This window comes from Caretta caretta, chromosome 4 (genome assembly GCF_965140235.1).
Source record: "Caretta caretta isolate rCarCar2 chromosome 4, rCarCar1.hap1, whole genome shotgun sequence".
In the NCBI taxonomy this organism is placed as follows: domain Eukaryota; kingdom Metazoa; phylum Chordata; order Testudines; family Cheloniidae; genus Caretta; species Caretta caretta.
Window position 1 is genome coordinate 47,587,068 of NC_134209.1, and position 72,089 is coordinate 47,659,156.

At 39.4% G+C, this 72,089-nt stretch overlaps 1 long non-coding RNA gene and 1 pseudogene across 1 annotated transcript; both read right to left on the reverse strand.

The window, feature by feature from the left end:
- Positions 1–3,875: 3,875 nt before the first annotated feature.
- Positions 3,876–45,172, reverse strand: LOC142071855 (uncharacterized). Its single transcript, XR_012668070.1, has 4 exons — positions 45,051–45,172; positions 42,022–42,140; positions 23,497–23,656; positions 3,876–5,164 (listed from the first exon to the last, which is right to left on the reverse strand). It is a non-coding gene; the product is annotated as an uncharacterized LOC142071855 (long non-coding RNA).
- A 22,474-nt stretch (positions 45,173–67,646) lies between these two features.
- On the reverse strand, positions 67,647–68,927 carry LOC125635458 (bifunctional heparan sulfate N-deacetylase/N-sulfotransferase 4 pseudogene; annotated as a pseudogene).
- Positions 68,928–72,089: the final 3,162 nt, after the last annotated feature.

Genomic DNA, 72,089 nt, shown 5'->3' on the forward strand with positions numbered 1-72,089 from the left:
TGGAAGCAAGCCAGTGGTCTGCATCATTGCTCAGACAGCTCCCTGTGATGGCTTTGTGGTTTATATACCAGAATGAACCAACTAGTAGGCTGCAGAGGGTCGCTACTCAAGCCCCAAAAGGAGGAAGCCCAGTCGAGTGCTTTGCCAGTGAGAAGGATGACTAATAGCTCTACCTGTATCTGGTCTGTGGAATATGTTCTGCAGCAGAGCAGGAAGAGCAGCCTGCACTGATTCAGGAACCCCTGGAATTTCCGACTGTCTGTGTCAAACTGTTCAGTGGGTAGTCTGCTTGGGCACATAGTATAGCTGCTCCTCCCTGTGAGCATACCAGCTGCTTGCATACAGTCTGTGCTTTGGCAGATAGCTGCATCACATGGGCCTGAGAGCGGGCTAACTGCTTGTGCAGGGACTGTGCTTCCATTAGCTTGGATCTGTAGCACAAGGTTCTCCACTTTCAGAGAGGTAACTTGGTCTTGCAGGTCCCAGGCACTTGGAGAACCACTTCCATCTTCTGTGGAGGAGTTGGATAGGTGAGACAGCTGAAGCAGGTCTGAGTAAACTGTTAGGGCTGATGTCAGGGCTGGGCCATGGGCAGACTTTGTGCACAGGTCACTTACCAAGCCATGGTCAGGAAATGAGTAGCAGAGTCAGGATTGAGCTGGGTCAGGTGCCAAGTTGCAGACAGGAGGCAAATAGCTGAGTTAGAATCAAGCCATGGACAGGAACCAGAGTCTAGGGTTCACAGAAAGGCAAGGTCTGGAGCAGAAGAAAGCAGGCTGTCTTCAACATTGCTCAGACAGCTCCCTGTGGCTTCCTACTTTATATTTAAGAAGTAGTAGTGTCACCTAGTGGTAACCTACTGAGAAGAGGCACATCATGACTCAATCTTGGCTGCCAAGTTCCCTGCAGCTATGTATGACACTTTGTGCAAATTGGTAAAGAAGCTTGGCTTCATATAATCTGCATATAACCAAAACCTTTTGTTTATGGTCAACTCATCCTGCCCAAGCAGTGGTGGGGTGAAGACACAGAGCTGCACACACAGTTTGGTAGCCATGTATGGGGTATATGAGTGGATGCTAGAGATTATTGAGGGCTGCAGGATGGGAGATGAGGGGCAACTAGGAGGTACTGTGACAGCTGGAGGTGCTTGTTGTTTGCTTGGGTAGGCAGAAATGGTTGGTTGTGAGGTATGTGTTGCTTGCCTGGGTATACTGGAAGGAGAATGGGAGGGTTGCTGGGGCTGTTGAAGTTGCTGTGGGGTGGTTTGTGCTAATCTGTGACTAGGGGGAGCCTGGAGTCACTACTGGGACCCTCAATCATCCTGCTACTTCCTTTTCCTCCTCTTCTTGGCTGCTCTTTCCTTGAGATGGAGTATGGGAAGCCTTGACAGGAGAAGCACCTAGCTGCTAACTCAGTAGGTGCCATTGCAGGGACATGCTAGGCTTCCCACTGCTCATCTGGATGCATAGGAATGCAACAGAGATGCAGGAATATAGGACACATGACAGCACTTGGCAGCCCTGCTTAAACTCTTTCTGTCCTTCCTTTTTCAATGAAACTGGTGTTTCAAATTACAACTCCAGTTTAACTAATTATTATGGGACAAACCCCCTCCCCAGCACCCAACTAGAGTAGCTGATACTAAGTGATGAGGAAATGTGTAGAGGGCAAACTGCCCCCTAGCTTCAAAGCATCTCCACATGCTACCTTCAGGGGGTGATGAGAAGGAGGGGAAGATCTGCACAGTCCCAAGCACCAATTCAACCTGCATGAGCACTTTGCACCTCCTGCATGGCCTTCCCAAAATCCTGCTTGTAGGCATAGATCTTGCTGGGCATGAGTAAACTACAGATAACTTGATTTGAGTGCAAGGTTAAACTGTTAATAAGGCTGTGGCAGGCTGTGTGCTGGAGAAGGTGGTTTTAGGCTTATTGAGATAAGTGGGAACACCCTTAACTGATAAGCTATTGGTCCTTATACTATCTACTGTTCCTTACATGATCTGTAGGACGTCCATACCAATTAGATTCAAGTAGTATATATCAGGTTTCAGAGTAGCAGCCCTGTTAGTCTATATTCGCAAAAAGAAAAGGAGTACTAGTGGCACCTTAGAGACTAACCAATTTATTTGAGCATAAGCTTTCGTGAGCTACATGCATCTGATGAAGTGAGCTGTAGCTCACGAAAGCTTATGCTCAAATAAATTGGTTAGTCTCTAAGGTGCCACAAGTACTCCTTTTCTTTTTAAGTAGTATATATGTTTGTAGCTAAGAAAAATGTATATAAACCATGTAGTGTGACACATGGATTTTGAATTATGGTATCACTCTGTGCCTAAACCCTGCATCTGGACCTGGCCAGTGGGGGCATAGAGCTATGTGATTAATAAAGTAGTCTGATCCAGTAAAGCTGGATTCAAACTGAGTTTTCAGATTCCAAAGAACTGGATGAAGTGTTCTGGATAAGCCGAGCAGAAAAAGTCTTGGAGGAATCCCTCCCTTAAGCAACAGACCCAGTAACACTAGAAATCTGATAGCACAAAAACTGTACTAGTAATTGGAAAAGGAACCTTATCTGAGGAACTTTTCTAAACAGCCTGCATTTTTATTTCCTACAATTTTATTTATGGAAACACAATTGAGCTGAGCTCTTTATAAGAAAAACCCTCACTCAAGTCCTTGCATATGCAATGTTGTGCATATACAAATAGATGCCAGCCCATTGTCTCCTTATAAGATGTAATGTAAAATATGGACATAGACACATCGTGTCAGTCAGATCTCTGTAATATGTGAAAAATATTGATTAGGCTAGAAACTTCCATTGTCATTAGGTCAGCTTCATTAGACTAAATTTAATCTGGAAAGGAGTGAATGAGAACATTTAGAAGTATTTTCTTTGAGATCAGATTCACTATTAAGGAGGACATTACAATTACTACAGAAGAACTGTTGATAGATAACCTCAAGGGATATCAGGGTCCCATGCCACATCTTGGCACAGCTGTTTAACCCAAGTGTAGCCAAGCGCAGTTGGCCCTCTTGGCTCCTGTCTCTGCTTGGTTCAGATAAAGTCACTCAGAGACCCTCTGGTTCTAAAACCACTGTTGCTTTTATTTACAAGTCTGCGTTCCCACCACCTTCTCACCATACAGCGTGCACAGCTCTAGGTTCTTGTGTCTGATCCGGGGGGGGGGGGGAGGAGAAAGAGAGGTGAGAAAGGACTTTCTCCCTGCACTCACTCTCCTCCATCTCACCACCTTGGCTTCCTTCATCCCAGCCTCTTATAGAGCCCTGGGCTAATTGGGCTGGCAGCTGGCTCTCATTCCCCAGTTAGAGCAAGTTTTTTCCAACCAGATCCACTTTATTCACCTGAATAGGACTGGTGTGGCAGGGGACTGATTCTGAAGCCTTTCTAATCAGTACTCTGTCATACCAAGGAACTTTGAATTTACCCCTGCCATTCAAGATCTCACTTTCCCCTCATTCCCTTCATCTGTATGTAGTGCTGCACTGTGAACCCCAGGATCTGACTGCATTGTACTTCCCACCTCTCCATATTCACCACATAAATTCCCATCTCTCACAGTTCTTTTTATTCTCCTTTACTCTCTGATTTTAGCCTTCCCCCACCCCTGCCTCAGCTGCTGTATTTAGAGAACTTCTGCTTTAAAAATAAAACATGCATATATTACAAAAGAATAAAATAAGGTTTTTTTAAAAAAAAGTTTTAATGTTAACTGTCTTGAATGATTCAAGGTTCTGATTGCCTAAAACAGGCCTAATTTACATATTATCTTTCATATACTTCATTTTAAAGTGTGTTTCAGATGAATAAATAGTACAGGATAGTAGATAAATACATATAGGCAAATCTGGCAGTTGTCAGATGCTCAGCAACAAACACAGACATTAATATTCTACATTTATCCAGCCATCTATCTTTATATTATTTTCGGTGACTGACTTCTTTACTGAGTGCATTGAAAAATAACTCCGAACCACACCACCCAAAAAGAAATATTTTAATCTAAGTCAGATTTTTCAAACCAGGACATTCTAACTTAAAAACAAATTTCTGATTAAAAAAATCCAAATAAGAGTATTCAGAATAATGTCAAGGGCTCCTGCTGAGTACAAGTTGAAACATTAGCCTAATTCTCTCTCTCTTACACTGTGAGTGATATTGGTTATAACAGTGATGAAGACATTTAATTATGATTATGAATAGCTTCTAGAACTCTATTCAGGCAATCAGCATGTAAGCAGTTTTGAAATGATGTAGCATTTGGTGTCAAGGAGGTCTCATGACAAGGTTGTAGATACTACTGGATAATCTGGAAACATACCTTTGGATTTGTGGCCCATCAATCACACATTGATCTTATTTAACAAAATATAAGCAGTCAGATATTTTCAAATAAAATAGATTATGCACTTTTAGGTTTTTCTTTATATGTAACAGCTTCCACTATTGTAAGCATACTAGCTCCCTGCTCTACTGAACTAAATTATAAACATTCATTGATAAGGTACACCACTTTACAGTGAGCAGTCTAATATAGTAGGATTTAACACACTCTCTCCCCTAATTCCCATGCACTCTGTCTCTCTGCAATGTCATAATTATATCTCTATATTTATATAGATGCACATAAATTACTCACATACACACAATTGATTTCTTGCATAGCAGACAAGACAGACAGTTTTATTTGGTTTCCAATAAATATTCAACATTCCACTCAGTTCTCTACAGTTTATATGGTATTTGTGGACTGTGGAAATATGTGCAATTATCTCACACCATGCAGGGACTGTGTGCCTCTGAGAAACGTGATAACAAATGTATACAGTGAAAGTAAATTCCGAGTTTAATTCTTTTTTATTTTTTTTCCTGTTGTGCTCAGGTATTCCATACTAGGGAACTCATATTAGTGTATCTTGTGCATTATGTATGTGCCAAAACAGCTAAACACAGCCATCATGGTTAATTAAGATAGCCTTAACTCTGAATTTCCTTGACTTTTTATTTAATTTACACTTACTGGGGCATAGCTGATATGGATGCTAAGGGGAGTTGCATGGCTTGGTCCTCATGAACTTCTGTGAAAGTATATCCTTTAATATTACACACATCTTTGTATCCAGTTCCTGTTGCTCTGTGAACAACAAAAATGCATAAATACATACATGACTTTCAAAGAGAAACAAAACCAGGATACCACATTTAAAAAAAAAATATATCCATGTGCTTCATCACTGCATGCCAACAATGCATTCTGCATCATCCTTTACAATGATCCCAGAGGAAGCATTTGTTAATATAACTGTTCCTATTCACGCATTCGTATAATATTTGTGGCTCTTCCATGCCACAGTGTTCCATACCAGACATGACATGATGTCAATGTAACATTTCTTCCTTACATCTTCCAGATATCATGAAAAGGTAAAGAGAAGTATTTTAAGCAACTGTTACATGGAAGATATTCCCTCTACTTTATATCTGTCTGTTGCTATTTATGTCAAGAAGAACGGCATATTGCATGCACAGTAATAGCTTTTAAAAGGAAAAAAAAACTAAGGCTATTATTTATTTTATAATTAATCATTAATATTAACGAGTGCCCTTTATAAAATAAAAATCATAAGCAGAAACATCAATTAATACATTGCTGAAGATTTTGTTTCCTGCTTGATCTCAACTTCTCATAAATGTTTGTAAGTACACAGGAATCAATTCACTCTCCTCTCCAAAGAAATATATGTTTGAGACATGCAAGAGGGACAGTAAAATTCTCTGGACTCCAATTCCTTCTCCAGTGTGATAATATCCAGGTTCATACTTCCATCTCAAAAATATGAACACCACTATCACACAAATGTCACAATGTTTGTGAGAAATAAGCACTTGGATGAAAAACATCCAGGTCAAGCTTAACTCAGGCAAGTTGAAATGATGGTAATAAGAAGAGGGGACTGTTTTGATGTGCTAACTCAGGCACTTAATGGATGGTACAGTAAAGGCACTTGCACCCACACTCCTAAAATCAAAATAGTGGGAAGCCTTAGGTTCCTGTTAATCACAGCTCCTTAACATTCAGGTAAGGATGTCATTCGCTAGAAACACCTTCTTCCACGTCCAGCTTGACAAAAAAAAATATGCCTTTTATCTCAGATGATGAGCTATTATGAGCTATTTGTTCATCACTTAAAGACTGGACTACTGTAATTTGACCTACATATGGCTAAACATCAAGGTTATTCAGTAAACCTAATTTGTGAAACATTTGATGGCCTCCCTACTGAGCCAGAAAATATGCCAAGAACACATTGTGCTCACTGACTCCTCTGTTTATTTCAAGGTCCTGAACTAGCTAAATGATAGATCTCAAAATGTCATTGTAAATGGGGAATCATCATCAATCATGTATATTTCCAGAGTGGTCCCGTGGGAATCTACCATCGGCTACATGCTATTTAACATTTTAACAATGACCTGCAAGAAAACCAAAATTGTTACAGATAAAGTTTGCAGATGACAATTATTAGGGGAGTCATAAATAATGAAGAGGACAGGTCACTGAAACAGTGTAATCTGGATCTCATAGTAAGCGGGGCACTTGGAAAAAAAAACATGTTTCAATATGATCAAATGTAAAGTCATACATCTAGGAATAAAGAACTGAGGCCATACTTACAGGAAGGGGAACTCTATCCTGGGAATCAGTGACTCTGAAAAAGACTGGGGAGTCACAGTGGATACATAGCAGAACTCTCAGTACAGAGCTGTGGCCAAAAAAGCGAATTGATACTTAGACGTATAAACAAAGGAATATCAAGTAGGAGTAGAGAGGTTATATTCGCTCTATATTTGGCACTGATCTGACCCTGCTGGAATACTGTGCCCAATTCTAGTGTCAACAATTGAAGGAAGAAGTTGCAAATTTTAAGAGGGTTCAGTGAAGAGCCAAAAGAATAATTAACGGCTTGGAAAACATGCCTATAGTGAAAGATTTAAGGAGCTAAATCTATGTACCTATCAAAGAAAAGATTAAGGGATGATTTGATCACACCCTATAAATAGCTACATGTGGAACAGATGTTTGGTAACAGTGGGCTCTTCAATCTAGCCAACAAAGGTATGAGACCCAAAGTCTGGAAGTGGAAGCTAGACAAATTCAGACTCAACATAAGGCACATGTTTTAACAGTGAGGGTAATTAACCATTGGAACAATTTATCAAGAGTTGTGGTGGAGTCTCTATCACTGGAAATTTTAAAATCAAGATTAGATATTTTTCTAAAACACATGCTGTAGTTTAAACAGGAATTAATTCAGGGAAATCCTCTGGTTTGTGTTATTCAGGAGGTCAGACTAGACAATTACAACGGTCCCTTCCGACTTTGTAATCTGTGAATATTTAAAGGCTCTCAACAGACTGAGCCTAGGCTATTCCCAACATTGCCGCTCCATTTATTATCCACTGACAAGTGACAACAGCCCAGGACAAAAATTTGGGAATGGAATACAGGGCACTCTCATCAGAGGGTCCTAGACAGCAAAGTACTCTACTGGAGGAGAGCAGAACCAATTTAAGCCTGAACAGTTTTGGCGCCCAATGCAAAACCCACTTCATCAGGGTCTTGGGGCACTTTGGCAATACAAACAACATATAATAATAAACACTACTCCTATTAACAATAACCATGCTTTTAAATTTTTAACCAATAAAAATTAAAACTATACCATATAATCTCTGTAAGAGATCATCCTTGTTAGGAAAGCTGTCTTAAGAAACCTTTCCAAAGTTTCACCATCTATACTGGGATAAACCCTCACATGGTGTAAATAGGCATAGCTTCATTAAAGTCAATGGAGTATACCAATTTAAACCAAATGAGCGTATGACCCACTGAGTACAATTCTGCTCCAACTTATTACAAGACCTCTAAGCAATTGATTTTTATCAATCCCTTGACATGTCATTTAAGGCTGGTTTCACTGTATAAAAATATGATCAATTTGTGGACGGTCATTTTGGCTTTGTATGCTTTACTAGACTGCTAAGCTTCTTACAGATATAAAGCATAAGAAATTTAAAAGAAAAAGAGTTACTATTAGGAAAGGCATGTGGCAAGTCTCCAAAAAGAGCCATATTTTTGGAGTTTAATGTAACCACCCTACACACACCCAATGTCATGTAAATTTAGATGAGACATGATGTGAAGCTGTCAAGTGAGGCTGTAAGCCTGTAGGCATAGTGAAACAATAGTACCTAAAATTGAGAAGGATCTTCTTTTTTGGCACAGTTCCAGAAACACTGCAACATGACTGATTACAGTTTTTACTTTTAAAATTAATTTTAGCACCTTAATGTGGTATTCATTAGCCAGAGCTTCCAAACAACAATGTATTAAAATATGTTTATTGGTTTGCATGCACAAATAATTTTCAGAAATGATAAAACTGTTAAATATGTGCCCAAAATGTCAAAAATCAACATTTTGCAGTATACTAACATGAAATGTTTTCACATCAAATATTCTTAATTGTCAAAATACCTAATACGTGATTATAATAGTTTTCTACATTTTCAGTTGAAATTTGCTGACCAGATCAGTCTCACACTGAAGGTTTTACACCAGTAGCGGTAGATTGCATGCCCCTAGTTTGTAGTGCATTGTGGGTAGGTGTAAATTTATGTGAATTCATAATGTAATGCTTCTCTATTTGTAAGCTTTTGTCCATACAATGTAGCACTTTCTCTGCCTGGTAGAAGGTTTTAATTTGTAAATGCCTATGCATGCAGAACTAGCCTTTGAGATATTCCAGAAACTAGCTTTTAAATTTCAGTGACTCTCATACACAGGTAAGGATTAGTGTTAGATACACAGTTTCATATTGGACTTCAATCAAAGTGCTCACTAAATAAAAATGGCAATTTTGATACTAAAAATAGACCTAATTTATATCTAATTTAGCATCAGTCTGTAGACATGTACAAAAGGAAAAATGGTGGTAGTGTAGGTGGTAATGCTAACAATATTTTTTTAGTAATTTTACCTCCACAGGTAAATTACAGTATCTGGACCTGAAGGATAAAAGCCCCTTAAAGCTTACATCAAAGAGAAAAGGACTCTCCACAAACTTTGAAAAAAATGTGTTATTTGTCAAGAAAATCAATGGATTACAAAACTGTCAAAAGCCACCGGTGCTGGACAGAATTCTGTGCTGCTGACAGCAGAAGCCAGGAGAGATGAATTGTACTGGCAGCTACTGGATGAGTTTTCTAGTTTAGATGATGTGCCACCAATACTCTATCACAATAGTTGTTTTCAGAAATACATGAACTAGTTGAATTTGGTGCATGTCAGAGCTGAATTGAATACAGAAAAGAAAACTAACTCTGAATCTGATTAGAAAGCATCATGTTCACCTGCTTCTATAGACACCAGAGCAAGCACATCCTTCAGTGTTTGGTCCTGTCACATTATTTACTTGAGAAAAACAAGACAGACAAAAAACTTCTCTCAAATGTTTCTATTTCATGAGCAACCAATCTAAGGGGAGGCAGCACTTCAAAGAGGAGATAACATGTTGTGCTGAATATTTGTAGAAGACTTGATGGCTAAGGATGCAGTTTATCACTCCACACACCTTTCTTCCTACCTGAATAAAATGAATCTTAAAGCAAAACCATCTGGTTTACATTGCATTAGTAGTGTCACCTTATGACACTGCATTTTATCAACTGATTGAAAAGATAGACAATTATCTTATATCTGATCCACTCCAAGCTGCTACAAAGATATAAAGCCCTATTTTCCTCAGCTGTAGAAACTGGAAGCTATTCCAGTAGTAAATTACAGGCAAGATTAGAAAAACATGATGGTTCTTCAATTTAATTCTGTGCACAGCAAGGACAAGGCAAGTTACCATTGTTTTACACAGTGCAACAACATTAGCTGATGCTATCCAAGCAGCTAGTAATCTGAAACAGGAATTTAAGTAATCCAAATGCTTTGTGGGTGGTTTTCTGGCGAGTGAGCCCGATTAACAGGTTTGACCCTGAATCACATCCAGAGGCGTTTATCAAACTTATTTACAAGACTGCATGTAACATCAAATTTACAAGAATCTCACGTGAAAATAGAAGATATTGGTGAACAACAAATGAGAGATTTGAGAGAGGTGCAGAACTTGATGCTGATGGTACATATAGCTTCTTCAGCCCAGTTAATAAATATTGCATCAAACATATGCTGACATGGCCAAGATGACTAAATTTAAGTCTGGCAAGGGAAGGACAATCACAGCAGCTATCAGTCCAGAAATTGTTTTCTGCAGAGTCCTCTCCTTAGCAAGATGTGGAGATCATATTTAAATGACAATTATTCTTAGTCACCCAATAAGACCTATGCACAAGTCCCTCTTCCATGCTGCTGAAACAAGCAGAAAAACAGACAGCTACATTAGGGCATCATTTGGAAGCTCAAACTGAAAGAATTCATGAGCTAACAGCATGAAACAAAGAAACCACAGTGTTCATCAGAGATACCATGCCTGTCATACAAATGATGGCTGAAGACAAATTCCACACATTGGATTAATTGAATGAGGTAGATCCTAAAGGTATTTGACAAAGTTAATTCTGTAATCAAATTGTTTGACAGATATGACAACAGTAACTGTGAAAATGGCAGAAAGGTAACAGTAGACCGGATCTAATGTTGGATGCAAAAAAAAAAAAATATCAGACAGTTCTGGGCAAGCCATAATTTCTGCAGCAAGAAAGTTGGTAACAGTGCTGAATGACCAGTCAAAGACAAGTATACCCAAAGAGACCTGAATTGCTTGCATCTCAAACTAGCCATCAAAAAGAACAATCACTGGCCAAACTCCTTAACACTTGAGGACAGTTTTGAAGAGTGTGTCAAAAACGCATCATGGTAAACAAACATTTGGATGTCTGAACACACAGGTATACCAGATATTGGATCACTATTGCAACGTGGATGCAAAAGTGTGAATGATGAACTACTTCCTGTATTCTTCAAGGGCCCAATGGCATCTGAGATGCTACAAGGCCATATTTGTGCCTGTACCAGTAGAGGTTGCTGCACAATCAACTGTGCTTGTACTCAGAACAACCGGCCCTGCACAGAACGGTGTACATGCCAAGGCAATGAAGATGGTCATAATCCATTGTTATGATCTCTGTCAAGAGTGAGTGAACAAGTTGATAATAATGATGTTGAGTAGAAAAGTCACCAGCACTATTACGTTTCAATGATACCGGTACAAATTTATCAGAATTTGTTTTACCCTTCAAATGATTTTACTCTTGTGATTCTTTGAGGTCCCAAAGAAATCCAGTTTTATCTCTTGAAATAATACATAGTCATTACACTAACAGAAACAAATGCAAATATTTCAAAGTGGTCTTCTTAATGTATTGGTGTAATTGTTTAGCCCCGTTTCTATGATAGCACCATGTGACAGCTCCCACATCATTCCTCATCTTAATGTGTCTATATTAAGTCAACCAAATTGGTTGTGGTTGCCCCTTGTATACGAGTGGGACAATGTGAAAAGGAAAAGTAGCTGAGGCTAAATAGACTAAATGAATACAAGTTATTTGTTGCAAAACATCCATCGATCAATGCATGCTATAATGGCTCACATTTACATTATTGTAGCAGTGAGAGGGCGGAAGGATTAGAATAGATAAGATAAATATGACAGTCAAATTTGGGGGCAGATTTTTAAAGGGAGATAGGCACATAAAGATGCACTTGGTACCTAGTAGATTTTCAGAAGTGCTTAGATGCCTAACTCCCATCTTTAGCTGCCTCAATATCTTAAAAATCTGGCCCAAATATCTCCTTTTTGCATCCATTCTTTCAGCAGTTTTAGGCCAACTCATTGCCATAAGACATAACTGAAACCAAGAGCTTAGCAGGATTCAAACATGGCTAGGATATTTCTATGGCTAACAAGAGTACCCATAATTATATCACCAAGTATTTAAAAAATGGTTTAGGTAGGGATATAAACCCTCATGCTTCAGGGCAAAACCCAACATCTAACTAAATGAGGATTTAGAGAAATATGCCATTTAGACAGTTTAATCCATAACTGCCAGCTGCAGGTTTCTTGTATATTCCTCTGAAGCATCTGTTGGACACAGGAGTAGATGGTCGTTGGTCTAATCCATCATGGTAATACCTATGTTCCTACTTAGTCACATTCTGTTTCATGTTCCCACCACACTTTACTTCTGTTGCTGACCTAAAGGTTCATGTCCCCCTTTTTTTGGGTCCCTCTTTATTGTGCATTTACTAGTCTTCCGAAAATCAATTCCTGATAATTTCACCAATTTTCAATAGTAGATGTAGCCAGTAGATTCATGCCAATGTAACATAAGTAAAATGAACTACTTAGTTTACTATAATGGATTCTAATCCTTCTCAGTATGGGGCTAGAGAAACTAAATATAACCATTAACTAGTGATAAGGCTATCACTATAAATTATGAATAATTAATTATACTGTAATTGTCTTGTTCATAGTCAGTGAATGTTGGCCATTTTATACTTAGGTAAACCCTGAAAGGTACTACATACTTTGCCCTTAAATAAAGTTCCAGAATTAATAATAAATTGGCAATACAGAGTTTAAAATATCTTTAATAAGCCTGCAAGAATGAATTAAATGGATGAAGTTATAGACCTATTAATTTTAACTCAGACGTCCGTTTTCCTTAATCCTACTATTTTATAGGGGGTTTGCTCTTCATGGCTCAGGGACTCAGACTTCTCTTGGTTCATTTTGTCCTCTTTCTCCTGTCCTCAAAGATAGGCCACACACACACACACACACAGAAACTCAGTGGTCTCATTCAGTCAGTCTTATTCTGATGACTCCTCACCATTAGAGGCTTGCCAATTGGTGCTCTCTCTAGTTTCTGTTTGCCTCGGTGTTGCTAATCCTTTTGCTCAGCTCTCACCCATCTCTCACAGCGTTACTATTTAACTGAAATAAGCATGAACTGTGGAGGAACTCTCACAAACAATATCCCATTTTTAAAAAGCCAATCTTATTTATGTGACTTCAGAGACACAGTTTTAGGACTTGGGGTCCGAAACTTTTCCCTCACTGCACCCCACTGCTTCTGCTTCTCTTCAACTTCTATTTATTGTTGTGTCTTCAAAATATAGCCTTGCTTTCCTTTACAGCACGTTTCATGAAGCAGCCTTTGAAGAAACTATCTTGCACTCATGCTTCTAACCCCATTTTTAACATGACTGCAAATCTCCCAACAAAGAAATATTCTCTGGTTTCAGAAAGCTGTTTGTCTCATGATGCTCATTTGTATCCGTTAACTCCACTTTCTCTTCAGCATAGAAGCTTTTGCTACTTGACATCTTGCTCTACCCTTGATGTCCCCACTCCTCAATTTTTTCAGCAGCTCCAGAACACCTATATTCAAAGAAGCAGTCCCAACTGTAATTGACAGTCCACAAAGAACATTGCTCACTACTTCTCCACCCCCAAAACATAAAGGTATTACTAACTACACATTAAATTCTTAATCAAACGTGAAATGCAATCTTCTGAAAATAAGTCTTCTTTCTCAGCCTAAAGCATCACTGGCTCTTCGGGTTTGTTCGATGTGTCTGATAGCCACTGTTCACCCTGAAGTCAGGAATTGGCTTTGCCCAATGTAATACCTCATGCACAGTGTGCATTAAAAGAAAGGCCAGGCCACTTAACACAACCTAATCTGTTACTATTTTATGCATTAGAGTCCCCATCCAGCAAAGCAGTTAAGCATTTTGCTTAATTTTGAGCACATAAGTAGTCCCATTCCACATGTACAGTTCAGTGTTTCCATTTATTATACTGCAAACTATGATTTTTCATGATATACCATAATGAGTACTATGTACATAAGAAATGGCAGGGTCAGATTCAAACTGTGAGGGACTGGCATGCTTCAGCATACCAATGACCTAACTAAAAGAAAAGGAGTACTTGTGGCACCGTAGAGACTAATCAATTTATTTGAGTATAAGCTTTCGTGAGCTACAGCTCACTTCATCAGATGCATACTGTGAAAAGTACAGAAGATCTTTTTATACACACAAACCCTGAAAAAATACCTCCCCCAACCCCACTCTCCTGCTGGTAATAGCTGATCAAAAGGGATCACTCTCCTTACAACGTGTATGATAATCAAGGTGGGCCATTTCCAGCACAAATCCAGGGTTTAACAAGAATGTCTGGGGGGGGGGGTAGGAAAAAACAAGGGGAAATAGGCTTGAATAGAGACTGGGAGTGGCTAAGTCATTATGCAAGGTAACCTAAGTTAATTGTATCCAATTTGCAAATGAATTCCAATTTGACAGTCTCTCACTGGAGTCTGGCTTTGAAGTTTTTTTGTTGTAATATTGCAACTTTCATGTCTGTAATCACGTGACCAGAGAGATTTAAGTGTTCTCCGACTGGTTTACGAATGTTATGATTCTTGACATCTGATTTGTGTCCATTTATTCTTTTACGTAGAGACTGTCCAGTTTGACCAATGTACATGGCAGAGGGGAGTATTTTTTCATGCTTTGTGTGTATAAAAAGATCTTCTACACTTTCCACAGTATGCAGCCGATGAAGTGAGCTGTAGCTCACGAAAGCTTATGCTCAAATAAATTGGTTAGTCTCTAAGGTGCCACAAGTACTCCTTTTCTTTTTGCGAATACAGACTAACACGGCTGTTACTCTGAAAAATGACCTAACTGTTGTCAAGATTTTTTAGGCATCACAGAAAAGGAGAGTCTTAAGCAGAGTTTTAAAGGAGGATTTTGCAGGCAGCTCGTACCACCGTCCGAGGGGCAGAATGGGAGAAAGCACTGAAGTGTTGGTTTGCAATTTTAACAAGTGCGCAACGGAGGCTGACATCATGGACTGGTTGGAGGTGGGATTGGACTTTTTGATATTGAATGAGAGATGATAGGTAGTGTGGGAAAAGGCTGTGAAGGGCCTTGAAGCTGAATATAAAGAGCTTATATTTGATCCTAGAGAGAAGTAGGAGCCAGTGGGAGGGATGCAAAGAGAGGGGTGACATGGTCAAAGTGACAGGAAAAGAAAAATGATCTTTGCAGCAGCATTCTGAACGTATATGAGCGGGCCAAGATTGCCTTTGTGTAGGCCATGCTGTAATAACCAACATGAGATGACGACAGCCTGTATGAGTTTTAGCTGTGCAGATAGAAAGGAAAGGTCATATTTTAAAGTGCTATGAAGAAAGAATCTGTAAGTTTCAGACATAACCCGCATGCGACAACCTAGAAAGAGTTCAGAGTTGAAGATGACACTGAAATTATGGGCCTCAGTAACAGGCATAATAGTGATATTGTCCACAGTGATTGAGATAGGAGGTAGCTGGGAGGGTTTGGGGAGAAAGATTAAGAGTCCTGTTGTAGCTATGTTGAGTTTGAGCTGATGGCTAGAAATCCACAAGATATCAGAGACACAGAATGAGATTTTAGTTTGGGCAGATGGAGATGGGTGTGGAGTTGAGATAGGTGGTAGTAGAAGTTGTATTTGTGAACAACATTGCCCAGAGATAAAAGTATAGTGGAACAAGAGAAGGGGACAAAAGACAGAGTGTTGCGGAGCCCCCACAAAAAGTTGGATGCTATTGTTGGCCTTGCACTCATTTAGGTACATAGACCCCGATTTAGAAATACATTAAAGCACGTATGTTCCTTTAATCACATGCTTCAGTCTCCCTGACATCACTGGGACATAAGCACAAGCTTAAATACTTTCTTGAATTGGGGCCATAATATTGTTTTGCTATGCCTCACCTATTAAAGCACATTTTGCATATTTCGATTCACAGTTGCCAGCCAGAGAATTTTCTGTACACATTCTCCAGGATCTAAACTTTCAGTTAAAAAATGAGGGTTTTTAGTCCTTCATCTCCATAATGGAAGTTAGAGCAGAGTTTATGAGCCTTATTGTTTATGACTACACTTGATCAAATACATGGAGGGGAAGAGTTGAACACCTCCCGTCAGTAACTGTAGGCCTGCCTAACAGAAGAATATATTATAGCACTGGAGAAATCCCAGTCAATTATCTTCAAGATTATATATTGGTGCAACCCTGGAATTCCAAATGGTCAACATTCAATGTGCTACAGCAATTCAGTACCCCTAGCTGTGTGTGACAGACTGACTCAATTTTGTCCTCCAATATTTAGTTCACAGAATTACAAGAGCACTGGAGCAAGGTGTTGGTGTCATAGGGATTTTGTGTACTAAAGCAGAATAAGCTTAGGAAAGACCAATATTAAGATGGATATGATTGTTGCTGTTAAAGATTTGATTTCCCAAGTTATTCTAGATTTTAAAACAAACAAATGAAAGACAAATAAATTAATGCATAAATTTATTCCTCACTTTTTATGCTGAACACACATTTTAATAAAACAGGATTAAAGAACTGCCAAATCCCTTCCTCAGTGTTTTTGTTCATTCACTGTACTTGTGTAAAGTTAAATACTCGTATGGGCTTATAGCTCTGTGATTGGATCCCTAAATGCTTGCAGCACTTTATCGACTTCAGTGCTGCTTTGTGTGGATGTACAGGCCTGACTGCATGCAGCCAGTTACAGAATTGTAGCCATGTTTTTTGTGGGTTTTTTTGAAATATTGCTTCACATTTCTAATTACAATATTTGTGAAAGGGCACGGGATATTTGTTATGATTTTTTTGCTTCCTTGAGAGATGTTTACAGACAGCATGCTAGTTTCACACATTCTAAGTAAACATGGAAATACAAATATCTTTTCCTGTACTTGCACGTGGAGGGATATTTAGGAATTTCCATCTGATGCAAGCATTTTGCCCCTGTTCCATCTGTAATGTTACCTCACTTTTTGTGCCTCCTGCCTCAGCCATGAGGATGGAGATTATCCCAGTCTGTACAGCAGATTGGGCAGTTCTACTTTGTGATCTCTGTAGTAACTTGAGAGAAAAGACCTGCACTGATGAAATAAAGGAATAATGAGGAAAATATTCATCTTTCTAGACACTTCTTGAAACCGTTCATTAAAATGAGTAAAGCTGTGATTAAAATCTAGCACAGAAAGATCTACTGATGAAAAGTGTTTTATAAAGAGCTAGGTATTTATCAATCATTATTATTGTCAGGCTATGCTAGTGTGTTCAAAATTCTCCTTACCCCTAAGCCATATAGCTGTATTTAATTGGAACATAAAAGTTTATTTCAGTATTTTGAGTTCTAAAGTTTAAAACTCATACAGGGTTTTTTTAAAGTTACCTTCAAGTTGATGGATGGATATTTTTGATCTTTGGCCTCTTCTACACATTTTATTTTTCCTTCTTTTAAGGGAAGGCACCAAAACCCCTTCTTATGATCAAATCTGAAATCAATATATGGTTCAACAGAATACACATATTTATGGTTATTTCCTAGTCTTATAAATCTTACTGGCAGGACATTCCCCTGCCATTTAGTTGACTTTAAATAGCCATTTAATCCCATGAGTTTTGATCCAGTCCATCATAACTTTTTTCAAAGCCATATGTTCCATACTGTAACTCATAATGTACACCATCTCAACTCCACTATCTTCTGTTACCTAAACATCAAAAGATGTACGTATGCAAAAAGGTAAGAACATAATCTGTGCGGTCAACTGTTTTGCTTATCTTGAGAAGAGGACTGTAGCTTGTTGCGGTTTCCTCTCCAGGGCACATGGTGAGGAGTGGGTGGAGACTTGACTCAATCATAGTTTAGCCACTAGTCTGCCCCGGGGTCAGCACGTACTCAGGGAAGATTGTATCATTATAACATAATCCTTGACGAAAAGTTCATATCTGAGCCCAGGTCTGACATGTATCTTATTCTGCAAGAAATCCCACTTACTTCAGTGAGACTACTCATGGTGTCAGGTGCTGTTCAATACGAGTAAGGTAAATACCACCTTACCCTGAACCCTTATTAAATTTAATATCTTTGCTCCTAGTTATATTCCTTTATGCTAAATAATTCCTCTCTCTCATTTCCACTCTTTAAATATGGCACAATAGCGGTCTATATTCTCCCTAAGTCTTGGCTTAGCAAAGCACTATCTATTTAGCTCTTTTAATCTTTCTTCATCAGTAAAGTCCTTTTCATAATTCAGTTCCATTCTTTAGATCCTCAGAATGAGAGAAGCAGAACATAGATCAGTGAGATAATACAACCTATTTGAAAAATGTTTATTTATTCCTATTGGGACTGATTTTTTCAGAATGGAAGATAATATAGCACCTAAGGAAAGATATGTGAAAGGGTTCAAATTAAGTACTGGAAACATTTTATAAAAATATGAAATGTGCTCCATTTTGCTGAGTTACAGATTGTGCGAGTCAAACACAACCCAGGCACAGCTACTACTGCTGACATACTACTAATGGAATGGATGCATTGACCTGAAATGAGACACTCACTAGAGAACAGTGTTAAATGCTTAGAGAGTGCGATTTCCTCATTCTACCTTTAGACATGTGCTAACTTAATATGAAGATGTCAAAAATGTTACAGAATTTCTAATCAGCTTTGTCTGTTTCAGATAAGAGCTCAAGGGAGCTTTTAAGTCAGCCCTACGAAACAAAGCCTCATCAAACCAGGACAGCCACCCTCCTATCCCTCTCTATTTCAGTGACTCCCCATAATCTCCCACTCCCCCTCTCATACCAGGATCTCTGTATTATTCATTCCATGTCAGGGTCTCTATGTCCCTTCTTCCTCATGCCAGGGGTTTTGTGAACATACTCCATTCCCACCATCTCTGCGAGGGGCCTGGTTGGACCCCTTTTCTCCATGCTCCCACTGGCCCCATATCAGGGTCCCCCATTCTTCCCCCCACCCCCACGCCAGGAGCTCTGTGTGCATCTCTTCTTTCTTCTCTCCAAAAGTACCTTTCTTTCCCTCCAGATTGGAAGGTATGGGAAGGTAGCTAGTGTCTTCATTCTCCCCCTGTCCCCCATCTCCCACCAAAGCAAGGAGCAGGGTTTGGGGGGGAAAAAAAGGACCTCTACTCTCTTTCCTTCTAGCTACCCCTGCTGACTGAGCATCCATCACACAGCTGTTAAGTGGTTCACAGCATGGAGAACAAAAAAAAAATTAATTGCTAATAGCTTTTAGTCATACCAAGGTCTCAGTCTGCCACCACATTTTCCCCTTTTTGTCCATGCCATACTGCTGCCCCCCTCCCGTTTCTTATTTCTTTCTTTCCTTTGTCTGGGAGATAAGTCAATAGAGAAATTCCATCAAGGTTGTTTGAGAAGGGAACATGAAAAAAATATCCAGGTTTATGTAGTCTGGAGGACTTTATGGATGGCTGGAAGCTACATGCCTAGCTGCTTTAAAAAAAGCCCACTGGGCACTTCACTTTAAAAATCCAACCCTTCACTTGTCTGTTCATCTCCTACCCCACCCCCATCTTTAATTTGTTTTGATTATTTTGGGTGAAATCTTGGTCCTAGAAAATCTATAGAAGTTTTGCCATCAGTTTCAAGGGGAAACAGATTTTACCCTGAGATCTTAAGCTCTTCAGGAAAAAGAATCTTGTGGCCCCTCAGAACTATAGACAATCTATTTTAACAGATTTCTCTTCAATCCAAGTCCTTCCACAACCACTAAAGCTCATAACTGCCACCTATGATGGTGCTCCACGTCCTTCTGGAAACAATGAAGTACCTTCACATGGAAATTGCCCAGCGAGGTACATATTCAGCAGTATGTCCCTTTAAAGACTAGACCATTCATTTGCTCAGATTCTGAAGGGTTGCTCTAGGTTATTCAGTCCTCAGATAATATCTGTCAGTCCCATATAGGTACAACACACACAAGACAAATATAGTCAGGCTTATTGGCCCAATCTTCTTCCTACTGGAGTCAAAAGGAATTTTGCTATTTACCTCAAAGGGAGCTCCATCAAGCCCAGTATCTTGAAAGTATTTGGTAACCATGATAAGCCATCTGCTGTTTATTTATAATATTTATCTACTCTTACTGGTAGCCTCGTGCAGCAAGGAATTTCAGTACCAGTTGTTAGTTAAGGCTCAAGAACAGACCAAAGGTTCAGAATTTCTTAATTAGGAAAAATAATTGTAGGGGACCTAATATTGTGAGGTACTGAGCACCCCTCACAAGGTTGGGAGGGCTCAACTGCCATCAGCTTCAGCACTTTGCCCTCACTGTCTGTAGTTGTATACATTTCTTACATAAAAGTCTAACTGAAAAACAAATGTATAAAAACTTACATTAAAGAATCAGAATTATAATGTGGTGAGACCCAAATAAACTTTTGAACTTGGTTCCTTTCTATAAGTGGATCATTTCTCAGCTGCTTTCTATCTATCATTAGTAACCAGAAGAAAGGAATATGTTTCACATGCATCTGGTTTAGCTATTAATTGTTAAATGTGTATCATATCTCCCTCCATTATACCTAGATCTATCTTGTTTTATTGGCATTTGTTTGAGATGGTCTGCATAACTCACTTGCAGATTCACCACTTGTGAATCTTCACTGGTTTTACTGGATACAGGGTGTCTGTGGCTTTCAAAAATTAGATGCTGAACCAGCAAGTCCCTACAGCATGTGTACCCTAGTTCATTCCTATTGGATCAATTGTTTAACGCTTTCTGTAGATTCAGGCAGATATCACTGCATTAGATTACACTTAATTCATGTTTACAGGTTCTCTTTATGACTAGGCAGGCTAGACAGCTAATTTTGTTTTCAATGAAACAGAATCTGAAGCTTTGGAGAGAAATATAGTTGATGTTGAAATGATGCACGGATGATCTTCCTGACATGGCATCAAAAGGTGACAAAGCCTGTGACTTAAAGCAAGGAATGGAGACTGGGTCAGGCCTCAGGAGCAGACCTGGCCAGGAAGTAGGAAAACGAGGAGCTGATGAATCTATCAAATATGTATAGTTTAAAGCTTTACACTCCAAGCAGAAAAAGCTTTTACTGATGCTCAAACTTTCACCTCCTGCGAGTCAAAACTTTTCAAATGCTAGGTTCCTGCTGCTTCATAATAAATACATTCAGCAGCACAGGAAGCAGGAAACCTCTGTGGAATGAGCAAAGTTCAAATGGGAGAAATTTGATTTGACTGGCTTTGCTGCTGCATGCTATAGTCTGCAGCCTTGAGTTGTCATCCCTCACATATATGCAATGCATGCAGCAGGGAGTTCCATAATTACAGCCAGTGCTCTCTTTGGTGAAGGGTGGCTTCCAATGCCTAGGTCTGCTGAAATGGCCAACTGAGCCCTATCCTGTTACCTAACTGTAGCACTGGAATGTGCAGGTAATGGTGTGCCATTACAGTATAATATTTATCTCCGTGTTGAAGAGCCTAGCACAGTAGAATCCTGATCCTGACTTGGAGCAAGATAGCATACATACAGGCTCACTACAAAATATCATTTCCCCAACACATTTGGATTCTAATTGAAAGTGCTGCAGAGTAGCTGTCAGGTTAAACTTATGATAAAGGTAACTGCTTCTCCAGGCGGGTTTTCATGTTGCCAGCTGGAACTGAAATTGACAGCCACATGTGTAACAAAAAAATTCAATCTGAAACACTTAAAAATGTTACACAGCTGGCCTAAAGTTGGTGTCAATTGGACGAGCTATGTACAGGTTTTACCATCAGTCCTTGAACTGGCTGCTGAACCCAGAAAGGCTTGATTGCTACTAGAGTTCCCATTGTTACTAGCCATAGCACAGCTGAAAAATGGGAGACTTCTTGTTCCCAATGTTGTAATCAGAGTTATCTGCAGTGGAGGCTTATAAAAATCCCCTGTTGTAGACAAGGCTCTAGTTAGGCTTCTTAGGACTAGAGGTCAGATGCCCCGAAAAGATCTGAATTTGTATTCCTTTCAACATGTATGTTCTAACATGCCAATTTCTTTGGGCATTAAGTTGTGGTTATGACATAATTACAGTACTATATTAGTAGATGAGTAAATAAAATGCAATATAGTAATTCTTGTATTTCAACCTCACTTTCTCCAGGCCAGAGTCTACATGGTGTGCAAGGTTGGAGGCTAGTCAGTATCCCAATGGGGAGAACAGCCCTTGATTCTTCTGGTCATCCTTGGAACTGATAAGTGACTGAAAGTGAGCTGGGTGCATGACTAAAAGTTACCATGTAGGATGTTTAAGAATGATGCAGCAAATGCACCGGTGTTTGTTGGCTGGGAGAACACCTGGCTAAGATTTCACCTTTCAGCACTAACTATGTGTGTAATGGCAGTTAGGCGTGTAATACCTTTTAGGGCATAAGCTAACTTTTAATATGAATCACTAGGCATTAGAACAAGATTTACAACTCTAATTTTCCTGAGTGGAAATTAAAATGACAAAAGCTGGGAAATTACATTACTGTCATATCTCTATACTGTATCTACCCTTTCAACACAGAATAACCTGTAAATCTATTGTATTTTGCTTCTCATTAGACATTTTTAGGCAAAGGGAATAACTTTTATTATGGATCCTGTGATTTATATATTTTGATGCCCTAATTTTCTGAAGTGAGTAGGCACTACTGCTATTCCACAACATATCATAAAAGATAACTAAACTGTCTGGAGACAGGAAAAAAAATTCCCATAGAGATCCTTAATCATAAGTGTATAACCTCTTCTTAATGCCTGAAGATTAATACACAGATTTTCAGTTAATGTTCACAGAACTTGCAAATATAAGTCTGAGTATGAAGGTGAGAGCATATCCATTTATGGAAGTATACAGCTTCCTCTTTGGGCCGCTACAATAGAGATATTCAGGACCTCTAAGTTTCAGATAACACTACAGAGGGGGGGAAGCATAATCTGCAATTTGCACATGCATATGAGGCACCATTTCTGGACTTGGGCATGTAGGTATAAGAGGTATTTGAACATGAAAGTGGAATTGGGTACCGTAACTTAGCCACCAAGTTTGAAAAAGTTAGCCTACAGTCTACTTTCATCATCTACACCTGTATTTCTCACCTCAAGGGGGTGAGAAAGTAAGTTAACCAACTTTCTGTACGTGTACTGTACCACCGAAGTTCAAGATATCTTTTCTACAGAATCCTTAACTCTAGAAGGACTTGGGATCCAGCTGTGATCATTTCATAGAAACTGAACTTCAGTGCAGCTGGCTCCTTAAGCATACACTGATGCTATAAGAAAATTTGAATTTTAAGACTTAATGCATTGGTTTACAAACATGATAGTATGACATTGCCAGTGTTAAATATATCTCATTAATAAAACTGATTTGCTTCAGATTAGACATAGTAAGGAGTTAAATTAGTGTATTTTACTACAGTTACATTACACTTCTATGGTTCATTAATGAAAAAGCCACCATGTGAACAACAAGGGGATGCTCTGTTATACCTGATACCAGGAGTATGCCTGATCCAATGGGAATGGTGATGATCTTGGCCTTCAGGACCAGGAAAGCAGATCATTTAGGAGCATCCTCTGAATGAAAGTGTTGTGTTATCAAACAAAGTGACTAGGTGCATTGATGAGGATAGGAAAGAAATCCATGTACCTAGAAAAGAAAAATATATATTAAAAATACACTCCAATTATTAATTTTACACATACATACATATTTTTACTTAGCTTCCATCAACCCTACTTCATAGCTTGTTTCCCACCCAGAGCTCTATTTCCCCACCTATGCATATCTACAGCAACCACAGACCTTGACCAGATAGAGCTCTCCTTTCTTAGAGCAACTTCCTCTTTATACTATTCTCCTCCTAACTCAGCTGCTTCAATTCTAATTAGCTAAAAGGGGCACCACCTGGAACACCTAATCATTCCCAGAGGTAGCCCATGGAGTTGGCATGGATCAATTAGGTCCTAATTTTCCTAAAGGATCACTGGCCCCATAACAGTGGAATCAGAAGGGCTGTTACTGGCCAGAGCCTTTGCTGGAGTCGGACAGATCTCTAGCAAGTTTATTAGCACATGGGTAGGTTATTTTATTGTTTTAATGTGTTATTTGTAATGTTTTACCTTAAGAATATATGTAGTTGCTTGGAAAAAGCTGTATGGTAACTTATAACTGTGGTAATTACACTGTTTCTAGTCTCTGAGGAGAAAAGCAAAGCAGGCCTGCTATAGCAGTCTGATTTTAATGGCAGGTTTCAGAGGAACAGCCGTTTTAGTCTGTATTCGCAAAAAGAAAAGGAGTACTTGTGGCACCTTAGAGACTCTAAGGTGCCACTTGATTTTAATGGGGAACTCACAGAATAGGCAGGGAACTATGCAGTCTGGAAATTTCCTAGTCAGGAGGAATCAAGACACGTGTCTCTGCCCAAAGGAGGTGCTGGCTGGGGAGCCAGAAGCCTGAGAGTGGGTGCGCTTGTTGGACCACAGAAAGACAGTAAAGGTGCAGTTGCCCTGAACTGTGACAGCACCAAAGGACATACCCTGTTTTGAGACAGTAGTGGTTTCATGTAGGACTGTATGAAACTTAGCAGCTTTGATTTGCACAAGTTTCAGCAAACCTTATCAGCATATTTAGAGCCAGATCTGTGCTCAGTAGTACCGTACTGCTTATTCCATATTTACATCAGTGAGACTACTTGTGAATCATTTTAAGCAAGGGTTGCCAAATCTGGTCAGTTTGCATGCTACTGGAGTTCCTGTGCTTCATTTTGTCAAACCAGAAAACTCAAGCTGAAGATTCAAATGACAAATGGGCCACGCGCTCTGCTTGTTACTTTGAGTTGTCTTCTGGAGGATGGGTCATCAGGTAGTGGCTGGTTGGCCTGCTCCCTACCTTTCTTGTTCAATATCCTCAGGGTTGGATAGGTTCAGGTGACTTCTCCCCAGCTCCTACTTTCTTTCCTGAAGCACTGGAGCAAAATGGCTGGACCAGTGGCATCAAGTCTCCTTACTATGGACAATCAAAAAACTTCTCTAGGGATGTTGCTTTGAAATAATGTTTTTGGTTTTCAAAAGATGACATTGGAGTGACTCTTCATTCTTCTTTTCCTGCAAAAATCATGTGTTGACAGTCAGGTTCAAATGTTGTTGCCACTCTATTAATGTGTGTGCAGGGGCCATCAGTTCCTTGCTATTTAGTACCCATGGCTTCCATTCCACATGAAACAGCTCATCGGGTTGTATCTGTTTATTAGAATCTTCAGACTAATCCCAACAGCTTCATTATGTCTTATATGTTTGTCATGTAATAAACATTATTGGTAACTGAAGCCGAGCCATGAACAGCTGTGACAGTCATACCAAGCCAGCACCTTTATTTAATCACCTGTTTTATCATTATTAACTAACCAGTAAATTGAGTGTTTACACAAAATATTAAAAATGCAGTGTATGCACATATCAAAAGAATCAGATTGTTCAGAAATATTATTACTCATGGATTGCACTGCTGAAAAGATCTTGCTGTAAAAGTAGCACCTAATCTTGTGTAAAGTGCCTGATAAGCATTCCCTCTCCAGCACTTTTTGCTCTCCTTTAATTTCTGGAATAATTATAGCTGCAATTGGGACATTTGTACCCACAACTTCATTAGTGTACAATACAATATAGTACAGTTTATCTTTATCTTATAATAATAATAATGTTCTGATTTAAAAATATAGAAACAGTTCTTGTTCTCCTCCCCTATTCCCCTTCATTACCTTAAGTAATTCTGAGGTCCTGTTCCACTAATAAATGAAAGGCTTTACTATATTGTTTTATTCTCTACAATTTCTGATACCTCCAAGGAGAATTGAAAGCACTCCACACCTTTCAGGATACAGCTCTCGGGTTTTTTTGTTTGTTTGGTTTTTTACATGATAATTTTGGTATAAGTAGTGAATCCACATGTATGAATCATTAGTGATTTGTTTAATATATTTAACACACTTCATGATTGCTATGAAATGTGCTGAACTAACAGAAAATAGTCACTAGCATGGTTGCTGGTTCATGGAAAATCTGAGTCTTGGGGAGGAAAAGAACACTCAGGATGTGTGACCTGGAAGTGAGGCAGGGCCAAACAGAAGGGAGCCACATGGAACAGGATATCCCTGGGAGCAAGAAGTGCAGAATTCACGAAAGGACTAGATATTTATATGGACAATAAGACTATCCAGAGTTCCAAAAGTAAATTTTTTTTTAAAGTAAGAAGAGTATTGGAGAGGATACAAACTCCAATACTACAGGGCATATGCTGATACCTAATTACTAGCAGTTAGGAAGAAACTTTTCTTGAGGGCAGGTTATTACTTACAGCTTCATCTGAAACACCCAGTACTGACTGCTGATGGTATACTTTGCTAGATTGATTACTGGTCTCATCTATTATGACAATTCTTATGTTCATATATGATCATACAATCAGAAGATAATTGCCAACAAAAACAGGGAGTCTGGGGAGAGTCCATGAAGGAGGAATTCAATAATGGCAGGGGGAAAATAACCTTCTTTCCAAAGCAAAATTCTAATTAGGTTGATAATTAGTTTAATGAAAATTTAGATTTTCATAGACAAACTGTAATAACCACTTTTGATAACAATTTCAATTATAATTGATAAACTCACAACAAATTGGGGGGTGGAGAAAAAATGCTCGACTTTGACCCTACAAAATAGGAACAAGTTCAAGATTTTAATGTTGTTACATTTTTAAAAAATGTTTAGACCACCTCTAGCTAATATATTTGGGCAAGAGTAATTCCAAACACATGCAATGTACAATGGGAAGGAGGTGATTAGAAGGCAGTTATAACTTTTGTGAACATTGCATTAAGACAGTTAAACATACACAGACGTTTTCTTCATGTTACAGGGCCATTATGGGAGGGCAGGTGGTCAACAAGACAGTCTTCATTAAGTTGTGGTTCATGCTGTGGAAGTTTGAGAACTCCTGTGATTAATTTAGATATGAACCTGAACTGAGATATGTTGACCAAATAAATCCCATCATATACCGAATTGTATACATAAGGGCTGTATATCAAGGACTTTCTGTAGCCTTGTTTGTTAGGAGAGGTTTTTGAAGCTGTCACCCCTCTGTTTAGAATTCTATATTATTTGTTTAAAAGTACAGTTCCAGCTAGAAAGAAATAGTCTTGCAACACCCGTCAGGAAGGGTCCTTCTGTTCCGGGAAGAGCTCAAAGTATTTGTGAGCCAGCTGAACTTGAGGCAAAGTTTGCAGTTTCAGGTTGGTCAGCTCCAAAGAATATTGACCAGATTCATAAAGGTGTACAAACCCAGGTGCTCATTCCCATAGTTGGACAAATGGGTCGTGAAGATGCTAATTTGCATAACAAATACAAATTTGAACTAGATTTTTTTTGTCTCCATTTCTGCATTTTTTAACATCAACTTTCTGGAAAAAATGAATTAGAGTCTTAATACAAATATAATTCAAGTACATTGCTGTAAAATTTTTAGAATATTGCATTGATCTCATCAGTGAGACATCACTCAAAGTCTTGTACTTATGATTTAGCTAACATTCCTGCCTTTCGCTGGCAGTGTGTTTCACGCCCCTAATTACAATGTGAAATCATGTCATTGAAACAGCTAATGAAATGACCTGAAAGAGCTTTTATTTTCTAACACATGAATCTGGAGGCAGCAGAGGTACTGTATGAATAGGTTTTGATACTGAGTTTTCTTTCATAAAGTTCTCTCTGCAAAACTATTTAACATTCCTTATCCATACACTGCAAGTTATTACTCTGACCAGGAAAAAAAAAAGCTTCCTAGATCCCCCTTTGCATTTTTGGGTGAGAAGCAGAACAATTTTGGTTTTATCACCACCCAAACATAACCAACTAATATCCACTGTGGTCACACCACTATGCATAGGGCCAGCCTGAGGATGTTGACAGCACTCAGTGTGACAATTACTTAAGGTGCATCATAAACTGAGGTACTCAGATACCTCAGTTATGAGCCTGATATAAACACAGAGCTAGATAGATGGATAAATAAAATGTAACTGATGCACTTGATCTGAAGAGTGCATGTAGATGTTCATTTCCCCTATTTCCCAGCCTCCTTAGAACTTAGGAGACAATGAAGAAAAGAGATTGTAAATATTTTGACTTTATTACAAAATCTATATATAATTCATGAGTAGTATTATCCTTTGTTTCCAACAATAGCATCCTTCTTCTGACACTGGTCTCACCTGTTGTAATAATTGGGCTTACAAATTTACCCTAATTGTGAGCTCAACTATGGACAGTGATTAAACATTCATAAAATGTTACAACAACTTATAACAACAAATGTTGATGGGAAAATTTGCAAAAAAGAGATGGATTGAATTAGTCCAAACCAAAAGTCCTATTTATATCATTCAAGGACAGTACTAAGATCATGCCTGGTAAACCAGAAAGTCAGTTAACCAAAAGTGATGTGTCAGAAATTAGGCCTAATTGATGGAAAAAATGAGGGGATGGGATATTCCACCTATCACTCCTTTTGGGGGTTCTTAAGAAAAGTCTCTGGGGGGAAAAGCTGACAACCATGACACTGGTAGACTGAAAGACAAAAGAAAGGGAAGGAGTTAGCTTCACCATCATGCTGCTGCCACACCACCATCTCCTGGGACCCCAGACTTTCTTCAGCCTAGTCCTGAAAGATGTCCTGACCAGACCAGGCCAGAGAGAGGGAGTTAGATGACACTACTACCTCCACTGGCTCTGATTAAATCCTGACAACCACCTGGGACATGACATTTTGTCTCCCCTTGCCCATGTGTCCTTTTCCTTCCCCACCTTATTTCTTCTGTTTCCTATTCTTTTTTTTTCTCTCGGTCTAATAAGAGTCTGGCTTAGCTGGCCACCACTGCATATTTTGCAACACTCCTTTAAGCCTGTGACCAGAGAGGCAACTGAAAACAATGCCCTAAACAATCCAATGGTGGTAAAGGTTTGCCAAGTCTTGGAGAGGTGGTAAGACCACATATTGTGACTGGTTTTTTTTTCTAGTAGCAAGATTGCAAGTGAAAGTCAATGCCAGAGACAGAAGCTGCATTTTCTATCTTTGCTGTTCTTTTCTTTCCCCTTTTGGGGGGGTTTGTTTTGTCTTGTCTTTAAGGAAATGGGATTGAACTTTGACAACAACCACTAACTTCTTCTCTTTTTACAAGGAGTTAACGGTTTTTCCTTTTTTCCCCTGGTATCTTAAAAGGATTTTAATTATATGTTTGCTATGATACTAAGCAGGCTGCGGGCTCTGTATACCAAGCCCTGAACCTTATTTAAGGTCGGACAGTTGCAGGGTCATATTAATACTTTTGACTCTTTAAGTCCATATAGTCCAAATTAATACAAACCACCCCTTTGTCACTTGGTAGCAAATGTTGAGAGAGGTCAGCTTCCCAGCAAAAGAGAAATCAGTGATGCAGAGTCTGGGTATATTTTAAGTGAAACTTACTGTATTTACACACATATTCCTGGACAAATTCTGAAGTTTTTCGGCCGGCCACAGTATTTCAGTTTTTAAATTAAAAGTCAGAACTTTCCATGGAAAAATTCAATGAAACAACCAAAAAATTGTTTGTCAAAATGTTCTGTGGAAACAACCCCCAATTTTATGACCAGCTCTACTTATTCATTTTCTATTCTCCTTTTCTTTCTTTTTCCACTTAATGACATATAAAGGAACAATTTAGGAGCTTGTAGCTTTTAGGATATTTGTTGATTTGCAGTAACGTTTTCAAAAATGCCTGAGTGACTTAGAAGTCCAACTCATATTTGAAAGTGATTTACACACTTAGGAGCCATTGAATTTCACTGGGATGCATGCTTCAGATTGCCGAAATCACTTCTGAAAATGGAATTCTGGCTGCTTAGTCACTTATGTTCTTTTAAAATACTTACATTATGTCTTCCTCCTTATTTATTAATGAGACTACTTGCTTTGGTGTTTTTTCCTTCCTCTCTTCCCCCACCATCAATATATCTGTTAAAGTCCTTACTCTTCTGACCCTCATTAGGCCCTGATTCTGCAAAGATATTTGCAGCACTGAGGCCTTAGCATTAATAACTGAGAACAGCTGCATCTAGTGAGTTAGAACTGAAGGAAATACAAGTTTTATTTATGTCAGTAGAGTATCTAATGTAATATTTTATATGTCAAATGGAAAAGTAAAAACAACCTTCCTCCATCTATCTCAAAGTAGACTTATTTTGTGTATGTGTAATTTTCCATTTTATTAAAGCTTACTAACACATACTAAGATACATAGCATTTATATATCCATTTACAGGCTTAACGCATTTAATAAAAAAAAGACTCCATCCTATTGGATGATATAGAATCGGATAGTCCCACTTTTCCCTTTGATATGTGCTTTCCCCTCTAACAGCATAACCACGACCCCAGCTCCAACATCAACTCTTCTATCACAAGATATTTCTTTGTGTTTCTGCCTGTGCAAAACCAAGCCGAATCTCACCCCACATATTTTCAATATGATTTCATAATTGTAACAGTATTCGTATTTTTTTTCTAAGCCCTCTGACACAGATAATTTTGTCTTCCACTGAAGACTTGAGCAGTATGCAAAATTACTTGCAAAATCAGGATCACAGTGGAAAAAAAGTTGCTGTCTCAGTTGACCTTTTATGATGAATACATTACAAACAAACCTCTTGCCAAAAATCCAGTCTCCTGAGGCATTTTTCCAGTCATTGCTCTCGGCCCCGCTGTATTTTTTTCTGTGTGCACCATGTAAATGAAAAGGCAACATTATTCAACCCCCTTTTAAGTAAAGTTAATCTTCCTCCTACTGACCATTTAAAAAAAAACTTGCAAAAGTGGAGTTATTGAGAATGTACAAAATGGGGAGAGGGAAGAGAGACAGGAAAATGCCTTAACTCCACACAGATTTCTTCTCAAAAAATGTTTGTAATCTTGGGGTCAGAGGTCAGGTGGGAAATTGACTGTATTGGTTTCCATCAGCATTTACCATTTACAGGAGAGAACTCTACTTCTCACTGATTTTTTTTCGGCAGCATTACCAGTCATATTTTCATAGAGATGAACTATTCCTAAAAAGTGTTCCCCAAAGCACCAGATCTCAAGCGGCTTTTCCTCAACATGAAGAATGATCATCTTTTTTCTGTCTTTTTTCCTCCCAGCCATTGCAATAGAAGTTCCTCTCTGAATTCTCCTGTGGCTCTCTCTGGTTTCTTGATACAGTGTCTATAATGGTAAGTAGGTACATGATTTGATCACATTTATAATGTGCAAGCAGAATACAGTCCAGTCCAGTAATACATATACTTGGTGCTTTAAAAGGGACTAACTTCATAATGCTGAAAACAATTATGAGCCAAATTGGACTGATTAAACAAAAAATATTAATCATAATTGGGAATTGCTTAAGAACACTTGTCTAGATGCCCCCAAAAAAACACAATTGAGAGAAAAAAGAAAAGGAGTACTTGTGGCACTTTAGAGACTTACAAATTTATTTGAGCATAAGCTTTCGTGAGCTACAGCTCACTTCATCTGCTACTCTGAAACAATTGAGAGAAACAGCCATATTAAAAACCAACCTGGTTTAGAGTGGAAGTGAAGGCAGCTATAAAAATAATATATAACAAATGAAAGAAAGGGGAAGTTGATAGTAATGAATATAATCAGAATCTAAGAATTGTAGTAAACTTATAAGGGAGCTAAGGGACACAAGGAGAAATCTGTGATCAGCAAAATTAAGGACAGTAAGGCGGCCATTTTTAAGTACGTTAGGAACAAAAAGAATCCTGACAATAATATTGGCCCATTACTAGATGAAATGGTAGTATTATAAATTAGGATGCAGGAAAGGCAGAAGTATTCAATATATATTTCCATATGTTCTATATTGGGTCATGGGAGAACAGATGATGTAGTCTCATCATATAACACTCTTTTGATTCAACTAGTATCTCAAGTTAAATGGAAGTCACTGGACACTTTTAAATCGGTAAGTCCAGATAACTTGCATCCAAGAATTTTAAAAGAGCTGGCTGTTGAGCTCTCCGGACCATTAAAGTCTTGGAACATGAGGGAACTTCTAGAAGACTGGAAAAAAGCTAGTTTTGTGCCAATATTTAAAAAGTGTAAAAGGAATGACTCAGGCCTGTCAGATTTCAGAGTAACAGCCGTGTTAGTCTGTATTCGCAAAAAGAAAAAGGAGTACTTGTGGCACCTTAGAGACTAACCAATTTATTTGAGCATAAGCTTTCAGGAGCTACAGCTCACTTCATCGGATTCATACTGTGGAAAGTACAGAAGATCTTTTTATACACACAAACTGTGGAAAAATAGGTGTTTACCACTACAAAAGGTTTTCTCTCCCCCTACCCCACTCTCCTGCCGGTAATAACTTATCTAAAGTGCACTCTCCTAGCAATGCATATGATAATCATTTCCTGGATTTGTGCTGGAAATGGCCCAACTTGATCATCATACACATTGTAAGGACAGTGATCACTTTAGATAAGCTATTACCAGCAGGAGAGTGGGGTGGGGGGAGAGAAAACCTTTTGTAGTGGTAAACACCCATTTTTTCACGGTTTGTGTGTATAAAAAGATCTTCTGTACTTTCCACAGTATGCATCCGATGAAGTGAGCTGTAGCTCACGAAAGCTTATGCTCAAATAAATTGGTTAGTCTCTAAGGAGTACTTGTGGCACCTTTTCTTTCAGGACTGTCAGTCTGACATTTATTCCAAGCATGAGAATGGAGCAGTTGATATGGGAAGAGATTCATTCTAATATAGAATTAAAGGAGGATAATTAATGCCAAGCAACACAAGTTATAGAAAATAGAGCCTATGAAACTGACTTGATATCTCTTTTGATGTAAGGTAAAATTTGGTTGATAAAGGTAATATTGTTGATTTAATATACTTAGACTGCTGTAAATTTCATTTGGTATTAAACAACATTTAGATAAAATCTAGAACAAGTGGATTAGCCACTGTGCCAACGGGGCCCATGCCCAGGGGCCCTGGCCAATTGGGGGGCCTCTGGAAAAATGGGTGCCCCCACACACCAACCAGCTTCACCTGCCTGGAGCTCAGGCCAGGGAGCGGGATCAGGGTGCGGTGGCTTGCCCCTGCTCCACCTACCCAACGCTCATTTCCTTGGCAGGAGCACAGTGGGGGCAGGGGGACTGCAGATGGAAGGTGTGGGGCGGGACTCCCATTTGATGTGGTCCAGGGCCCCACAGAAGCTTAATCTGCCTTTGACTAGAAAAATATAAAATTAACATGGCACACATTAAATGGATTAAAAGCTGGCTAACTAATAGGTCTTAAAATATAACTGTAAACAGGGAATCATGGTTCTAGTGAGATCCGGCAGGGATAAGTTCTTGGTTCTATGCTACTTAACATGCTTATCAATAACCTGGAAGAAAACAATCACTGATAAAGTATGCAGATGGCACAAAAATTGGTAGAGCGGTAAATAATGATGAGGACAGATCACTAATACAGTAAGATCTCAATTGCTTGAGCACAAAAACACATGGGTTTAATATGGGTAAATGTATGTATCTAGAAACAAAGCATATAGTGCTACTCTCAGGATGGGGGACTGTCCTGGGTAGCAGTGACTCTGAAAAACATTTGAAGCTTATCGGGGATACTCAGCTGAATAGGAGTATCCAGTACACCTTATTTCCAGTCTGAATTTGTCTAGCTTCAGCTTCAGTCCCTGGATCATGCTATACCTTTTTCACCTAGATTGAAGAGCCCATTATCAAATATTTGTTCCCCATGTAAGTACTTATAGACTCTAATCACATCACCCCTTATCCTTCTTTTTGTTAAGATAAATAGATTGAGCTTTTCATGTTTATCACTATAAGGCATATTTTCTAATCCTTTAATCATTCTTAAGGCTCTTATCTGAAACCTCTCCAGTTTATCAACATCCTTCTTGAATTGAGGGCATCAGAACTGGACAAACTATTCTAGCATTGGTTGCAGCAGTGCCAAAAATGGAAGTAAAATATCCTCTCTACCCCTATATGAGATCCCCCTGTTTATGCATTCCAGGATTGCATTAGCTATTTTGCCCAATGCATCACACTAGGAGCTCATGTTCAGCTGGTTATCCACAACAACCCCCAAAACTTTTTCAGAATCCTACTAGAAGTGAATGAGACCCTTTAGGTGTGTTTTTCTTTGGGGGGAGGTGATTTTTTTTTTTTTGAGAGTCTTCCCTTGCTTCTCTAATCTCCCCAAACCCTTCTCAGAAAACAGTGTACTGGGAGGGGACGGTTAATAAATGAAGAATATAGTAATCAGCGTTTAATGAAAGTCAACAATTGCCCAAGGCCACCAAAGAATTATTTGAAATATCAGTTATCTCCCTATCCTAGGTAGGGCGAAGTAACTTAGAATGGCATTGGGGAAGATTGTGTGTGTGTGTGTGTGTGTGTGTGTGTGTGTAAGTAAAATAACGTTCTGGATAACAGTTTATTATGGAGAAATAAACACCTAAAGCTAGGTCATAATTTAGAAAATCATTGAAGCATGTGCTTAAACATCTTTCCTCAATGGGGATGCTTACCTGAATTAGGGCCTTAGGCCCACAAAATTTGCAGGCAAAAACAGTGGCGGTGGCTGTACATAATTGTTTGCCATTTTGATTTTTCATGAATGCTTGTCTTCCCCACACAACAGCTTATTTGAGAAACTCAATCTCCCTCCTCTATATATGCACTGCCGTAGGTACAACAGAGCACCTCTTTTTTTAAAAAAAAGAAGTGCTTGTAGGTGTATAACAATAATTGTATGATAAAATACTGCCTAAACTGATTAGCTAAATTGTAGCTCTCAAGTAACCGAGTCTGAAGCCTCTTACTCTCCATCCTACTCAGCCTGCAGAAATAAAAATACATTCACTTTACATGATTAAGAAGTTTTATTAACTAATCTATGAACAAAGGCACATGTGAATCAAAAGTATCCCTGGTTTTTGTACCCAGTCCTACCCTTTCTGGCTCTTAAATGAACCGTCAAGTCATGAAAATACTCTATGCCATAACAACCAGTCTCTGGAAAACAAACAAAATCAAAACTTTATAAAAAAGATTAAAGCAATTCATTGATTATGTAAAACTGTCACCAAAGGACCTAGTGGTAACTGAATGTGTTTGACATCAGTCACCCTCCCTTGGGTAAATTTGCTACAAACAATCACAGCAGAACTTCAAAAAACAAATCAACCAAAAGTCAGTTACAAATTTCTAAAGTAGTGATTAACCAAAAATTGTAATCTGAGATTGAAAGAAGTGGCTACTGTGTACACTGACCCTTATCCTGGCATACATTTTAAAAAGAGGCACCAGTTACTGTATGAAGTATGTGCCACATGGACAGAAAGGGTTAAGCATCCTGCAGGATAATTGACCCAGGTTTAGTCTTTAGGTAGATAACATTTGTATTTTTTTTTCTGTTTACATATATATTGTTAGAGGTTAACAGTGTAATCAAACAGTCCCTGTGTATGCTGTATTTTGTTAATTCAAAGATCAAAAGGAAATCTTATTAAATGAACTGTAAACATAGTAATATTACTGTATTCATCTCTCATTGAAATGTATAGCAAATCACCTGTGAATGATGGAAAAAACAGGCAATTGCCTTATGTTAATCCCTGTAGCTAATTACTGGTGATACAAAGGAAATAGGTCTACTTCAAAGTCTCCACAATCACCTAAGGACTCCAAGCTGCCAAGAGAAGGCCTGGAACTGTACAAAAAACACCTGGGTCCTGATCCTTTTTATCTCAGATCTTCTTAATGCTTCATGTAGGGGAAGCTTAAGTCTGAAGACTGAGATCTCCAGTCCCACCTGGATCACCGTGAATATGGACATTGGACTATAACTTGTGTACTAATTCTGAAACAACTCTTTGCAACTACAAAGCTCACCATCTCTACTGTGAATCTGATCTCAGAACTGTATTCATGTCTGTATGTATATTGATCTTTTAGCCAATACTCTGTCTCTTTTCTTAATAAAGTTTAGTTTAATTAATAAGAATTGTCTTAAGTGTGTATTCGGGTAAGATCTGGAATATTCATTAACCTGGGAGATAATGTCTCCGATCCTTTGGGATTGGTAGAACTTTCTTATATGACGAATAAGATTTTCAGTAATCCTCATCATATTTGCCTTGGGTGTCTGAGTGGAGGCCTACGACTGGGTAACTTTAAGGGAATTGTTTTGTTGGTTTCTGGGTAACCAATAAGGTATTATAGAAGCTGTTTTGTGCTGTCTTGGTAAATCTAAGTATTGGAATATCTACCAGCTATGGAGATTGCCTACCCCATCCTTTCACCCTAATTGAGTAACCTTAGTGTGGCTCCTTGGGACCCCAGTCACAACATCATAAGGATATGAAGCTTTATAATTGTAATAATCCATAACAGGTATTTCACAGTAGAAGAGCATTGAGTGGGAAGGCATCAAGAATAAAAGAAAGGCAAGATCCTCAGTTGGTGTATAGAGAATCTCCTGTTTACACCAACTGAAGCGTTAATAAAGGATTGGATAAACACATGCAAAGTAATAAGGCAAGGAAAAATTTAAGTGAGATGTAGGGGGATTGTTTTAATCATCTATGAAGTGTCTTCTAGCCCTAATCTCTCCTATATACTGGCTTGATTTTTAAAGTTATTTTGCCTTAAATTCAAAAATCACTGATCATATCAATTGCAGATATTTTTCCCCACAGCATTAGGGATATGGGTGAGAACCTCAGCTGCTGTAGTGAAGTAATAAAGATATGCCGGTTTATACCACTGAGGATCTGGGACTCTTCATGCGTGATTTTACTTCACTTTATTTCTGAAAATCTTTTTATGTTCATATGCTGCAATGAGTATATACAAAAATACTAGGAGGAAGTACAAAACAGGTGAGCATGGTTCTGTGTTCACTTATAAAAATTTTACACTGGGGTAACTTAACTGACTTCATTAGATTATTCCTGATTTAGGGCCAGGTATGACACATCCTGCATGCTCACCCAAGGGAGTAAGCAGACATTAGGCATTCTCTTGCTCCTCTGCATCATGGCAGAGGAAAGTAGCTTCCTCAGGTATGCTACTCCACCTCCTGCATAGGTGGGTGGGTGGGTGAAATGGAAGAACCTTGATTTCACTCCTCCAAGCTCCAATATATCAGCCACCAAGGAGCTGGAACCCAGGAGAAATAATTTGTATCGGTACTATAGGTTAGGGAAGACCACCTTCCCTCTTCCCCAAACCCAAGAGCAAGGGCTGGAACCCCTGAGTTAGCATCTGGTTCTCCACTTGTTTCTGGGGCAGCGTAGCTTCCCACTGTGCCTTGCTCAGAGCTGGTGGCAAAGATGTACACCAGTGTAACAGAGCAGAATCAGGCCCATTGATTTGGCACCTGTACATGGTAAAATAGCAAACTTCAAAATGCCTTTATAAGTGGGTGTTGCTTTTAAAAAAAAAGACACTTCTATTATATTTCTCTGGAAAAAAATTTTAATTTAAACAAAATGAGCAATTTTGAGGATAATTAAGTAATATAGCTAATAAAAATCATAATGCAATTTTAAGCTACAATGAGTTGAATAAAATATGGCACAGGAGCTTGCATTTTTATTAAATTAATCAATCTTTCTAATGACTTATTGAATATCTTGGGTATTCTGCACATGCTAAAAATGGATCCCTATGGTTATATTGTTATATGCTTTAGCAACCTCTTCTAATAGCAGTACTTCACTGACAAAGAATTATACTTTCCCCTCCCTCCTTAACCACTTCTTGAATATTGCAGCACATGTGATTTATGGCTGAAAACAATGTAACCAATTTAACACATTGCTCTGAATAGAAGATCAACATTTACATTTTTCCTTGCATACAGTACTACCTGCCAATATAACAACTTCTCTATGCACAAACAATTTCCTTTGTATGAACTTTTTCCTGGTATCATGATGCAGACAAATATTCCCATTTTAAATACCTACCCTAAACGCACATCTTGTGCCATACATTAAGACAATAAGACAAATTCTGCTCTTACGTACATAAGTACAACTTTCCCTTAAAGATTAATGTGGCCAAGTATATGCATTACATGGGGGTCAATTCTCATTCTGCTAACAAGCCAGAAAAATATTTTCCTCCTTATTCATTGTTCAGCATAGGAATTGAGTTACTTGAAGTTTTTGTATGCGTGTCTCAGTTACTACAATGTAATCTCATTGCCTTCAAGTTCTTCAAACCCATTGGGCAGCACACGTGAAACTGAGAGCAGAATTTGAAAATGGTGTGTGTGTGTGTGTGTACAGACTAACATGGCTGCTACTCTGAAACCTGTGTGTATAGTGTAACTGGGGGCATGATTTTGCCTGCAGCAATTGTATTACCACCATGAGTAGATAGAGGCTAGAATGAGTCCTAGTCACCATTGATAAGAGAGCTATTGGGGGCCTCTCTTACAGACCTCTCCATTGTTTTTTCTCCTAAAACAGGCCATTGGGATCTCTTTCCCTCTCACAGTGGGCCTGCCACCAGAGGAGCGAGCATAGTGCCTCTGTAACAGCAGCATTAGGTAGATGTTGGCACGATCACGACAAATAATTCTGTCACCAGTTTAAGTCACTGTCAGGGAAAGACCAGTTATATACTACTCTCCCATTTGCCCACAGGGAGCCTGAAGTCAAGGAACTGGCTTTGCCTGGTCCTGGCCTAAATATCTGCTATAGCACTTCACTGATTGCTGCTTCACTGAACTAGAGGACTTGAACATTTTCTGTCAATGTGGATTTGCGTGTGTATGGTTTAGTGACATAAATTAGTCATGTCTACCCTATACACACACACACACACACACACACACCAATATCCAAGCCATAATGAAGATTAAGGACATCTTGACCCATACTCTTCCAATGAAAGTGTATTAATATTGTGCAAAATTAGATCAATGCCAATGTATTGCATTGGCATATTTCATACATATCTCAAAGAATTTAATGTGCTACAATATAAAAAGGAGAGAATACATTATAATTCACACTGTTTTATTGACACTTAAAATATAATATGACAGTAAGTGAAAGTTGCAAGAAGCAATGTATTTAATGTAAACACAAACACTGGAGGGAGGAGACTATTATGCAGAGTTTTAAATTAACTTAAACCACTCAAATGAGACTGACATGATAAAAAGCCTAAAGAGGTGGGGTAATATTGTTGAGTTTCAATATTTCTCTTACCCCCAAACTGTCACATATTAATTTTTCTTATGGATAAAGGGTACAGGCTAAACAATGGAAAGGCTAAATATCTGTGCATTTTTAGTTGCTTGCTTATACTAAACATAGAGAAATTTGGGTATATCTTGCTATTTTGGTCAAACCAACAACATTGACTTTCATTACCCCAAGAAATAAAAGGTAGTTAGTAATGCCATTAGCTAATAATTTAACCTGAAAATTTATCATTTCCAAGACAAACAAAAAAGGAAGGGTGGGGATATGAGAGATTTCCTAATCTAAAACAAGGATATAAAATGCATTTACACTGAAGACCATTAGTCATTGCACCATGGCAAACTGCACTGCAGGAAATAGGATACTAGTTTATATCATAATGCATTTCATTCCAGAAATATACTGAGAAAAGTCCACAGCTGCTTAGTACTCCAACAGGGAACATTCATTATAATGGTACTGTACCTCCTGCAAAATGCAATTCTTTTCCGACTGGTGCACTGACCTTTACAAGCCTGTCCTACTATGTCAGAAGAACCTCTTTAATCTATAGGATCTAGATTTTGTTCTTAAACTCTCTGGGCCTGATTCCCCTTTGACTTCAGTCAAGTCTCCCCTGATCTGTGCTGGTGTAAATGAAAACAGAAATCAGACTATATGTAATATGTCTCTCTTACCCTTCTATACATCAGTGTCTCCTGTATGGTATTGCTAGGTCACCTCACATAAAAATGTCCAGGTGGATTTTTTGTTGTTGTTCTGTGTTTGTGTAGCTCCTAGCACAGTGGTCCATGACTGCAGGTCCTAGGTGCTATGATATGATACAAGTATAGCAGCACATGGGGGTTGTCTTCTGCCCCCAAGCTTTGTACGTTTCACATGCTGGTTTTATTTGGGGTTTTGTTGTTACTGTATCTGCTTATGAAAGTGGGGAATCTGACCTAAAATGTCTGAAATTATCCCCTTTTCAATGTCACATATGCAAACTAAATTACTTCAGCAGAAAGCAAGGCAGTCTGAAGTTATTTGTAAATGCTTGAACCAACTGAACTAGAACTGACCAATTTAATAAACCTTTGAAAAGATGTAATTCATACTTTAACCCTTTCAGACTGCCAGTGGATTAAAACATGATCTAACCTTTAAACAATACATTATTGAATGCATGTGCGTACATGAACAAAGCTGAAGGTGCGTTCACAACCCTTACTCAGCTGCACAGGAAAGTAAGAGTGAAATGTATCCCTTTTCTCCTCTGCTTAGTCCTGTCCAAATTGTAACTGGCTTTGGAGAGGAGAGCAGTTACCACTCATCCGATATTCCCCAAATGTGAGCAAGTGGGCAGGGAGAGAGGGGAACAGGGGTGTAGAAGGAGAACTGCCCTGGCTGGGGGCACAGAGAAGTGGACAGCTGCAAAGAGGAAGCAGAGAAATAAACTAAGCAACTAAAAGGGCTGATGGAATTTACTGTTCTTGCAGGACAATAAGAAACCAGGGAGGAACTGGGACTCTGAGTCACAATTTGTTTTCTAGGCTGCTCCTCGGGCAGCACAGCGACTCACTGCCTGTTACTTTGAATTCTGATTTAATACACTATCATGTGGCCTTGTGCTTAATCCTATTATTCCTAAATTGGAATCTTGATAATGGTCCTCTCTAGACGACCCCATACCTAATAAAACATCTGTGCAGCACATTTAAGGGGAGATGTCCTTTCTGTGTATACGCTATGGTGCCCATACAATAGATGGAAACTCTGGTTTGGATCATTAGTAAAGTGTGCTCCAGAATGAGACTCCCCTTTCCTCCTCCCAGTCCCCCATGGCCTTCTTAAACTATTGTGCCCTGAACTGGCAAAATGACTACAAAACTCACTGTGTGGCAGGCTTTTTCCCTGTATGCAGCTTCTAGTAGGAAGGCCAGCATATTGCCATAATGGATTAGCTCATTTGGTTTAGATTATTACACTTGACGAGCACTGTATAAATCCTTTAAGTTACTGCTTTAATCTCTGATATTTCAGGTGGCATGATTAATCACCTTCGGAAAAAATGAAAACTGTTGCAACTCCGTTTCCTTCATTCCTTGTTAACACAAGCCTGGCTGTCATAATGGCTTAGTGGTATTGTCATTCAGGAGATCTTGCATTTTGTCTTTAAGTCCCTTCTCTGGCAGGAAATGGGTGTGTTATGGAAGTTTATAAAGCACTTTAGGAACCTCTAAGGTGAATATAAATACAAACTAATATTTGTAAAGTTTGTACTCTTTGCTGAAACTATTGAATTCCTTATTGAATTCCTCCTCTTCTTTCCCCTGTGCAACCTTAATTGCTGGTTTATCCCTTATTACTGAATGTACACAGTTCCACTTATATTTCTGCAGTGGCTAGCAGATTTCATCATCTCACTTGAGTGTTCCTAAGTAAATATTGGGTTTCCCTCAGCTCCCAGTTTAAACAACACCCCTAAATATTCTTGATTCACTGCCCTTGAAAAGCGATTTGCTTGCCATTGTACCATTCTCACATTCTGAGAGATGCCTGGGACAGGTGCACAGATGACTTAACTTTGATATCATTCACTGGTATGCTACACCATATGTTGTATTTTTAACTGCCATTAATATTTATTATGGAGATAAATAAATTTGAAATACTTACTGGGTTAAGAACAATTGGAAAGAAAAGTTCCCCTCCCTGAATGCTTCTGTCTAGTTCTTCTGAACCACCAAGGAATTCTTTGTATGTGTGAACAGACCACAAGTTTGTTAGGGAAGTACCTGAGGAGATAACAATGAAAATCTATAAATGCATGTACATTTAGGATAGAATCAGTCTACAAACAGTACCCCTAATTTCCACACTCCCCTGGAGTGTTAACAAAATGGATAATCGGGATTTAAAAGCCATTATGGGTAGTTCAATAGTTAAGCACATTTGGACTGGATTCACCTTTTGAGGTACAAAAGGGGGATAAACTGCAACCTCCTGAACCCACAAGGGCAGCTGCACCTGTGGGGACTCCTGAATGTGGAGAACAGGTTACAGTACTGCCAACTTCATGGGGGTCCAACCAGGATGCAGCATTTTTAATTTAGATCAGCCACCACATGAGGCTACCTAGAGTGTGTACTAAATCATTGTCACAAGTGCATACCCATCTACATACCTTGCCAGGTAGCTTGTACGAACTGTCAATGGAAGACAGACTTAGTTTCCTTCAGTGGAATGAGTCATGTCCATTCGTATGTACCAAAGTTACTTTTAAAAATGGCTATTTCCCATAATGTATGTGAACAGAATTCATGGCAAAGATAGAGCAAAGGGAGAAGAACTGCACAACCATCCCATAATATTAATGATTCAGAAAAATGCTGAAGAGTGGTGAGAATAGCTCCATGTCCCCACTGCACAGATTGAAAGAGAGGGATTGGATGTAGTGGGACTCCAATCTGCAGGTGGTGGACACATACACCCAATAATTAGTTAAAGGCAATTCTTTTACCTCCAAGGCAGTTCTATGAAGGAACACCTACAATCATGGTATCATGATTACGTATAGAGCAGCTTAGGTGTGTATGGCACATCTGTGCAAGAGAGGATAACACAAGTAAAACTCAAATTTATTTTTAAATAAAACTTATAAAATGACTACTTGTGAACTACTGAATAATACCACGAAAATCAGCGGCACTGCTATGGTACCCGCATGGCCCCACAGTATGCCAACATTTTTATGGCTGATTTAGAACAATGCTTCCTCAGCTCTCGTCCCCTAAAGCCCCTACTCTACTTGCGCTATATTGATGACATCTTCATCATCTGGACCCATGGAAAAGAAGCCCTTGAGGAATTCCACCATGATTTCAACAATCTCCATCCCACCACCAACCTCAGCCTGGTCCAGTCCACACAAAAGATCCACTTCCTGGACACTACAGTGCTAATAAACAATGGTCACATAAACACCACCCTATACCAGAAACCTACTGACCGCTATTCCTACCTGCATGCCTCCAGCTTTCACCCTGACCACACCACACGATCCATCGTCTACAGCCAAGCTCTGAGATACAACCGCATTTGCTCCAACCCCTCAGACAGAGACAAACACCTACAAGATCTCTGTCAAGCTTTCTTACAACTACAATACCCTCCTGCAGAAGTAAAGAAACAGATTGATAGAGCCAGAAGAGTTCCCAGAAGTTACCTACTACAGGACAGGCCTAACAAAGAAAATAACAGAACACCACTAGCCGTCACCTTCAGCCCCCAACTAAAACCCCTCCAACGCATTATTAAAGGATCTACAACCTATCCTAAAGGATGACCCAACACTCTCACAAGTCTTGGGAGACAGGCCAGTCCTTGCCTACAGACAGCCCCGCAACCTGAAGCAAATACTCACCAACAACCACATACCACACAACAGAACCACTAAACCAGGAACTTATCCTTGCAACAAAGCCCGTTGCCAATTGTGCCCACGTATCTATTCAGGGGACACCATCACAGGGCCTAATAACATCAGCCACACTATCAGAGGCTCATTCACCTGCACATCCACCAATGTGATATATGCCATCATGTGCCAGCAATGCCCCTCTGCCATGTACATTGGTCAAACTGGACAGTCTCTACGTAAAAGAATAAATGGACACAAATCAGATGTCAAGAATTATAACATTCATAAACCAGTCGGAGAACACTTCAATCTCTCTGGTCACGCAATCACAGACATGAAGGTCGCTATCTTAAAACAAAAAAACTTCAAATCCAGACTCCAGCGAGAAACTGCTGAATTGGAATTCATTTGCAAATTGGATACTATTAATTTAGGCTTAAATAGAGACTGGGAGTGGCTAAGTCATTATGCAAGGTAGCCTATTTCCTCTTGTTTTTTCCTACCCCCCCCCCCAGATGTTCTGGTTTAACTTGGATTTAAACTTGGAGAGTGGTCAGTTTGGATGAGCTATTACCAGCAGGAGAGTGAGTTTGTGTGTGTATGGGGGGGGGGGGGTGAGAAAACCTGGATTTGTGCTGGAAATGGCCCACCTTGATTATCATGCACATTGTAGGGAGAATGGTCACTTTGGATGAGCTATTACCAGCAGGATAGTGAGTTTGTGTGTGTGGTTTTTGGGAGGGGGGTGAGAGAACCTGGATTTGTGCAGGAAATGGCCCAACTTGATTATCATGCACATTGTGTAAAGAGTTGTCACTTTGGATGGGCTATCACCAGCAGGAGAGTGAATTTGTGTGGGGGGGTGGAGGGTGAGAAAACCTGGATTTGTGCTGGAAATGGCCCAACCTGATTATCACTTTAGATAAGCTATTACCAGAAGGACAGTGGGGTGGGAGGAGGTATTGTTTCATATTCTCTGTGTGTATATAAAGTCTGCTGCAGTTTCCACGGTATGCATCCGATGAAGTGAGCTGTAGCTCACGAAAGCTCATGCTCAAATAAATTGGTTAGTCTCTAAGGTGCCACAAGTACTCCTTTTCTTTTTACGAAAACCTCAGTTTCTGAAGCTACCTAGAAAACTACCTAGTTTGTCACTTTTGTAGAAGAACAGTTACACAGTTCTAATTGATTTTTGCTCTGATTCATCTTCAAAGCCTAGAAATATTTTACTAAAATTATCCCTGCCCCGTTTACAGCATTAAGCATATTCTACAGACATTTTTACCTTGAAGATACATTTCTTTGCAGTAATTGCAGCCACAAATTCCCTTGATCAGCAGTTCTCAGCAAAGGGAGGAAGGGGCTATGACCCGGAGATCGTTTATGTAGCTGGGAAAGGAAGTGAGGGAGGAGATAACACTTCTTTACACAAAGGGTATCCTTTAGACACCCACATTCCTTATGCAGCGGCAACACTTATCAATCCTTAACAAGCAGAAGGGAAGGGAGAGGCATAGCACTTTATCTATCAAGAGCAGAAACAGTGCCTGCCCGTGTTTCTACTCCCTAATATCATGTCAGCACACCAGCGGTTTTTCAGGTCTCTACTTAACCCTTATATATCCCAACAAATCAATCCAGTCTTGTCCAGTTAGGGAGCTTCTGACAACGGGAATGATCACGGTGAAGCTGAACATATAGACTATGGATTCTTTATTCTTTGATGTATTTAATACTAACATGGATATATTAGTGTTCACAATAAAATGTGGATATTGCCATCATATTATTACATCCAGGTAAAGAAAATATTTCAGTTCATGAAACTGCTCTGTCCCCTTTACCTCTTCTTTTTAAATTCCGTTTCACCACACAAAAAAGGTCTTCAACCAGGTAGTTAGCTAGTCAGAGTCTTCCCTTAAAATAATTTCATATATTTCATTAATCTTTTTCTAATGTTACAGTCACAGATAAATCAGTGGGGAGACAGGAATCCAAGAGTAGAAATAAATGTCTTTACATCTTTAATAACAACATCACATGTGGCTTACTTCAGAGATTAGCACTGAGGTCAATGTTATTCAATATATTTATAAATAACCTGAAGGATAAACTTGGTAGTTAGGTGCTTAAATGTGCTGGTGACAATACTTTATTCGGGTTAGTGAAAATTTCAGGATTATGAGGACTCTTAAAAGGATTTCATAAAAAGGGTGGTCTGTATTAAATCTGCTGTAATTTTGCCCAGTGACAATAAGAGCAAATTAATTCATATTGGAAAAACAATGAACATTTCACACATATTAGGTGAAACTTCTAGGTTACAGATCTAGGAGTCACTGCTGAAAATTCAGTGAAGTCACCTGCTTCATCTTAGGGAAGCAGGCTAATAGTGTGTTTCTATGGGTCAATAAAGGGTGAGATAGTATAAATCAATGGTGCCTGCTCACCTTTGAAACAGCATTCAATTTTGGTCATCACACCTGAAAGATCATTTTATTTTTCCATCTCTTAGCTTTTTCTATTTATATGTCTATAATGGGATATGGGCAAACAGTAGCTGAAATAGAAAAGTTCCAGAGATGGAAAAATAAAATGAATAGAGGCATGGGTTAGTGGAGACATATATAAGGAGAGATGAAAAATGCTCCTATGAGTTACCCTGCTGCAAAGAGAAAGAAGGAACATGAAAAGGATATACAAAATGATAAATGGCATAGGGAAAGGCAACTGAGTCCCATACTCACCCTGTCCCAAAGCAAGAACAAATGCGGAAAATAATATGATTATAATGGAATATGTATTTTACACAGTGTCCAATCAACCTGTGGAATTCATTTACTTGAGAAATTATTTAGGCAAATACTTGAACACCACTTTTAAAAGGATGAGACATTTATAAGAACCTACAATTGTTGCTTCACTGGGCAAGTCAGAAAGTTGTTTATCTAAAGATAAGTGACATGTCTCCCTCTCAAAGTATCAGTTACGGCATGACTATTTTCAGACCTAAAACTCCCCATTCACCTTTTGTATTTTGAAATCTTTTCTCCAGTTCAGGAAAGTAGAGGCCGAGACTCCAGTGAATTTATTTTTTTAATTTTGCAGCTCGACATTCTATATAACTCACAAGTGAAGCTGATTTGAATATTTTGTTAGAGATTTGGAAGAAATGAGACCGATAGAATATTTTTTTTTAAGTTAATGTTTAAAAACAAATTTACACAAGTTAAGAGGGAAGGTACTGTACATCTGGAGTCAGGCTTGGGTTATGGGGGATTGCAAGTATTGGTTACAAGGTTCACGAGGTACATATATACACCTCACATAACCAGCATAGATACAGACTGGGGTATGGGAGTTTTTAAAGGCTCAGTGGATAGATGGGCTCGAGTACGCCACCCCATGGAATATATTAAGAGTCCAAGTCAGTATTGGTGTAGAGAATAAGTACATGGGTGGGGTGCGTCCCTCGGTTCGTCAGGGGAGGAAGTGGATTATTTACCTAGTCAGCGTTCTTGGTTACTCGACCTGGTACTGGCAGTGTCCTGTGATGTGTTCTGTGTAGATGTCTCTGGACCACCTGATGGTGTCAGACATCATGAGCGGTCTCATGAGCCGGACGTAGCGGTACAAGGTCTCCCAGACCAAGTGAGGAAAGCTGTGTGAAAGGAGTTTGCAAACAGAGTTGGTTGAAAAAAATGATACAAACAAATTCATCCAGCTCTATCAAGCTGCTATAATTTGATGGTGTCTTCTCCAGCTATAGTTGGACCAAAACCACACACCAGCCTCAGGTCCCCTCTAGAACCCATTTCATAGAATATCAGGGTTGGAAGGGACCTCAGGAGGTCATCTAGTCCAACCCCCTGCTCAAAGCAGGACCAATCCCCAATTTTTGCCCCAGATCCCTAAATGGCCCCGTCAAGGACTGAACTCAACTCTGGGTTTAGCAGACCAATGTTCAAACCATTTGCCTTATCTGTAAAATGGGGGCAAATATCATAATATTAAATCTAATAGACTTTGCAAGATCAGGCAAACCTCCCCCATTTGCCTGATCTTGCAAAGTCTATTAGATTTAATATTATGATATTTACCCCCATTTTACAGATAAGGCAATCAAGTATGAGAAGGGATAAGTGTCATGGTTAGAATTCCAGAGCAAGTCAGTAAAAGACCTAGGATCAGAATCTGGGTCTCCTGATTCCCAGACCTATGCCTAATCAACTAGAAGAATGAAGCACTGAAAAGTACTTATCCTCCATAATCTTTAGTCTTCTCCATCTGTAAAATGACTATTACAATAACTATTTACTAGGAATTATACCACTCTTCTGAATAAAGTGACTGTAGTTATGATTGGCATTTTTTCATTGGGGAATCCTTCCCCACTCCTTGACTGGCACATTCACGCAATTTCCAGTCAGAATCTGGCCTTAATGTCAGAGTAGATGAACATAGAAGTAAGGGCATCAGGAGGCATTACTTGAGCTAAGGGTCAAACATTTAGTACATGGCAAAAAAACCCCAAAAAACTGTAGTTCCATTAAAATAGTTTCCATAATTTACAGAGTGACACCTGTACATTTCATTGCTTTGGTAAGTGTTTTTAAATGTATTTTTCTTGTGTAATATTTGTTATGATGCTTTATCATTATTAGCCAACTACCATATATAGGCTAAACCCTGGCTGCTTTGTGACACTCTTGAAATACAAAGCAGATGTAAAGTCATTTTAACCAGCTCCTTGTGGATTCCCTTGGCATGGGTGATGTGAACAATTGAGAATGTCCTCCTAAAATGACGCACAACTTTCAGGAGTCGTTGGCTGGTGTGTGTGGTTTTTATTTGTTTAGTTTTGGTTGGTTGGTTTGGGGGAGGGGTGCTTTTGTTTGTCTGTTAATGTGCTGGAATTCAGTTTCACAACTGATTATTGTATCCTAACTTTAAGAGAAAATTCTTAGATGAAGCAATCAATGAAAAAGTATTAACTCCTCAGAAAAAGAAAGCATTACTTGAAGACCATATAAAACTGTGTGATCACTCTTGCTTTTTGTCATAGTATTCATATGCTAAATATAGAAAGCAAATATGGTGGACGTAAAATCTTGGCTGAAAGGTAAATAAGGGTATACATAATTTAATGATATTTTATCTGTGTGATAGAACTTACCTTAAAATCCCAGATTGAAAGTGAAGTTGAGTTTCAAGCAATGCCTATAACATAAGAAATAAAGTTTACAACAGAATCCAAGTCAAAATTTTATACTGTTCATGTAAAAATCTCCCTGTAATAATATTTTAAATTTAATTCTTAAGGTAGCTACATTCATAACTTTATTTATTAAAAAAGAGAGGCTATATAGTGTAAATTTTATCCATCTGAGCCCCTTCTCATGTGAATCGTTCTATTAACTTCAAATAAGCTGCACAGTGAATAAAGGTTGCATAAGGCCCAGATTAGTAGCATACTTTGACAAATTTCAAAGCATAAAAAAAATCTTGATCAATATAGTTTTATTTTAGCTTTTCATTACATCAACACTGAAAACAGAAAATTAAAGAAACAGATAAGAGATACTTAATATTCACTGCTGAGAATCTACCAGTACCTGTATTTGCTTCACAGAGAATAACTGGAATGTTCTGGGGTCATATGACCAAACTTCCAATTTAAATGAACTGCTCTGAGTGGGCAGAGGTCAAGAGTTCTAGTTTTCCAAGTCACTGTTATCATCTTGGACAAGGGACTATACCACCACCCCAGTGCCTGCCTGGCTTTACCCTATGTATAACTTGTGTGCAGCTGCAGCCGCTATGGGTCTTACACTGCTGAGAGAGACCTTATTCTACTCATTCCATTTCATGACAATAAAACGGAAGCATATTTTCTTAATAAATAAATGACAATGAAGAAATCACAAAGAAAAGACTTTGAGCTTCATCCTGACTAAGATTTTCTATGATGATAAGATTTGCACCATCATATTACAATCACCTAGAGCATTTTTATCCATAACTGTTTTCATCAAGATTAATCTACAGAGCTTTTTCACCAGCCAGTTCCATCACTGGTCTCAAATAGAATATGCAAAGTAATTTACATTAATAAACCACAACCAGACAATTAAACAGACTTTCTACTCAGCAATGAAAGCAGGAAAATATGAAGTGTTGACTTTCTGTTCAAAACTTCAGCAGAAATGATCAAACTGTTTCCAAGACATCCAATTTAAAAAGCTGTAAAAATAACTTAACTGCAAAGGTTTCGAAATGTGCAACCTACCTTACTGATTTGATTGGTTCCATCGTATTCTACAACAAAGCTAAGGGGATTGCAAAAATAATAATAATAAAAAATCATTCCCCAAGCCACACAACTGGGAATTGTATGGAGAATTCTTTGAATTTGTGGTACAAGACAACTAAGGGTATATTTAATCACTTTGCAATTTTGGCTGCTACATCATTTGTATCTTGAGGCACTGCCTTGGAACCAGATTGTTTGTGGCCCCAATGAAGGAGTGGGAATGGAGAGCACATAAGGACCAAAGCATGGTAGGAGACCCTCAGACTGCCCCTCCTTGTATTCCCCAGAAGTTATGGTTGTGCTTCCCTTTCACACTGCCACAAGTTAGTGCTCAGCATCGATACAGTAATCTAGAACAGGGATTCCAAAAGAATACACTCTTATGTAGATTCGATGAAAAAAATTGAAGGCCAAAAGGGACCATTAGATCAGTGGTTCTCAACGAGGGGTACGTGTACCCCTGGGGGTATGCAGAGGTCTTCCAGGTGGGATATCAACTCATCGAGATATTTGTCCAGTTTTACAACAGTCCACATAAAAAGCACTAGCAAAGTCAGTACAAACTAAAATTTCATGCAGACAATGACTGGTTTATACTGTTCTATATAATATATCAGCAGTTCTCAAATTGTGGGTTAGTTCATTTTAATGGGGTCACAAGGGCCAGAGTTAGAGTCGTTGGGCCCGAGGGCAGAAAGCCAAAGCCCAAGCCCCACTGTGCAGGGCTGAAGCCAAAGACTGAGTTTTTAAGTGAGGTGAAACTTGGGGTACGCAAGACAAATCAGACTCTTGAAAGGAGTACAGTAGTCTGGAGAGGTTGTGAACCATTGCATTAGATCATCTAGGCTGACCTGTATAGCACTGGACATAAATTATTGGATTCAAAAATTCTGTGTTTAACTAAAAAGTGTAGCTTCCAGGAAGGCTTTATCTGAAGACAAAAGTCTGATCAACATTACAACATTTCAAATAGAAAGTCTCTCTCATATCATCAAAAATCACATATCTTTATAGACCCACAGTCCTTGAATAAAACAAAATATTCCATAATACTTCCAATCATTCCCCATCCTACTTGTACCTTAACTCTCCTTTAAATCCAGAAAAAACAGATGGAGCATACAATGCAATTTGTTCAGTATTGTTAGAAGCTGAATATGCAATCTTTATTTGGTATTAACATAAGTGTCCAAAATATGAGTTTCTACTATATAGATAACACCTAAATTCAGCCCCTAATGCTTGTTCTGACGTGAACTGCACAGACAATATTTCAGTGACTTAAACTGTTGAACTAAAAAATTGGATACAATCAAAACATCACAATTACCAGAAGATCATGTCATAGATTAAGGGCTGGACCGAGTTTACACTCTGACCCAGGTCTGCGGCAGGGCAGAGAGGCACCAGCCCTTAGTAATGGAACATGCTCTCTCCCCAGCACACAGGGAGAATGTGTATAATGCATCACCACCAGGAGAAGATATGGAGATAGATGCAGCAACATTGGCTCTCTCTTTCTTCCCAAATCCCTTCTGAATGTTTTCCAGCCCTAAGGGAGTTCGGAGGGTCAGTCCCACAGACACTGAAATAGTTCATGTTCCTTATACAGAGGATGGAAAGAATATGTGGGGGAATAATTCCTTGCTTCTTCCCTCTGCTCACTCACCCACGGACCAAAGTCAATCTAGCCCTTAATATATGATCTTGAAGCCCTTTCCTAAGCAGGAATATTTAAACCAATAGCGATACTCCCTGCAGCATGGTAGTCACCCGCTTCTGCCCAGGGCTAAGGCTGTGAGAGAGTGGCTGCTAGGGAAAGCAGCAAGCCTCAGCTATTGGGGAAACAGCGGCAGCTGCGGCCACACCCCAGTCAGGGCCCAGCTGGCCTTTATAAGAGGGCAGTAGGCCAAAAAGACACAGTCTCTCTCTCTCTCTCAATGTTGAGAGGGAGGGGCTGACTGCTGGGAGCTGAGCAGGGTACCTATCAGTGCAGCGGGGCTGGGGAAAGGCCAGAGGAGCTGCGGAGCTCCGGCCTGGGAAACCCCCAGGCTGCAGGCCTTGATGAAGGCCTGGGAAAAGGGTACTGGGGTTGCAGAGGGCAGCCCAAGGGTAGGCAGGTCCAAACCCTCCTTGCTGATGATGAGTGGCAAATATACTGCAGTCTGCCCCAGGGAGCGGGGGCTAGATGATGACTGACAGTAATTAGTGGATGCAAAGCAAAAATGTAGAAGGAAAACACAGTGGATTCATTCAGGGAAAAACTTTCAACATAAAAGAAACAAGATAAAATACTTCTTAAAAGAAGTATGAGCTAATTAGAATGCTAGTGGATTAATTTAACTAAAGAACATCTGTTTGTACATGTCTCTCTGAGATCTAATGTGAAGATTGTACCCACTCTTCTTAGTTTCCTGATTTCTATTTGACTTAGCCACACAGCATTCTTTTTGCTTTATTGCAAGATTCTCCACATTTTCCTTCCATATTGAATGTTTTAAGAACTTTAAATGGTTTATATCTTAATCTGTTTTCTCCACAAACTAAGAAGGTTGGGATTGTTCCCCCTCCCTCTATTTTACGAGACAGCCAATTAGTAGCGACAACTCTGAAAAGCCTGGCAGAAATTTATCAATCAGTTGTATCTGTGGCTTGCACATTACAAATGAGTAAATATTCTAATGTCACTGGATTGAATTTAAAAAAATAAACTGTACATTCTGGTATATGTCAGTCTGGTTTGATGCTTATACTTCCTTAGATTTGAGGGACTTTATAATTGCTAAATCTTCTTCCTGGCCAGGATACTACAGCACATTTCTCTTTAGCAGACAGCATTTCTTTAATTCCTTTATCTAAGAGGCCTCATTATTCAACATTTATCTTTGTTTATCCAATAGTTAGCCATTTTCACTCTATTAATCCAAATACTTAAATCTAAATCTTTCTGTATGCCGCCTTCTTCTGGTTTGCTATTCCTCATTTACTGTGGTCTTCAAACTGAAATATCTTGCCTTCTAGCATCATCTTCTATGTCAGCCATAAACCATAAAAAATTAGTATTCTAACATTAATCCTTATAATACCATAGTGTATTTTTCCCATTTAGAAAGTTTTCTAGTTATCTGGTTGCCTTTTGTTCTCTACCTCTTCCTGATTCTCACTTTATGCCTTTTACTTTTACATAGTTAGCATCAATACATTAATGAACCTGTTGTCGCGTTAGTGGGCATTGTGTTAACTCCCACTGCAACATCCAGCTACCAGAGGGCTGAAGACCATAATCCCTCCAGCGAAGGTCAGGGGGACTGGTTCAGGACAGAGACAAATACTGAAGTTGAGTAGGATGTGGAGGCAGAAGCCTGGAATCTGGCTGTGGAGAGAAGCCCAAGCAGCTTGGAAGTAGGACTGAAGGGCTGACAGCCAGGCTGGGGAGCAGCTGGTTGCTGGCAAAGGGGGCCAGTGGTAGCTACAACTGGTGGACAGCCTGCAGTGTCCCGTAATAGTGGGGGCTGTATGGATGGGCCTGAACAACACTGCTGGTTATGGACAAAGGGCTGCAGGCTAACGTCTGGTTGCATCCAGGAAAGGGGTGTCTTAGAGTGAGAATCCCAGGCACTAGATGAGGATCCCCACTTTCAGACCTCTGTACAGGATTGTGATACTGTACATAGGTGCTACTAAAATAGAAACAAACTACAGTAATTAGTAATGCAGGTACTCATAATCAAGGAATGCTATGAGATTATTTAGGTTTTTAAAACTGTTCATTATAACTTATTTGAACAACATTGGACTCTGTTGCTTTCTGAACACTAGAAATGTATAGGACTATGTTGCATCCAACTGCTCCTCTGGTATTTTTATACCCCTTGGGACAGATTTATTTTGAAGGTGAATAGAAATTCTGCTTTACAAGAAGTAAGTGTAAGATCCCAACACATTAACTAGACAAGTGTGTAAACTTAACATTTACAAATAAAAACATTTTAAAACAAAATATTTGAAAACTAAGGGAAGTGGTAAGCTCAAGATATGGTTAATGAGACAGGTGACGCCTCTATGCATATTAGCTTAATATACTTTTCAAGTGTATTAAGCTAAACAGCCTGATGGCATTCTTAGTACACAGTCAGAGCGTCCACACAGGGTGTTAGTGCAAAGTAGCGAGCATGCTTTAAATCTACACTCTAGCAAACTCGCACTAAATTCCTTGGGTAGGTCAGCCCTAAATTGGCTGTTGTGTACTGAAGAATCACAAAGCACCAACCTTGAATTCCATAGAAATTCCTTAACTTTTATTAAAAACAAACCAAAAAAACAAGCACAGAAACTCTGAGGATTTTAAGAGATAGAAAGCAGCAGTCTAACAAGCTCTTTGTTCAGCAACGTCTCCAGATTTTGACAGAGGCAGAGAAGAATATTACGGGCAAAAATGTACATATTTTGTCCATTTTAGACAACAGGAATACAAAGCACAAATGATGTTTAAACTAACTCATCTGCAACAGACTCAGACATAGCCCTTTGGGGGTAGATTACAATATTGTGCAGAACACATATCTAACAGTGTTCATATGACAAAAAATCCCTTCTAGAAATAGCCTATAGATAATATTTTGGACCATTTGTGTGGGGTTGGGGATCCCGCACACCCTCTGCTAACCCCACTGTCAGTATATTTATGTGCTAGTTCATAGCACAGGGGGGTTCCTTGAGTCAAATAAACAGACACAAAAAAGATCCTCCCCCCTCTCTTTCCCTTATGAGAGAGGGGAATCTGAAGGCAACAAAGAAAGGAAAAGGTGGCCTGTCTCCCAGGCAGTCTTTCTGGATTCAGCTGTGTGAGCTTGTTCTATTAGGGTCTATTGCCCCTTAGTGGGTTCTACTTCCAGCCCCTCCTCTGGGGACATACTGTCTTTTTCTCAGCTGACCTATCTCTGTTGTCAGCAGACTCTGAGGTGGAGCAGCCCTCCTCTTTTTTTTTTTTTTTTTTTTTTTTTTTTTTTTACACTTGCTTACTTACCACTTCCCTGCACATGGCAGATTTTCCCTTTTTAAGCTCCTCCTCCTCTAGCCAGAACAAGCCTTGCAGGTGTACCTTGTTAACAGGCCCAGAAGAGCTTGTTAGTCTCTTCTCCACCAGAGTGAGGGCATGTCCCTTCACACCATCCCACAGAATTTAATATCAATTCTGCTGGAGGATGCTATAGGATATAGCATAAAAATATGATATGTTACTGATCAGCAAGAGTGATCTTAAGTTCCTAATAAAGCATTTATCTTATGTACAGAAACAAGGTAACAAAACTTCTACTATTCCCTAGCTGTAGCCTACAACTGAGTCTGTCCTGGTCTCCTTTTTTTAAAATTTATCCAGCATGCAGTGCTTCTGAGAAAAATAAATGGACTCAATAAAGAATGGTGGACTTACGCTGTGGCACAAAAAAATGTCTGTAGCCAAGACAACCAAATGTTACAGGTGAAAAATAAAACAAAGAACAGCTAAAAAGCAGTTCATTTATGTACCCATAACAAGACACTCATTCGCTTCTATCCTGTGTGACAAAGTTCCTCCTCTGCCTTGGTGGGTCCTGCCCTTATTGGTGGATTTGCTTGCCTCAGAGATTCACGGCAGCCCACAGTTTGGCCACTTTTGCTAGTGGCTCAAACCTGCCATTCACTCAGCTAACCTCATCACTGGCCAGCATAGGGAAAAGGAAGGAGAACAATCCCCACAGTCTCTGCTGGTCCACCTAGTGGGTCAGGGGACAGGCCAGGGACCTTCCCCTCTGGTGGGACCCACAGTCCAGGTCAACTCCTCCTGTATCCAATGGGGAGTTGGAGGGAATGGGGAGAACCCAGGCCCACCCTCTACTCTGGGTTTCAGCCCAGGACCCTGTGGATCATGGCTGTCTACAGTGTTTCGTGTAACACCTGTGTGACAGCTACAACTCCCTGGGCTACTTCCCCATGGCCTCCTTCCAACACCTTCTGTATCCTCACCATAGGACCTCCTCCTGATGCCAGATAGTGTTTGTACTCCCCAATCCTCCAGCAGCACGCCATCTCACTCTCAGCTCCTTGCGCACCCCTCATTGACTGAAGGGAGGTCCTTTTTATGCCAGATGCCCTGATTAGCCTGCCTTAATTGATTCTAGCAGATTCTTAATGGGCTCCAGGTGTCCTAATTAGCCTGTCTGCCTTAATTGGTTCCAGCAAGTTCCTGATTGTTGTGGAACTGCCCCTGTTACCTTACCCAGGGAAAAGGGACTTGCTTAACCTGGGGCTAATATATCTGCCTTCTATCACTCTCCTGTAGCCATCTGGCCCAACCCTGTCACTCTTGGTACTCACATCAGAAACAAATTTTCTGAAACAGGCTCTGAGCTTGTTGACTCTGAACAAATTAAGTAAGGAAATAGCTTTTTTTGTATTTTTAACCATCTAATTGATTCTGTGGTTCCTAGTCAATATAGCGGTAATTGGAATCATCATGACTAATGGTCAGGTCATTTTACAGGCCTTTCCTATTTGCATAAACCTCTCATCTCCCTTCTCACTCTCTCCCCCCTCCCCCAATATTTTCCCTACTTATATCCAAAGTAACTGTGATGTGCTAGACAAACTCCACATTCAATATATTATTTGTTTCACTAATAATCTTCCTTCAGCCATACCTCCACTACTACTGAGACTGTTTTTCATTGTACTATATCTAGGTCCTCATATTTTAATATTGTAGTTTATATCCTTAATCTTAGTGGGACTTCCATAATCTTGTTTCCTCATAATTATTATTATTATTATTTGGTCTCCTACTGCATATGCAGTACTCATCTGCTTGGCAGTGAAAACGAAAAATGTTTAGTTTTTGTTTTACCATGGATGTTGTTGAACCTGCTATGAAACCATTGTTTCAACTATATCTTCCTCAAGCATCTGTGTGCCTTTGTAATTTAACAATTACCTTTAACAACTTTGTGTACATTTCAGGCTTGGTTGTGTATACTCCTATGGGCATTTATATCTACTGAACCACTTTTTTTCCCTAAAGTCACATGCGGGCAAGATTTTCAAAAGTGACTGGTGATTTTGGATGCCAAACTGGAAACATCTGGGCTTGGTTTTCAGGAGGTGGATGCTCAGCACTTTCAGACAATCAGGACCTTTTAAGATATATCAACTTAGACCCCAAAATAGCATTGTGGGTTAGATCCACCCAGCATTGCAACACCTAATTTCTAGGCACTGTACCACCTTGTGGAATCCACAGCCCTGAATTAGGTCACTGGGCTCATGATACAATGCATGGGGAGAATTAGGTGTCCTCTCCGGGTATGGAGATACCTTACTGTTGCTTTGAAGAACAATGCAAGCACCTGCCTAATTCTACACAAAATGGCTGAGGACGATGACAATGACAACTCCTCTTTTACAACCTTTAGCCCAGTGGTTAGAACATTCACTCAGGTTATACGAGACCCTGGTGTAAAATCCTCCTCTGCCTATTAAGGAGAAAAAGATTTGAACTGGGGTTTCCCACTTCCCAGGTGAGTGCCTTAACCAATGGGCTACGGGATGTTTTAATGTGGGGCTCTCTCAATCTGTTCTGTTGAGGCCCTTCCACTTTGATTAAATAAATAATTAAATATGCATTAAAGCAGAGACAGAGTGAGAATGATTCTTTAGTCCGGTGGGAGATGAGTTCAAATCCCTGCTTCCCATCAGCCAGAGGGGGGAACAGATACTGAGTCTCCCACATCCTGAGTGCTCTAACCATGGGGCTAAAAGTTATAAGGTGGAATGGGTACCACCAACACTTCCTCCTCCAGCACTGGTGGCATTTTGTATGGGGCCCAATCTGTTAGGTGTCCTCAGTAGATTGGCTACTGGATTGGCCCCTACAGGCAAAATGGGCAAGGCGACACCTAGTTTAAGGATGCTGCCTGGGCTTAGTTTTAGGCCTAGCTGTGAGAACCATGCGCATGTCCAGTGGTAGATTTTTAGGTAACTAAGTTTCCACTGATGAAATCCTTAGGAGGCTGTGGAAGGTTAGGCAATTCACAAGTGGGGCTTTTGAAGATTTAAATTTATTTGCCTAAAGTGGCAAAACGCACCTAATTCCCTCTGTAGATCTAGCCCCCAAATCACTAGTTGCTTTTGAAAATCTTGGCAATAACACCAAATGTTAAACTCTGCCCTATTCAGAAATTGACTGTATTTCATCTTTTGCAGGTATCCATAGAACATACATGTTCCTCCTAAGATTTCTGAGATTGTCATATTGACCACAGAATCATTAACTATAGTTTGTATTTATGTTTCCTTGCTTTCAAGCTTGTACCTGTAAAGCAATTGTGATTCAAGCTGTGTTACTGTTAAATGTCATTAATAATTTCAGTAAGACATTATATCTTACCCAATACAGACTGTAAACATTTTATGTCATTAGGTAATGCAATGAAGCTTTTTTACACCATAACAGCTTTATTTATCTACTGTGATTTGCATAATTAGCTGCTAATGAGGCTCTAACTTTCACTGCTGTAAGGTCTAGATATCCATTCCTCTCTCAATTAATTCATTTTTGCTGTCTCATTAACACGGTAAAATAACTGAAAATTGTATTTTAATTAAAGGCTAAACTACCTCTAGATGGAGTCATTAAATAGGCTGATAAGCTCCAAGGAAAATACAAGAACTTTTGTCAGTCAAGGGGAAAACATGAAAACTAAAATGGCCCACTCTCATATGGTAAAAGAAAGGATGGCATATTATTATTCTCGTTTGCTTTTCCTTCTTAAATTATTTATTTTGTAATTGCCTGGAAAGGAACAACCATGAAAAGAGTGCTTTTTCTAAGAAGTTTTTAAAATTGTTTTTGTACCTATTGAAATAATTTCATTCAATGTCTTCCGCTTAGAAGAACAAATTTGGTGGCAATGAGAAAATGTCCTTTTATCCAGGAAGTGCCAAAGAAACATCTCCAACTTCAGACTCCTTAAACTTCTCTTTGTGTCCTCAGCAGTGCTGACAACCCCAAGAGTTAAGAAATTGGGTGATGCCCGCAAAAAATCATGAGATTAGCTTAAAATCGTAAGATTTCTAAAAATAGAGAGTTTGGGTCTTTTTATTTGTGTTTTTAGGATTCACATTTCCCAGCCTTTCTTCACAACCAAGAGGGCTAGAAGCATCCTTTAGATGATTCACAGGTTTTTGGTTGTTTTTTTTTTAATACATCACTTCAAGACACATGCAATAAAATTGTAAGTTGGCAGGACTGCCCCAGTTCCTGATCTCCGCAAACTCTTTAAGAAATTAATCATGTTACACACTTAATTTTATAAATTTGTGATCTAAAGAGAGATGAGAGAGCAAGCTGTTTTGCAAAACATACTCAAGAAGAAAAAGACTTCCACCTTAGTTTTACATGAAAAAGATAAAGAATAATTTTTTGCATTGTTTTCCTGTGGGGAAAAAAAATGATTACTTTGGTTGACCGACTTTAAAACTAAGTCTCATAATAGGAAGTGATAAACTGACCATGAAGCCAAAATAAATAATGCATTTAAACAATCAAACAAAACATAACAATAAATATTATTTAAATACCAAATGTGCTTTTCATAAGTGAAAGAATCTGTTTGTATAGGGCTTGTCTACATAGTAACCCCACTAATGCAGTCTACAGGCATGTGATTTCTAGCACACTAATGTGTTATACACTAACTGGTCCATGTAGATCTTGCTGTTGCATGCTACAGGATCCCTACTGCTCTTTAATGTAGTTTACAGTACATTAAAACATGAGGGAACCTTTAGTGCACACCAGCAGAGTCTAAACTGACCTATTAACACACACTACTTTGCACTTTAGAAGTTGCACCCCCACAATGTACATTGCCACACCGTGTAGCACTTACTTTGCTTCAGCCCCTAATAACATGATTTGGGACCTGTCCTTTTGAGAGATCAGCTCTCTTTCTCCCTATTTCTATGCTGTAGCAGCTGTGATCAGCACAGCACCCAAGCGAGACTCCTCCCCCACATAGTTTAAAAGAAAAGAAGATGGTGGTAGGATGCTCTTTTGTAAGTCTTCCTAGATTTTGCTTACCTTTTTCCAAAATGACCCACGTCTTTTACTTTCAGGACACTCTCCATGGCCCATTTCTTTTGCCTAATGATTGATGAGGATGTATCATGATCAGTGGAACTGGAATCAGATGGCCCATGTTCCCTGGAGGGACTGTTACTGAGGGAATGTTAGTGGAACAGGAATTTAGGCTGGAAGTAATACAACCACATGGACAGAGAAGTCCACAGGGTTTAATGAAGTTCCATTTTTATAGTTTCATAGACTCCAAGGCCAGAAGGGATCATTATGATCATTTAATCTGACCTCCTGTATCACACAGACCATAAAACGTGCTCCAAAACAAGTCCTAGAGCAGATCTTTTAGAAAAAAAAATCCAATCTTGATTTTAAAAATTGCCAGTGATTGAGAATCCACCATGACCCTTGATAAATTGTTCCAATGATTAAATCACCATCACAATTCAAAATGTGCACTTACTTCCTGTCTGAATTTGTCTAACTTCAACTTCCAGCCATCAGATCATGTTATATCTTTCTGCTATCCTGAAGAGTCCATTATTAAATATTTGTTTCCCATATAGGTACATGTAGATTTTAATCAAGTCACCTTCTCCTTCTCTTTGTTAATCTAAATAGAAGGAGTTTAACCATAAGGTTAATGTTCTAATCCTTTAATCATTCTTGTGGGTCTTCTCTGAATCTTCTTGAATTGTGGACACCAGAACTGGACACCATTTTCCAACAACTGTTACACCAAGGCCAAAAACAGAGGTAAAGATATTCTCTCTACTCCTAGTCAATATTATCCTATTTATGCATCCCAGGATTGCAGTAGCCTTCCTGTCCACAGTGTTCCACTGGGAGCTCATGGTCAACTGATTATTCACCCCAGCCCCCAAATCTTTTTCAGAGTCACTGCTTCTTAGACTAGAGTCTCCCACCATGTAAGCGTCTCCTACACACTTTGGGGGAGGGATAGCTCAGTGGTCTGAGTATTGGCCTGCTAAACCCAGGGTTGTGAGTTCAATCCATGAGGAGGCCATTTAGGGATCTGGGGCAAAAAATTGGGGATTGGTCCTGCTTCAAGCAGGGGGTTGGACTAGATGACCTTCTCAGGTCCCTTCCAACCCTAACCTTCTATGATTCTAGTTGTACACATTTACACGTTAGCCATATTAAAACACATTGTTTGCTGAGCCCTGTTTAACAAGTAATCCAGATTGCTCTGTATTAGTGACCTGTCCTCTTCATTATTTACCACTTCCACAGTTTGTGTCATCTAAAAACAAGATCAGTGATGATTTTATGTTAAATAGCATAGAGCCAAGAACTGATCCCTGCAGGACCCCAGTAGAACCACCTCTAACTGATTATGATTCCCATTTACAATTACATTTGGGGACCTAATTTTTAATCCATTTGTGCACCTTAATCTGCATTCAGCTTCACTCTTCTGAAATGAAACATGGTGACAGCATCTGAGCGGGTGAGTTCTCTGCAGTGCAGCAGCTGGCTCAGTGAGCCACAGAACTCTAAGCCACCTGGAGCCCTGGACTCTACAGACATAAATCTAGTCCCACCATGGAGCCAATGGAAGGAGGAATTCCAGCTATGCACAGGCCTGGCCATGCAGGAAGATGAGCACAGCAGGAAGGTAAAACTATTATTTTACCTTATTGTGGAACAAGACAGACAGATCTGCACCACACTGACACTCACTACTGCTTGAAGCCTCACAATATTCCTAGGAGCTGTGGGGTCCTATTGTTTCTCAAAGCAGAATCAAACTGTGGAGCAACACTGGTTTTTCACTATAGCCCAATCTGAAGGGGAGGAAATGGATTTGTATGTTACTGCCTTATGCACAGCGACTGCTACACGACTGTGTTGTATCCAACTGCTCCTCTTGAATTTTTATCTCCCTTCAGACAGGTTTATTTTAAAGGTGAATGGAAACTATTTTACAAGTAGTAAATGTAAGATCCCAAACATCCCTGTGGGGCAGGGGATATAGATCCATTCTTTTAGTGAGATGCACTAACTGTGGGAGACAGCAATGAACAGGTGCACATTAGGATGGCACAGCAAGGAATGTAGCAAGGTGAACCATTTTAGCAGTTTGTACGAGAGCAGAGGAAGGTCCCAGAAAGATTCAATCAGACTTGTACAAGAGGGGGAGGACACATCAGAAACAAGTAATGACATCATGACTCTCTCCTTGTGCTAGAGAGTATCAGAATCAGGCTGTCAGGACAGCAAAAACAACAAGGGACAATACCAACCTCCGTGCATGCAACAATGTTAATATACCTATGCCATTTCAGCTGAATAGATGGGACTTCTGCAGGGGGATTCCTCAGGGGGACCTGGACTCAAAGTTGTTTGTAGTGGTGGAAGGTAAGCACCATGGAAACTTGGCCCCATGTCTACGCTTGCCGGGGATCAACGCTGCTGTGATTGATGCAGTGGGGGGTCGATTTAGCGAGTCTATTTAAAATTTTGGCCCATAACAACACATTAAAACCTGTGTAAATCAGTCAATGTACTTCTCTTTTTCACCTTGGCTGATGCTACTAGATTTTTAGAGTTCTATGTAAATTTATGGCTTAAAAAAAATAAATCAGAAATGTATCATTATAAAATGCTGCAAATCACTTGAAATACATATCTAAATCTCCCTTCATATTCATTTTTAGATAGTCTTAGGTAGTCTTTTTCCATGTTTATGGTTGGGTTAAACCTCTTTGAAACAGGGATAGAGCCACCGCCTTTCATTTAAAATAGTTGTGAGAAGCCATTAAGCTCCTATACATAACTAGATAGCTGAAACAATAGGAACCTGCACCCCAAAACATGGGCACCTCACCTCCCAAAACAATGACCCATGCAAGGCACATGTGGGTGAAGGGGTTTTGCTGGTTATTGTCCCGTGAAGGTTTGTGTGTCTGAGAGAAATGTTAGGAAGACCAGAGAAGCTGAGACAGAAGGCAGCATGGAAGCACCAGACACAGCCTGAATAAGTGCTGGAACACTGCCTGAATAAGTGCTGGAACACTGCCTGAATAAGTGCTGGAACACAGGCGCTGGCTTCTAAATTTCCCCAGGGGTACTCAACCCCTACTCAGCCCCAGGCCCGTCCCCACTCTACCCCTTCCCCCAAGGCCTCACCTCTGCCCTGCCTCTTCCTGGTCCCACTCCACCCTCGACCCACCTCTTTTTGCCTCCTCCCCTGAGCGTGCCCCATCCCTGCTCTCCCCTTCCCTCCCAGCACCTCCTGCACCTTGCTGAACAGCTGTTCTGCAGCATTCAGGATGCACTGGGAGGTTGAGGGAGGAGTTGATCAGCAGAGGCTGCTGGCGGGCAGGAGTGGGGGAGGGAGGGGAGCTTGGCTGCCAGTGGGTGCTAGCCACTTGCTAATTTTTCTCAGAGTCAGCACCTATGTGCAGGAGCATGGCCCTGAGAAAAGCCTAGAGAAGCCTAAGTGCTGCTTAAAAAGGGCTTGGGGCTGTGAGGAAATAAACTGCTGTTTGATTCCTCTTGTGTTCAGGGAAACAGCATCTTGTACGTTTTTTGTAAATAAACAGGATTGCATCAGAGATACCCAACTCCATCATCAACTTCCCTAACAGAAACAACCTGCAAGACTCCAATCTGGCCAAAGGAATGTCACTGGTGTTGTAAAGTAGCTCTGAAAATTAGCACAAAAATCCATTTGTCAACAAGTGACAGTGAATAAGTATAAGTCTGACTACAGAATTTAAGGAAGTAAGGGCACATCAGACAGAAGCAATGTCTAAAGTGCCAGTACAAAAAAAAATAAAATAGACATTGCATGTTGTATTTTAAAGATGAAAATTTATTTACACTTTCTGGAAATTCTTAATAGAAATATATAAGGAAAACACCAAAGAGCAGTTCTTCACACACAAGAATCTCTTTTGGACTAATTCACATCTTCCTTTACAAACACAGACTTCTGGACTTCACAGCTTTACCTCACTTCTTGGCAGAAATTGAGATCAACCCAATCCAGTGGTGATTCTGTAATATTGAAAAATGTAATATACTACACCCCTAAATGTCAACATGAATTCTGTTCCTGACCTTTGTTTCAGGTACTTCATCCTGATCTACTTAATATGCAAAGTGCCTTAAATCTCTCATGAAAGCTTTTCCTAATATTAAATTAAGTGAAGATATCTCCAATGCTTAGCAGCTGATTTCCCCTAAAGATGAAAATCCAAAGTAAGCCAACTTAATTAAGAATTAATTCCCTTTAAACCACAGCCTGAATTGTTCATTTCTACTTCAGTCCCTGATCAATTATTTGTGGCATGAAGTTATCTACCAGACATGGGTGCAAATTAATTAAGATGACAAAAAGTAATTTCACATATCTTGTCAGATTCCATCCTGGTTTTTTTTTTTTTTAATTTCTACGTGTTAATAAAATGTGTTAGCCTCTTTATAAGGCTGTCTGTTACGACTTCTCTATTTCTTTACGTAGACCAATAGTACCAACTTTATTATAAGACCATCTATTTCTCACTACCTGGCTCCAAAGGATGAAGTTTTAAAGGACATCCTATGGAACTCCTCCCACAGGAGGCTGCTTAGCTAGCTGCTGAACAGGTGCAGAGAACCTTATAGAATTCAACATCAACACTGTAATAAATAAATAAATCTCTGATCAAGCAATCTTATTGCTCTTGAACAAAAAGAAGGAACTTCAACCAACTACTGGTTATTTTCATTTTGGAAAACTAACATGGTGTTTTGGCACCTGAATACACCAGGAAAGCTAGCAAACCATCTTGGAAAATATTCACCACAGAAGGCTCTGGAACTAAACTTCTAGCTCCACAAGTGGGAGTAGGGAAAGATCATAAAGATATGCTGCGAGTATTTTAACAATTTTTTTCCTCCTTAGCTTGTTACAAACCAATGTAATCTGATGCACGTACTTGTAGAGAAGAGGAGACAGAGTGTAGGGAATCAGATTTTTTTCTCATAACCAAGGAAGAAGGCAATACTACTGGGCAAACATATGAAGCTGCTCTTTTTACTGAGAGTTTTTTGCTGAAAAACATGCTGAAAACACTGACAATATGGCAGAGTGTTCAACGTATGTAACTTAAAGAGAAGGAAAAGACTTTTTAGGGTGATCTGGGGCTTTTCTCCTCCAGCAATGTTTTTTAAACTTTCTACCATCTGGCACAATCTGGTCCACTATAAAGGCAATAAATTGCCCCCCCCCTTTGGGGGGGGGGGAGGAGATATTTTTCTCTGTATATTTATAATTTCCAGGATAATTTAACAGTTCACAGAGTAGGGTCAACTTCATCACAGACAAGAAAAACATCCCAAACTTCTCTTCAGCATGGTGGCAGATTTTTAACAAGAGATCTATGGAAACCCAAAATGATTTTTCCATTCTTGCGTGGCTCTCTCTGACAAACATATGCATCTAGTAACTAGTAATGAGAAACTACATTACAGTCAAGATATTAGGGCATGACTCACAAGTTTGAAGAAAAGGGTCACACTTTTCAAAAGCCGGAGCCTTAAGCTAGGCACCTTAATCCATATTTAAGCAGCTAAAAATTACATTTTAAAGGTGCCTATATTATTTAGTAGAACAAGTCCTACTGAAGTCAATGTGTGCTCGTAAATCACATAAGCATTTTGGACAATCCAGTCTTTAGATGCCTGAATATGGACTTAGGCCCCTAATTTTAGGCTCCTATTCTTAAACATTTTGTCTGTTATCTGTAATGTTTGCAGCTCATATGAATGCAGAGCTTATGTATACATTGAGTTTTTAAGCACAAGATCATCAGTTTGGAAGCCCTAGCAAGTTCAGCATTTAGACAACCTAGCCATCAGTGCTATAGCGTAACCAGTGCTATTGCTGGTGAGAATGTTTTTCTCAAATTGCACAATGCAGACAAGGCCGAACATGGAAGGCTAATTACAGGAACTTGTGCTCACAAAACAAACAGATAGTAAAAGTATTGATACAGACAGCCTTAAGAATTGTTTTGTTCTCATCATTAAATTCATTTCCATAGCTCCAATATTAGATTGATTAGATTGCTGTACATATCTCTATGTGGTATAGCAACAACACTACTTTAAAATAATACTGTTTGAGGAGACATCCAATGCAAAGAATATCTTTACTGAATATGAAAGTTGACATCCTGCACTCCAGCTGGAGTTTTCTCACGTTCTAAGGCCCCAAGACTGCAAGTCAGACCTTACCCGTACATGCAGCCTTAATAGAGTCAAAGAGGCTCTGAAATGGTGCAGGGTCCTGCCCATTCAAGATAAGGTCCTTGGTCCCCAAACCCACATGCAGCAATGAGGTACTCAATATCAGCAGGCTTCTTATTTTTGCCTGGCAGAGAGAAAACTCATTTGCTGAAAATACTTTATAAAAGTCTTCAAAAGCTGATACTTCTACTCCCAGGAATTGGTTCTGTTGAAATAGTCAGTGTTTGAGCTGCTTTATAATCTTAAAAATAACTGCCAAAAACATTGATAGTTATCTCCAAAGGACCAAAAAGAGGAAAGACAGATAAGAAAATCTCTTCAGAAAGGCCTGTCCTAATAGCCAGGGCTTGAAAAATGTGCCTGACACATGCTAACACAAGGACTGAGTCTACTTCCCAAGGTGGAAAAATAACTGTGCCACTCTGCTCTTTTCCAGCTCACGTCTTCCTGTCCCTAGTCACATGGTTTGATTCATATTCAGTTTCAGGGAATAAACTGATCGCCTAGGAAGGAATCCCCCACTGTTGAGCACTGCACAAACAACTAGCTGTGTTAATGGAATGGTTGTCAGAAAACAAATTAAGAAAGAAGAATGAAGTTGATATTTTTCACAAGTAATTCTTACCCCTGTAAGAAGTCCCATTGTCACATGATTAGTCCTTGAAAAGTCCCATTAAATCTATGGGGTTTATTGTGTGAGTAAGGATTACTTACATGGGCAAAGGCTGAAGGGCTGGTTCCTGAGTAGTTAATTTTAACAAAGTTAACATTAATGTGAAAATTTGAGGGTGCATGCATATTATATATATATATATAAACTTAATCTGAATAAAATTGTTAAAAATAACTGAGGTAACATTTTCAAACTACTGTAAAATGTGCACATCTTTTTACGTAAGTGAAGCTGTCATTAGCTTATGAGAACTCGGCACAACAAATGTTCTTATATTTTCACTGCAATTTTTTTTAAACCTAATAGCCATGCTTCAATTATATTACCTCTAGGCTCCATGCAATCTTTATCTTGAATGAATATCAACCTGAGTACAATGTTTATCTATTTATGCTCAACATTTTTAGTTTATGTAATTTGTTAAATGTATGTCACATTAATATGGATGGTTCCAATCTTGCTTTTATTGAAGTCAGAGGAAAAAAATAACCATTTATTCCAATGGGATTTAAATTGCATAGATTAATTTATTCTGATGATAGTAAGTATGCAGAATATTGAACATTACAATTTATCAGAAACTTAACTGTATGTACATAAAGAGAAAGTAAGCAAAGATGTATGGCTACTTAAATTCTAGGTACAGCTAGGTAAGCAAGGGCCAGATCCTCAGCTGACCTTAATAGACAAACATGCAGCCGAGGATCTGTGCCTTCAGCATTACTGATACAGGTAGGCATTGTGTGTATAGTTCATAGTTCACAATCACTAACACAATTTATATTTTTGCTTGGCACTATAATTTTTGCAGTAAAATGGAATTACGCTTTAAGCCATGGCAATTAGCAATATTTAATAAGTTCTCTCCTACCATCACATCCTTGACATACATTCTCCTTCCCAAAAACAATGTTATCTATGTTCACAAGAATGCACCTATCCAAGGACAATGTGAGCTTTTTCCCTGACAGGAAAGATATGGCATCTATAAAGATCAGTTTGTGCAGGCAAGAGTTCAAGTTGTTGCCAAATACAATTCACTGAATCCCATCATGAAGTCCCAAATCTCAAACAGTAGCATGTAAAATAACTCCAGAAATGCCTTGTGGGACTTGTCCCAGTGATTTTTTTTGAGCTAATAAGATTAACCATTTCACATTAATTAATCTGGAAAATTGTCCAGTCTTTTCCAGCCAGTGGACCCATTACAATTTCTGAAGCTTTGGTAATGTGAAGTAAAGGAGAATGGTGGTTTACACAATAGTCCTTAAGGCTTAAGCTGTTATACAGGTGCAATGGAAAGCCTTTTACTTGGGCACTAAGCAAACTGTCCTCATTGGCTTTATAAAAACCAGGCACGCCAACACGGTAATCCACACACTATCTGTCCAAAATGTCTCAGTGCCCTAGATCCATATTTACATATTTTAAAATATTTTCCATAAATAGTGCATATTTCCCCCTTCCTTTACTGATAAGGTTTGGAATGTCACCTTTGCCAGTTGCAGTCTCCATTTTCTACTGAAATCTACTGGATTCTAGGATTGCAATAATGTCCTGTCCTAGCTGTGAATACTGGTTGTCCACCAACACCAGGACCACAGGATCAGTTCTAGATCCACCAATGGGTTGATCTCTTTTCATTTCAGGTCGATGGTACAATAAAAGTCTTGATGTCTCCACATTCCATTTTTGGGACAGTCTTAGAAACTTCTATTTCTTGCTTGTATCCATTGCACAAATACCAAACAGAAACAACAATGCTTGCCCTACAAAATAAGGTCAAAAGACCATTCAGTCTTCAAACATGTCTAGAACAGTGATTTCCAACCTGCAGTACGTGGACCCCTACAGTCTGCAGACTATGCTTAATATTGCCAAAGGGGTCCGCACCTCCATTCAAAATTTTTTTAGGGGTCCGTAAATGAAAAAAGTTTGAAAACCACTGGTTTAGGAAATCTGACCACAGAGTTCATAGTTTAGGACTTTCACCCTGCCCGTCTTGATAATTAACTGTGTTTTGAGGGAGGAAGGACATGTTTTGAAACCAATCCTTAACAGCTCATGTAACTATTACAGTAAGTAACTGATTTTTGTTCAAGTGAATTTGATATATTATCCATAATATACAAGTCCCCATTTTCAGTTACCTATATGCTAACTATGCATGGCATAGTACAATCTCTAAACTTGCTATATGATATTGTGATCAGTCTCTCCATTACCTATCAAGTAGAAATTAAACAGGTAACTTAGAAGAAGAATCCAGATTTCCAATGGCAATATCTGAAAAGAAAAAACACAAAACTGTATTCATATTGCAAACAGATTAAAATAACCAATAAAAATGTAAAGTCTGCTCACATACTGAAAATTAAGAGTAATTGCTAAGGTACAAAATAGTCAGCTATAATGAGACAAAACAAATTACAAGCAGTTTGAAGTTTCGTTACTGAATAGGAATATACAAAAGACACTGTAGCAAAGCTGCGGCCACCTAATTCTTAATGGATGTCACCATTCAGCACACTAAAGCCCTGATCCAAAAATCTACTGACGTCAATATGACCCTTTCTATTGACTTCAATCAGGCCCTACGGCATTTGGAACTTTCATGGCAGTAGCAGTGATAAAACCCTAGTTCCTCTGCTCCAGAAACATAGAACTTGTAATACAGGGGAAATCTCCATTAGCTGTTGGCATTAGAAACCTATGACTAAAAGTTTAGTAGTTTTGAATCCATCCAGTAGAAAGGAGTGGTACATACACATTTACACTAACCTACAGCAGGTTTTAAAATGGTGAAAAAATTATGAAACATTTGAATTTAAAATAAAAAGTGGCCAGCTCTGTACGCAGGTCAAAAAAATGGAAGAAATTTTAACTACTCCCTACCCCAAAACCATCAAAAAAATTGTTAACATTTGAAAAATTCAAACCATGTTGACCAGCTCTACACTAATCAGCTCAAAGATCCAAGGACTTCTGTTTGGAGCTGGGATCCTCTTTTCCTTTCTTATACAGGGGCTACCCCAGTAAAAATAATAAAGTAGTTAATAATAATTTGTTAATACAATCCCACTAAAATATACAAGGGTATCTTTGGGACTGCTTTGTAAATGAATAAGGATATTGAATGCATCTAATGAAGCTCAAAGTTAACACATGCACATCCTTAAACTCCTTCAAAAGAAGCAATCTGTTGGCTGGAACAAGCAGGGACGATGCTAGGACTTTTCTTCTCAAATCTATTTTCATCTGCTTGAAGATTCCCTAAAGTTTTCTGAATTAAGCTAAAGCCTTAGAGTTTGTGGGTCTTCACACAGTCCATCACCCTTCATGCTCATGCCCATGCCCCCCCAGGTGCATCTGGATATAATCAGTTGTACAGCACCTGGTCATTGCTCTCTGCACAGTCCAACAGCCACAGGCACCCGTCTTACAACAGCAAACTTCCCAACACCGAGGAGTTCAGAAAGCGAGATGCAGGCGTGACTGAAGCCAAGCCCCCAACCCTCCTTCAGCCTTGGGCCTGGGAGTAATGGGACCTGCATGAAAAGGGATAGCACACAGATGCAATTTAAACACTACTCCAATGTTACCCTTAACTCTGCTTAGCCTCTTCCTCCTCCAGCAGGTACAGAGCTCAAACACCCTGGGCATGGTGGGGAGAGACCCCGTGGAAAATTTACAACTCTCTCCTGGCTCCCTCCATATCCTTGGGCTCTTACTGTTCCCAGCGTCTAGTTGCTTTTCAAAAGTTTCCATGATCTGCAGATTTTACTGCTGCTTCCCTGCCACTGTGAAACGTAGCAGCCCTCGCATCCCTCAGTTCACACCACGGTATACCGCAGGCATCTCGCCCTCCTCCGCAGCATTAGTCCTACACCGCAGCATCATGTCCTCGACTTCATCTCCCCATTCACCGCCAATCTTACACTTCAGAAAAGTAACATGAGCCCCCAAAAGTGCTAGAGTGGAGTATGAATCTCCGAGGCAAACTATTTCTTAGACAGTGAAACGAAGAGAAAATAATCCTTCGACAGAAAGCAAAAAACTCTAGGCAAGGCTTCACGTCACCAGCTGGACAGGAACTGCTCCCCTCTGCAGTCTCCCTAATTTTTGTACCAGGAAAAAAAAAAAAAAAAGAGAGCGAGAGAGACTTTTGCATGCAGCAGCTATGGTAACTTCACCCTTCCTAGCATAAAAATCTTTCTTCATGGAGCCCACTTAAAAGAGTCAGCCAGCTTGAATGATTCACAGTTTTCTACTCAATATGATTTGCAACGCATCTCACCCTGACCCAACAATTACACCAGGACACACTGACGGGGAGAAAAAACTATTTCTCTGCTCTCAAACCCTACAGCAGCTGCTCGATACAGTGCCCTCCCCCTCCTTCAGACTGTTCTCTCAGCATGTCTGTTTTAGGCAGAGACATTTCATGTAACTTTTGAAAGTGCTGAAAAGCACCAACTGAAAAGGCAGCGGGACCAACCTTTTTAAAAGAAAATGAAGAGTACACGTTAGCACATATACCCACATATACATAATTATTCACAGCCTTTAGACAGAGAGATCCATCAGACTAGAAGGGTAGTTCCTTGTTATTTATTTGAGCCCTGGGAATGACAGAATAGAGACTACCATGTGGAGACACTGGCCATAGTCTGATACCATTTATACCAGTGTAAATCTGGACTAACTTCATCAAATTGAATTGAGTTATATCTGTGGTGCAAGGGACAGCAAAATTTGGCCTATGAGCATGTTACATATGAATATGTTTTGTTGGAAGGAAATTCAGAGATCATGCATTCTTCTCACACCCATGTGATTGATTAGGTACTTCCCAAAGATCTTCTGGGTCTGTCGTGGTGCTGTTGCACCATTTGCTTTCAGATTTACACAGCTTCTTAGCAGAGACCAATAAATGTCACTTGCTGCTACCAAGACAGACAGC